Source organism: Lathyrus oleraceus, chromosome 6 (assembly GCF_024323335.1).
Source record: "Lathyrus oleraceus cultivar Zhongwan6 chromosome 6, CAAS_Psat_ZW6_1.0, whole genome shotgun sequence".
In the NCBI taxonomy this organism is placed as follows: domain Eukaryota; kingdom Viridiplantae; phylum Streptophyta; class Magnoliopsida; order Fabales; family Fabaceae; genus Lathyrus; species Lathyrus oleraceus.
In genome coordinates this window covers 86,861,866-86,933,954 of record NC_066584.1, presented here as the reverse complement: position 1 = coordinate 86,933,954, position 72,089 = coordinate 86,861,866, and the positions used below count along the sequence as shown (strand labels likewise).

Genomic DNA, 72,089 nt, shown 5'->3' with positions numbered 1-72,089 from the left:
ATCCCCTACTACCATATTTTCTCTAATTCAACCCCACTCACCTTCAAGTTTCTGTGTTTTAACCATGTCTGCATACATTCAGAAGCGAAATGATGATGTAATATTTTCCGTCGTTGTGGCTCCGGTACAAATTCGGCTCTGAAACACAGATACGTTTGAACGTCTTAATCGGACGTTGTACAATTGGTTATGGGGAGAAATTGGAGAGGGTGAAAGGATTAGAAGAATACAATGGCTTGTGTCAACTTTCAATCAAAATGGAGAAGTGCGCGAATGGATGGATATTAAGACCGACCAAGGCGCTTGTAGGATGATGCATTACATGTTCAAAATTGTTTTGATGGTTGTAATCGCATAGTTCTTGTATTCTAGTTTTTTTAATTTCTTGTGTTATTGTTTATGTAATGGTACTTTCGTCACAGACGTCTAATATGAAATAAATTTAGTTTTTCATATATTGTAATAGAGGTACATGTGAATTTATCTGGTTGTGCTTGTTCCAACACTAGGACAGTTATTACGATTGTGACCTGGCTGACGGCATGAACTACATAATCTAACCATTTTGTACGTCGTATCCATTTCGGTTCAAATCCGGGTACTCTTTGGGAGACCCTTTTTCTTCTTTCGTATAACTTCGTTGTGTCAGACGATGTCCCCTTGATATTTTGGCCAATAATCCTCTTTTTCCACTACGGAAAAACTAATTTTATAAACATTTGATAGGCTGGTGACTTTGTAAACTTCAGATAGCAAGTATGATGGATCCCTTCGAACCTTTGAGCATGCTGCAATGACATGGGAGCAGGGCGTACGAAAGACTTGTAACTTTCCGCAGTCACACCAACCTCTATCTAGTTCGACTTTGTACTGTCCTATCGGCATGCCCTCATTGTGATCCATGGACTCGGCGACATTATACTAACCTTTAGTGCGATTAAACACCGTGACTACATGTGTGTTTGCTTTGGCAGCTTCATGTCTAATGAATTTCATTGAAGCATCACTGAACAACAGCCCATATTGCAACACTGAACTCCATTTGGAACGTCGACTCTCAAATAGCGCCCCTAGCCTGAAATATGTTGCATACACCAAAGCGGTTATAGGTAGGTTACGAATGCCTTTGAAGACAAAGTTCATTGATTCCACAAGATTTATTGTCATGTGGCTCCAACGTTGAGCGTTGTCGTATGCCCTAGTCCACTTCTCCAATGGAATACCATTGATCCACCGTACATCTTCTTTTGACAATCTTATTTCTTTGTGGTAGTGTTTGAAAGAAGGTTTTGATAATGCATAACCTGCTTTTACAACCTTCTTCTACAACGTTTTATCTTTGATTTCCCGCATGAAATTCTAAGCAATATGTTTAATACATAACACATGCGTCGAAAGAGGATTTTGCCAGTCATTATCAATGTAATTATATGCACTGATGATTGAAGGGTGTCTGTAGGAGATCAAACATAAGTTAGGCTGAGGTGCAACATGCAATCGGAGATTTCTGAGGAAAAAACCCCATCCCTCAGCAGTCCCCCCTTCAACTAGGGCAAAGGCGAATGGAAAAATGTTGTTGTTCCCATCTTGTGCCACTATCATCAGTAACGTTCCTTTGTATTTCCCGTACAACCATGTACCATCAATTTATAAAATTGGTTTACAGAAAGAAAAACCTATGATGCATGGTTGATATGCTCAGAAGAGACGGTGGAATATTCCATTTCCAACAGCACACGTCCCTTCTGGTGTATACACGGGCAATGTTTCCAACTTGACAATAGTTCCGGGAGCATGTTTTTTTAGAGCCAACATGTATTTTGGAATTTGTTTGTAAGACTCCTCCCAATTTCCAAACACTTTTTCAACAGTCTTTGTCCTAGCTATCCATGCCTTCCTATATGATGGAGTGTACTCATACTCTACCATAATATGCGAGATTATTGTACTTACCTTTAACGACAGATTGTCACCAATGACAGACAATATTTCATCGCATATTAGTTGAGAGTTTAATTTCTGATGATCCTGCATTGTGTTTGTCAGCATGCATGTGTGATCTGGACCCAATGATCCAATCTCCCAAGACTCACTCTTCTTCTGATACGAAGTTGACAACCTAAAAAGGCAGTGCTCATTCGGACAATAAATTTTATACCTCAATGCGTTAGTTTTGTCAACTCTGAAATCAGCTGATATTTGCATGTGTAATTTCTTAATGGCTTTTACACATTCCTCTTTTGTGCGAAATGTGTCTCCTTGTTTCAAACATCCTTGCATTTGAACATAATGATTGTACCATATGTCTGATGAAGGTTCATCGGAACCCAAATTCAACCTCGTCATGTGTTGGGGTGGACAATATACATGATTAGCTGGTATTGACTCCTCTTCCTCATCAGCGTTCACCATTGAATCAACCATGATCTCGTCTTCTTCTTCTTCTTCATCTAGAACATTCACCTCAGCTTGTTCGTCATCAGTTTCACAAAACACTTGTGACTGATCAATGAACTGAGACACTTGTTGTTGATGTGGTAATATATATAACTCTATATCATTGTAACCAGATTGTTCGTGACTGACAAACATATGCTGAACATCGTCATCATCTCGAATCTTCTTCTGATAAAACTTCACCTAGTTTTCAGCAAACCAAACCGGATTTTTATAGATGATTTAGCCCACATTACTGCACTGCAATTTCTTTTCTATTCTTTGTTTCAGATGTGAAAATTTTGATTGTCGATTTATTGTAAATCGAGTTACCTCTGTGTTTCGAAAACAAAAACCGAATAACTGATGATCAAATATTTCACCTTCGATATGGGCGTTGATCATTTAATATTGTGTGGAAGACATTTTTTAAAAATTTAACTTTCTTTTCTTTACTGAAATTGAATGCATTTCTAAGTTGTTCATCTGCACAACCTAAATAGCGTAAACATTGAACGCATTGACCACTTGGTTCGTTTGTACAGACTTGACCATGCATGCAGTGAAAAGAATCCACATGCAGTGACAAGAATGACAAGAACACACATGTGCCCAGGGAATTTCTGAAGCAAGGAATCTTTGTGCCCTAATATTCCAAACAGGCGCTCATTCCCTAGGCGCCATAAAGCAACATGGGCGCCAAGAGGAAGGGCGCCCCTTTCGTTCATTTACACCTAGGCGCCAAGAGGAAGGGTGCCTTTTCCTGGCATGTGACTAATCACATGCAGGCGCCAAAAGGAAGGGCGCCTCTTCCTTGCATGTGATTATTCACATGCATGCGCCTAAGACAAAGGCTAGTCTAATTTTATCATTACATGCAACCAATCCCATGCTTCGTAGGTTACAAACCTACTAACTCATTCATCTATAAATAGCCTTCAAACCACAATATCAAATCATCTTCAACACTACTCATCTATACTCTTTCTTTGCCACACTATTTCTCTGTCACACTCAAGCTCTACAACATCAAATTATGTCTCTGTTAACTATGGGTGATGAACACAGAGGAACACTCGAGAATATCTCGATACTTGTATGTTATCACTCTCTTTTTACTTATTCCATTTTTAAATCGTATACCTTTGTTATCTATGTTTGTATTATGTATTTCTTCTTCTTATTGCATTTCTTACTTATTTGTTATTAGGATCTGAAGCGTTTTAGATGTCGTGTACATGAATATGTACCCCAAGATCCTTTGATAGAACCATATATTAGAGGATGTGGATTTGGAAATCTCCTCAACATTGTTTCGTACTCGGTGGACTATAAGTTCATTCTTGCTTTGTTAGAGCGGTGGAGACCCGAGACCCACACATTTCACCTTCCGATCGGTGAGTGTACCGTCACACTTGAGGACGTATACATGTTATTGGGTCTCCATATAGATGGAAAGGCCATGAATGGTAGAGTTAACCAAGACAACTCTATCTACAATGAATTATTGGGTGCCCCTTTGTTCGACGACCAAACTGAGGGAGAGTCATCCGGTCAAGCAAGGATGCAAGGTATAAATTAAAAATACCTTAAACAATATTATGTTAGTATAGTATTGTCCGAAGATTCAACTGAGTACGAGAAAATAATAAAAGCTCGGTGTTATATTATGATTTTATTTGGTAATTTTTTATTTCCAAAAAGTACAGAAAATTCAGTAAATATTATGTATTTACCTTTGTTATGCAACATTAATAAGGTAAGCACATATAGTTGAGGTTCAGCTGTGTTGGACCATCTATATAGTGCAATGTGTAAAACTGCAAAAAAGAATACCTGTACTTTTTTTTCATGTGCGTATTTGCTACAAGTTTGGGGTTGGTCAAGAATGTCGTCGCTCGCCCCGATAAACGAGAACCCATTCATGTTCCCGTTTGCAATTAAGTAAGTTTAACACTTTACCATTTAGTTAATTATATTTTATATTATAATTAACAGTAAATAATATTTTTTACTTTTTTTTATCTAAGGTGGTCAGTAAGGGGGATGAACTACAATAGGTGTCTGAAACGCGCTATTGTAGTCTATCACAATCTATTGGACCACATTGGACATGATGATGTAATACTCCTACACAACTATATTTTAATTTAAAAATATTATTAAATTATTTTTCATCTAATCGTTTCGTATTGTTTTATAGTTTATCTGGAGGCCATATCTGGGTCTTGATCATGATGTGAACCATGACGATGTTGCAGTTTGGACAATGAAGACACCGATTATCCGATTCACTACGGTGGAAATGCACCAGATTGACTGGGTCAAATTGAAGTTCGGCATGCTATAACAGATTCCAAAACCTCCCACGTGTTTGGGGAATTGGCATAAAAAAATGATTGATGCACAATGGGATTATTTTGAATGGAGAGACTTTGCAAAAGAGATGTGTCGTCAATGGAGGAATCGACGACAACACATCTTAAACGAACCAGTCACCCATGGTGCAAGACCAACTCAACAATATATGACATGGTTTAGGTCGGTAACAACTCAACAATTTGTATCTGAGTCGCGGTATTTGATGGATCCACGCCAACTAGCTTCGTCATCGTATGCCCCACAATAATTCCCCACCAACACCAATGTCAAACCACCCAAAACCAACAACCAACCTCACAACATCAACCTACCACACACACACAACAACCAAACGCTCAACCTCGCAACCCGTTCATGTCATCCACCCAACAACCAACCATCCAATTTCGCAATCCATTCATACCACCCACCCAACCACAAAACCAAGAATCAAACCCTGCAACCACAACCGTCTATAGCCCAGATGATTCATATGGGTCACTTCATCGTAGCCTCCCACCAATGACCACTCAAACATCCCATCACCAAAACACACAACCATTGTTTAACTATAGTACCCACTAGGAACCATTGCTTCATTTCCAAAACGAGTCAATGGCCCAATTTGGGAAACTATATCATCCTCAATCCACCCAACCCCAACGACCTAACTACGATGACATGGGCACCGAACTCCATTACGGAAGCGCCGTTGGCCAGAGCCCCTCCGGATATTGGGAATAAATGATGACATATCTGTCAAATACCGCTGGAACTTCCGCCGGACCTTCCCACCAGCCATCGTTCGATCAGGTCAGCACACAAAGACCTCAAACACCTCAAGAAAATCGTGGGAGACCTCAGAGACAAACTAACGCACATGAATGTGGAACACGGGGACGTTTTGATCGGGTCGGTCATTAATTTATTGTCAGTCCAATGTAACCAATTATTATCACATGAATAAAAAAAATTACATCACTCTTTTTTATTTGATAAATAAACAAAATTTAAAATTTAAAAATTTTTAAAAATAATAATACAAGGGGTGTATGCGCCAAATGAGTTGGCGCATACACCACATGCACTACTCAGGCGCCAGGGGCATTGACGCCTCCTCATGAGGGCCAATGCATGCGCCAATGCTATTGGCGTCTCCTCATGAGGAATTCAATGCATCCAATGCCCTGGGCGCATCATCTTCTAAAAGTGGTTATTTTGGTATTTTTTTGAAATATTTGTTATTTTCGTTTTTTTTAAATAGTTATTTCAAAAAAAAAATCTTATTATTACGATGTGTAATTTTATTATTATTTTTGATTATTTTAAATTTAAATAATTATTAAAATTTTAGAAACACTAAAAAAATTTGCTCAAACAAAATTTCTTAACCACTAAACTAATGTTCCTTTTATTCACATGTTAAATATATATTACATATCAACTTGTTTTTTGATATATTAATAATACATTAATAATTAAATGTGTTTAGATTTAATTTTTGCATATTAATAATATATTTTAGTTTATTATTAAATTTGTTTGAATAATATTTAAATTTGATTTTAGTATGTATATATTTTGTTTGAACATTCATTCAAAAAATAAATAATTATAATAATATATCAAATATATATTTATTATTACTATATGTTAAAATAAATATATTCAAACACACTTTAATAGAATTTGGACGTATTTGGATGTGTTTTGTAAGTTATTTGAACGTATGGATTTTATTTGAACGTGTGAAATTTACTTAAATGTATGAATTTTATTTTAACATTTTATTTTTGTTTTGAATAAAGTAATGTATTAAATTATTTATTTACAAAAATTGTATTGAACTTCATAGTAGCTCAATTGATTCATGTTGCTTGTTTTCGTAGCTCAATTGATTCATGTTGCTTGTTTTTCTTTTATGATATATTAAGGATTTTAACATTTATTCTTTTGTTATATTAAACAAAAGTCTATTCTCAAGTATAAATAAATCTCATGCAATTATTTATCATGAAAATATGATTGGCCAAGTGGTAGAAGGGACTTTTAATATCCAAAACAGAAAAAATATATTTTACCATGAATTTTAATTATCTCTTGTAATTAAAATAATTAATTATTTAAAAATAATATATTTTAAAAAATACAATGTAGATTTACAAAATAAATAAAAAATAAATTACATGGACAAACATGTAAAATTAAAAAAAAAAATCTGGACTGAGATAGTAAAACTAAAAAAAAAATCTGGATTAAAATAGTAAAACTAAGAGACTAGACACATGAAATCTAGATATTAATCTAAAATTCGCTTATATTGTATAGATGAAGTGTATACAACCTTTTTTTATAGTTTTAATATTATTTACGGTTTAAATGAAATATTTATTTTTAAACTCTTTCCGTTCTATTTATTAGGACTAATTTTTAAATCACTCACTCATACACTCACAAATACATGTGAGATATGTCAAGTGAGTAAAGTTACTTAATATTTTTAGCAAGGAAATGAAATAGGCACCTTGTCATTATTCTTGACCATGTTTCTACCTATATAATATATTGTATATTAATTTAGAATTAGATTTACAACTGTAATTTTATTTATATGAAATAGTAACAATAATATTTGATATTGGAATACCTAACTTACATGCATTCTAGTTATTTTTCTTCCAAGAAATTAGGAAAAGTCAACACTGAAAATCTATTTTGTCCATTAATATGAACTTATTCATCCTAGAAATGATCTGTTATAGATTACCCAAATTTAACAACCTTATAAAAAGTTACATATTTACATTTCTTTCATATTGTCACACCTAAAATTCCGATCAACTAATGGTTTTAATTAATCATGAAAAATCAACAAACAGATTTAACAATTTCCATCAAGTCAATAGATTTTGTTTGTTAGATTCATCAACTTTCTCACCATTGCCACCTTCATGACACATTTGTCAAAACTGTTTTCAATTTTATTACCATTATTATTATTCTCTCTTCCAAATAACAAAAGAAACACAAAACTTCCTAACAAGTAACAAAAAAAAAAGTGGTCTATTATGGACTCTCTCTTGATCGTTTGGTCAATTCAGAGATTCAAGTTTGTAATTGATTGTTGACCTGAGTCTCAAAATCAATGTTGGGTTTTCATCTTGAATATTTTTTGTAAACCTTAAATATTTTTCTCAAAAGAGAAAAAACTCAAACTCTGAGCATGTCTAACAAGAAGGTGAAGGGCCTTCTTAAAGGCCTTAGATACATATCTCAAATATTTGGTATGTAAATCATCTCTTTCATGCAATTAATTTATTCTTGCATTTCTAAAATCTTATTTCTCAAATTTTGATGTTATGTTAATTGAACAAGATGTCATTTATATGCAGAAAATGAAAAAGAACAAGAAATACAAATTGGATGTCCAACAGATGTAAAGCATGTGGCCCATATAGGATGGGATGGGCCCTCTGTAAATTCTCCCAGCTGGGTAAAATTAATAACTAATCAATTTATGTTTTTTTTTAATTAATAAGTTGTTTTTTCTTTAAAAAAAGTATTTGGTGATTTTTTCTTCTTCTTCTTTCAGATGAATGAATTTAAAACCACTCAAGGATTTGCATCAGCACCAATGGCTCTCACGGGAGATGCACAAAACAAAGCACAAGATGATCCACTCAAATGGATCTCGGAAGGTACTTATTCATGATTGTATTTTTTTTTCATTTAACGACGTAGTTTATTGTTCGTAAGAGTCTATCATAACAGTTAAAAAAAATCCAAATTTCTTTTTTAAGTAACAATGTGATTGATTGATTTATATATAGATTCAAAGAAAAAAGGTTCAAGAAGTGTGAATTCTCAAACTCAAGGAAGAGATTTGCCTGAATTGCCAAAAGCATCAAGAAAACAAACAAATGGTAGCACAATAGATTCTCCAACAAGAGAAAAACCAAGACATAGAAAAACATCATCCAACAAACCCTCAAATCTCAGAGAATCTTCGGATGGACTCAAACATGCCCAACAACAACAACTCATGTCTGATGATTCACAGATCCAACAATTAGATGGATCTCCGGCCTATAATCTTCAAGAAAATCCAAAAAAGACTCGTCGAAAGAAGTCCAAAGATAAAGAAAATTTGAGTGATAGATCATCCAAAATAAGAGTGAAAGCCCAACAATCATCAGATTCAAGTTTGGATTATGGATCTCCATCTTCAAAGCCTAGGAACATACCAAGTTGCTTTGAAGAAAATGAGAATTATGAAAGAGGAATGACTAGGGTATCTTGAGGAATTATTGTTGTATTTTCATGCTATTAGTTAGAGTGTTTCATAGATATAGTTCTTTAAGTTTCAATGCGATATTTTTAATTTGATTACTATTCTTTCTTTTTTAAGTAGAGTCTTATATTAACTACACATTGTTTATATTTGATATGTAATTACTAATTACTACAACTTGCTCACTTTAGTTTTCATTTATTTGTATAAGATAAATTTAAAGTTTTTTCCTTTAAAATTTTATGAATGTATTAATTAAATGAAATGAACAAACTCGTTTCATAGAAGAACTAAAACACTGTTGACCATTAAGGTACACATTATATTAAAATATAGGTTTGAATAGATTTTAAATCTTTTTTTTTTATAATTTTTTAAAATTTTATTGTCCCCTTTAAAAAAACCTTAATTTTTTAGTTCTTTTAGTTTATATTTTCTGGATTTTTTTTGTCCCTCTTCAAATTTGTAGGTTGTCTCTCTTAAAAAAATAGTCCTTTAAAAAACTGTTTAACTTCAAATTTGTAAGCAATCCGACTACCTTTTTCTTCATGTTTGGTTCGACTTTAGCACTGATGTAGATTGGTCTTTTCACTGCTCCATCGCCCATATCTATTTTCTTAAACGGAAACTGGGCATGCATCTTTTTGGTAGGATCAAACGAGTCTTTTTCAAACCCTAAAGACTCATTGTCATAAATACAATTAAGCCTCCGGCTTTCTGAGATTGTTGTTTGGCCATAAAGGTCATCTCCAAATTTATCAGAGTTTTTAAAAATGGCTTCAAGATCCATATTCTGCAATGCTTCAGCCTCAAGGGTCAAGTTTAATCTATTTTTGGCCATGTAGGTCAAAATTTGAGCCAATGAGTTTGACTCACTAGTTATTTCCATCGACTATGGTCCACCCAGTGGCTGCGACAATTCCTTCTTTGACAACATCCTATCTTACATCTTCCTTGTCTTAGATGAAACCATGATTGGGATGAAGCCTCAGGAAGTATGTAGCATCCTTCTGAGGAGTGTAAACCTCCTATATTGCATAACATGGAGGGATTTTTTCCAAGTTTTTGTCAAAGTGTTTCTTGCCAACCTTATTGACTTCAGCCATGTAATAGGTTTAGTCAGCCTCAATGTTTTCTACTATGCCATCTTCATGCCATATAGAAACCCTCTACTACAAAATCGAAGGTACTGCACATATGTCATGGATCCATTCACGTCCAAGCAAATGGTTGTAATTTACATTCCATGTAATTAGCATAAATAATGTTGGCCTAGTTGTATAGACAATTGAGAGTTCGACATGGATCACCCCTAAGATATGACTAGTTTTTCCTTCATAATTTGACAGGACCATGTTGTGAGGTCGAAGGTCAACATATGTCTTCCCCATTTTCTTGAACAATGAATGCAACATAAAATTGACCATTGCTCCCCCGTCAATGAAAAACTTATTGACAACCGTATTATCTACCTTCGCCTTTAGAAGCAAACGTTTGAGATAATACATCATCCCAACATTTGGTTTCTACAAAATATGTTGTTGTTCCTCGGCGACGTCATTGCTCATAATGTAAACTATGCCACCGTATATTAGAAGGTCATCTTCAGACTCCGTGACAAAGTTGTCCTCTACCATTTCATCATTTGGATGAGGAATATTTTCAGGAATCTTCTCCTCTGGTTGAGGAATGTATTCAGGGATTTCCTCCTCTAGTTAAGGGATATATTCAAGGGTATTATCCCTTGCCCTAGGACCAGCCTTACCCAGATGTGCATCTCTCAAGGATAGTTTATGGGTGGCTATTTTCTTATCCACATCACTCAGTTTCCTTGTATAAGATTTCTTCAGAGTGTTCACACATCCATATCATGTTTCACCATGGGGCTTCACGCTTTTTTAGGCTTCTTACACACTTTTCTTATTTCTTTGGTGATGCCTCCAATATGTCCTTGTCATAGGGTTATTTCCCTTATATTTCTGAGGGATATGTGACTGACCCTTTGACACCTTATAATTTTTCTGGTCTGGCAACCCTATCTTTGGGTCGACCATTTTCCACTTCGGTTGATTCATCCCTCTCTAATTTATAGGTTTGACCTACTTTCCCTGGGGTACATTTGATGGAGAAGATAATTCATTTGATGAGGTTTTTAGAACTGCCTCATGTATTCTTCATTTATGGAAGGAACGCCTCTTTTGTCAAAAGTGAACCTAGCGTTTGAATTTCCTCATTTACTCCTCATAGGATCCTGCATCCTGGTGTCTTTAAGCTTCCTTAATGCCTCCTTAGCGAAAACAACGATACACCTGGGGCATAAAATTGTTTTGGAGTCACTTAACTTCTATCACTACAAGAAGTCAATCAATCCCTCTTCAGCTTGAGGGTAGACCAGTTGCATTTATGCATCAACAACTGCATAAATTTGCTCAGCTTTCTTGACATCCATGTTGAAGCTATCAGTAGCTTTCACCTTGAGGATCTCGATGGGTTCATCATAGTGAGCATCTTCAGTTTGAAGTGGGTTAGCATCCACTTGCATTATCGATTTTGGTTTCTCGCCAAATTCTAATCTTCCTTCCTTCAATGCCTTCTGTACCAAATCCCTGAAAAGAACACATTGAGAAGTTTGATGACCCAAAAAGTTATGGTACTTACAAAAACCTCTCTTTTTCCTTTGTTATAATGGAGGAGTTTTCAGGCCTGAAGGAACTATAATTTTCCCATTAGTGACTAGTAAATCAAATATTTCGTCACACTTTTTTATATCAAAAGTAAATGTTTTTGTGATGAATTTATCATTCTTGATGGGTTCGACAATATTATTCCCATTCGACGGCTTCAGCAATTTACATATGTAAAGAGGTCCTGGCATAAGTTCAGCAACATTGACCTCACTCTCTTTGACATACTCGTCGCCTAGGTCTGAGAGATATTCATTTTTCTCTAGAGATGCGACCTTTTATTTTTTATGGTACTTATTCGTTCTGGCGTTTTCAACTTTTAAGCATTCGACTTGACAAACCCTATCTGCCGATTGCGCCATGTCCCTAAGGTATTAAGTATCAAATGTCTTCCTAATGAAACAATTTAGGTCGCCTGCAGCCATTTCAGCTAACTCGTATTCAGGGACTTGTGTAAAACACCTTGCTTTAAGAAGTATGAAACTATTCTAATAATCATTGATTGACTCCGAGACATTTTGCCTAACACTATCCAACTCCTTAAGATTTATCTTCGATTGGCCCATGTAAAATTGTTATGGAACAATCTCTCAAACTGACTCCAAGTTTGTATAGAGTGTGGTGAACCAAGTGAAGGCATTTTTCGTAAGAGAATTTGGAAAATACTTCATTTTCAAATTCTCATTGTTTTTTATGTCGCCAACCTCAGTTTGATACCTAGAGATATGTTCGATCATAGATTCACTATTATCCCCAACGAATTTGGTGAACTTGGAGACTTTCCAGCCCCTAAGGAACTCAATTTGTCAAACGTACTATGGCAAAGGAGATATAAAATTGGGACTATGGAGTCCCACATTAAGGCCATTCTAGGCCAAAGTTTGTTCGACCACACTAGCTATATTGTTATGTCCCCCAAAGTTGTTTTGTTGGACATGTCGAAGAACTTGGTCAGTATCTTGATTTCTCTGGACCATTACAGGCCTAGGATTATTCAAACATATGTATTCTTCGTCCTCCCTATTTAGGATGGGCTTTGGTGGTCTAAGACCCTGATTTTGGCCTAAGTTTGCTTGGGCCATCCCATTTTCAGGCATTTCGACCTGCCTGACGTTTGATATCTGAGGGGTAGGTACCCTGAACTTGAGGCATGCTGAAAAAATTGACTATTCGGCCCATTTGATTGGATAAAAACTCACAAGTTTGGTATGAATTTGTAATCAAAGGATTAAATATGGTTCCCATTTATTGGGTCAAAGTGTTAACCAAATCTAAGTTACTTTCATTCGTATGTTGCCTCATGGCCATCATAGAAGTCATCTTTAAAGATGGTGTTATTTAAGGGATTTAACTTATCCCTCCTGGTCGAACCATATTGTTTATGGTTAAAGCAGAGGCATTATGGGGATTATTGTTGGTGTAAGCCCTAGAGGCCAATACTTTTTGGTACTTGTATCGAATTATTTATTAATAATAAAAGGCATTTTCTTTATTATGGTTGATTAATAAAGTCCCTGGAATAGATAGTCTGTTTAATGTATTAAGTGTGACTTAATCATGAGAACACATTAAACATAAGGACATTATTATTAAAGTATCCGTAGTCGAGCTTTAGTGTGGAGTGGGATAACATTAAAGCATTAAGACTATTATGTTTGTAGACTGATGATCACATCTCATGGATCATGGATAAAGAGTTATCAAGTCTTAAACATATGTATGAATATTAGGAGTAATATTTATACCGGATTGACCCGCTATGAGAATACTATATAGAAAGTTATGCAAAGTGTCATAAGTTATTCTCATGGTGATAATGGTGTATACCACTCTTCGACCTGAAACCACTATGGCCCCTAGATGTAGAGTCGAGTGCTTTATTGCTGATCCAACGTTGTCCGTAACTGGATAAATATAAAGACAGTTGATGGGTACTCCACGAAGCATGCTGAGGGACATGAGTGACCTAGATGGAATTTGCCCATCCTGCATAACAGGATAAATGTCTATGGGCCCAATATTGAACTGGACAAGGATGACACGGTCTATGCCTTGTGTTCAATATAGAGACATAAGGGCAAAAGGATAATTATACACATAAGTATTATCACAGAAGGTTTTGTCAGATCACATGACATTTTCGTGTCTTGGGTAGCAGTGATGTGTTGCTAGATACTGCTCACTGTTTATTATGTTAAATGCGTGATTTAATATAATTGCCAATGACACGAAAACCTACAGGGTCACACACAAAGGACGGATTGATGAGAGATAGAGTAACTAAGGAATATCGTAAGGTACGGTGCCCTTAAGTGAATTATAGAACATCGTAAGGTACGGTGTACTTGAGTAGAATACGAAATATGGTAAGGTACCATGGGCTTAAGTGATTTTGGGCATATTATAAGATATGGGCCAAAATACACTTAAGTGGGCCTTTTAGCTTGAAGCCCACACAAGTGGTTCTATAAATAGAACCCTTGTGCAGAAGCATTCATTGCGGTTGCATTATTTTTGTTCTCTCTCTCTCTCTCTCTCTCTCTCTCTCTCTCACACACACACACACACACACACACACACACACTCAAAACCTTCATTCGTACCAGCTAGCATTGTGATTGAAGGAATCCGTTCGTATGGACTGAGTAGAGACGTTGTCATCGTTCAACGTTCGTGATCGCTCCGTGGATCTGCATCAAAGGTTTTGATCGTCACAAGAGATCTGCACCAAAGGTTTCAATCGCCACAAGAGGTAAATATTCTATCACTGATCATGACCATTCGTAAGGATCTCTAAAGGAGAAAAATTTATTTTCCGCTGCGTTTTGGATCGCAATTCTCCTTCAGTGGTATCAGAGCCACTTACGAAACCATGACTCGGATAGCTGTTTATTTTCTGTATTAATATGATTAAAAGACAGAATGAATAAATTAATTAAACGAGTAATTAAATTTGGCATCATGAGTGTACGAGTTGGATGATTGATGTTGACTATGCTTCGGAACCGACATTAGTATGGTGAAGCAGCGATACATCGATCGTCCATAGCTTACGCAATTGAGACCGATCAACTTATATATGATATAAGTAATCCTAATGCAAAGTACGGTATATGTGATATACTGTTTCTATTTCGTTCATTCAAACACTAAATGGTTGTTTTCCTTTGAGCGATCAATGCTCATTTGCTTCGGAATCCGACATTAGTATGGTGAAGCAATGACCTGTTGATCAATCATACTGAATCAACAATCGAGGTGTGTTTGACGGTATGAAATTGGTGCATTAGGGTTAGTGACGGCGCAAGGGTTGTGCCGTCAAGGAGTTGTGAATTTAGGGCTTTTTGGAACACGTCTGTTGACTATTTCAAAGTTATGTTATTTTGGCCGCGTGACGTTCGTCACGAGCTTGTGACGATCGTAACAAGCTGGACGTGACGGTCGTCACGTGCTTTGTGACGGTCGTCACATTCACAAATCTAGAATTCTAGGCGTTTTTGTTTTTGGCTGCGTGACGTTCGTCATGGGCCTGTGACGGTCGTAACAAGCCTGTGACGGTCGTAACATGCTTGTGACGGTCATCACACTCATAGAGTCAGAATTCTCGGGGTTTCTGTTTTGTGACTGCGCAAGAGTTGTGTTGATGCAAAACGATGTCCATTTCAATTTGGTTTTAATTAATTAAAGGAATTAAAAATTAATAATAATAATGTGTTTGTTATTATTGCCTTGTTGTGATCAGTTATGGCCTTAGTCTTCCTTTATTTTGTTTTGGGTTTTTTAAAATACGACCTGCGTGTCGTGCCTCTCCTTTTAATCTCTTAGTGTAACCTCTTTTCTCATCTCAATCCCTCGTATGTAAAACGAGTTTCTTCTGTAATGTAATGATATGAAGGAAGAGAAGAATTCAATATCAAAGGAGGATAATGATATGAAGAAAGAGAAGAATTCAATATCAAAGGAGGACAATGTTATGAAGAAAGAGAAGAATTCAATATCAAAGGAGGATAATGATATGAAGAAAGAGAAGAATTCAATATCAAAGGAGGACAATGTTATGAAGAAAGAGAAGAATTCAATATCAATGGAGGACAACCTTGAAGATCTTCCTTGGAGAAGCTTAGATCGTTATTAGGTTAGCTTAGGTTCTCTCATTGGCTTGGGAGAACAATTGCGCTAGGGGCCATAACTGTTTCATTATGTATGTTGATGCATGTGTATGTATGTTGATGCATGTGAATATATGTTGATGCATGTGAGAGACGATTTATTTGATAAATAAGTTGGTGAGATCAGAACAATTGCAATTCCCTCAAATTAAATATTAAGTTTATGCTTTCCAAGTTTTAACACTTATCAAGACTAGTAATGGATAATGTAGGTTTCGCCTACGCGAGGTGCATGATCTATATATTAGTAAGGTGCGATGGGATAATTGTAATATCCAACTGTTAAAACAATGGGTCAAACTTAACTAAACAAATTATAATAAGATTATATATATGTTTAGAAGCAAGAGTTGGGAATGATCCATATGATGGATTGGAATAAGGAGTTATTCACCCAACTGAAATTTTCGAGAGTTGTATGAGATACAATTGGAAGGAGTTCCTACCTAAATAACCTAGTTTTGTGTAATCCGCCTACGCGGACATAGAACGAAGTGAAATAAGAATCTCGACCCACTAGAAAATCTTCCAACGGGATTTTCCGAATCAAATGATGAGGGTCATTTGTTTTGAATAAAATAGTGGGAGCATATTTAATTAAAGGCCTAATTAAATATGTCAATGATACTTATATTTTCATTAATCCTTGTGTAGATTACCATGACAACAAACACCTCTAACAACATATTGCGATCAAACCTTGACAAGAAAAAATTGTCTGGGACAAATTTTCTGGATTGGTACCGAAACCTGAGGATTGTCCTCAAACATGATAAAGGGAAAGGCAAGGAAGTTGTCAAACCCAAACCCACTAGTACTGTTTTAAAGCCTAGTGGAGACATAGAAAAGAAAGGCATCTGCTTCCATTGCGGTACGACCGGACACTGGAAGAGGAACTGCCCAAAGTACCTGGAAGATAGGAAGTATGGAGTAGAGACTCCAACTTTAGGTATTTTTGTTATTGAAATTAATTTATCTACTTCTGCATCATGGGTATTAGATACTGGATGCGGTTCTCACATTTGTACAAATGTGCAAGAACTAAAAGGGAGTAGAAAATTGGCAAAAGGTGAAGTCGACCTACGAGTTGGTAATGAAGCAAAGGTTGCTGCCTTAGCCGTAGGAACTTATGAATTGACTTTACCTAGTGGTTTAATAATTCAGTTAAAGAACTGTTATTATGTACCAGCAATTAGCAGGAATATTATTTCCGTTTCTTGTTTGGACAAGTTCGGTTTTTCATTCGTAATAAAGAACAATTGTTGTTCAATTTATTTGAATGATATATTCTATGCTACTGCACAAATGAACAATGGACTATATGTGCTTGATCTTGAAATGCCTAATTATAACATTAATACTAAAAGGATGAAACCTAACAAGTTAAATCCAACTTACCTTTGGCATTGTCGATTAGGCCACATAAATGAGAAACGCATTTCCAAACTCCATAAAGATGGACTGTTGGACTCTTTTGATTATGAATCATATGAGACATGCAGATCTTGTTTAATTGGAAAGATGACAAAGTCTCCATTCATAGGAAAAGGTGAAAGAGCTAATGATCTTTTGGCCCTCATACATACTGATGTATGTGGTCCACTGAACATACCAGCCAGAGGAGGTTTTTAGTACTTCATCACATTCACTGATGATTTCAGTAGATATGGTTATGTCTATTTAATGAAACACAAACCAGAGTCCTTTGAAAAGTTCGAAGAATTCAAGAATGAAGTAAAAAACCAACTAGGTAAGAATATTAAAGCTCTTCGATCAGATCGAGGTGGTGAATATTTAAGCCTAGAGTTTGATGACCATCTGAAAGAGTATGAGATCCTATCCCAACTCACTCCTCCTGGAACACCCCAATGGAATGGTGTGTCTGAGAGAAGAAATCGAACCCTGTTGGACATGGTCCGATCCATGATGAGTCACGCCGATCTTCCAAACTCCTTTTGGGGACATGCGCTATTGACAGCAGCTTACACACTTAACTGTGTTCCATCCAAAAAGGTTGAGAAGACACCATATGAGATATGGAGTGGTAAGAAACCACATATGTCTTACATAAAGATTTGGGGTTGCGAGGTTTATGTGAAACGACAAATTTCAACTAAGCTTGAGCCCAAATCTGACAAATGCTTATTTGTGGGGTATCCTAAAGAAACAAGAGGGTATTACTTCTACAATCCTTCTGAGGGCAAAGTGTTTGTCGCTCGAACTGGAGTTTTCCTAGAAAAGGATTTATTTCCAAAGGAACCAGTGGGAGGAAAGTAAAGCTTGAAGAAATTCAAGAATCACAAAGCATAAATACACCTATGGAGGAATTAGAGCAGGAAACACAAGAAGTTGTGGAAGAGCAACCTGCTCAAGTAGAACAAGACCAGCGTAGGTCAAGCAGGATACGTCAACTACCTGAGAGATATGGATATCTCATAACTGATCAAGGTGATGTATTACTCATGGATCAAGATGAGCCTGTGACCTACCAAGAGGCCATAACTGGTCCCGAGTCTGAGAAGTGGCTAGAAGCCATGAAATCTGAAATGGATTCCATGTACACAAACCAAGTTTGGACCTTGATAGAGCCTCCTGTAGGAGTTAACCCTATAGGATGCAAGTGGGTCTTCAAAAAGAAGACTGACATGGATGGTAAGGTACATACCTATAAGGCAAGACTGATTGCAAAAGGATATAAACAAATTCATGGGATCGACTATGATGAAACCTTTTCACCAGTTGCAATGCTTAAATCTGTTCGGATTTTACTTGCTATCGCTGCATATCATGATTATGAAATATGGCAGATGGATGTCAAAACTTCTTTCCTTAATGGAAATCTTCTTGAGGATGTGTACATGACACAGCCTGAAGGATTTGACATACCAGAGGAAGCCCAAAAGATATGTAAGTTACAAAGATCAATCTATGGATTGAAGCAAGCTTCCAGAAGCTGGAATCTTTGTTTTGATGAAACAGTAAAACAATATGGATTCATCAAGAACGAAGATGAGCCTTGTGTCTACAAGAAGGTTAGTGGGAGCATGATCGTTTTCCTGGTATTATATGTAGATGACATATTACTCATTGGAAACGATATCCCTACCCTACAACAAGTAAAGTCTTGGTTGGGGAAATGCTTTTCTATGAAGGACCTAGGTGAAGCAGCCTATATATTAGGAATCAGAATCTATAGAGATAGATCACAAAAACTGCTTGGCCTGAGTCAGAGTACATACATAGACAAAGTGTTAAGACGCTTTAATATGCATGATTCCAAGAAAGGATTCATACCTATGCAACATGGCCTGTGTCTATCAAAAACACAATCCCCTTTAACTAAGGAAGAAAGGGATCGCATGAATAAGATTCCATATGCATCTGAAATAGGATCTATCATGTATGCCTTGTTATGTACTCGACCAGATGTCTCGTATGCTTTAAGTGCAACAAGTAGGTACCAATCTGATCCTGGTGATGCTCATTGGGTAGCTGTCAAGAATATCCTTAAGTATTTAAGAAGGACTCATTCTTGATATATGGAGGTCAGGAAGAGTTGGCTGTAATTGGATACACCGATGCTAGCTTCCAGACAGATAAGGATGACTTTAGATCGCAATCTGGTTATGTATTTTGCTTAAACGGTGGCGCTGTGAGTTGGAAAAGTTCAAAGCAAGATACAGTTGCTGATTCTACAATCGAGGCCGAGTATATTGCTGCCTCAAGTGCAGCAAAGGAAGCTGTTTGGATGAAAAAGTTCATTAGTGAACTTGGCATAGTTCCTAGCATTGTGGATCCCATTGGTCTCTACTGTGATAACAATGGTGCTATCGCACAAGCCAAGGAGCCTAGATCTCACCAACAATCCAAACACATACTTAGGCGTTATCATCTCATTCGAGAGATAATAGATAGAGGAGATGTGAAAATATGCAGAGTACCTACACTTGACAATATTGCTGACCCACTGACAAAGCCTCTTGCGCAGCAGAAGCATGATGGCCATACTAGATCTATGGGTATTAAGGGTATGCCTGATTGGCTCTAGTGCTAGTGGGAGATTGTTGGTGTAAGCCCTAGAGGCCAATACTTTTTGGTACTTGTATCGAATTATTTATTAATAATAAAAGACATTTTCTTTATTATGGTTGATTAATAAAGTCCTTGGAATGGATAGTCCGTTTAATGTATTAAGTGTGACTTAATCATGAAAACACATTAAACATAAGGACACTATTCTTAAAGTATCCGTAGTCGAGCTTTAGTGTGGAGTGGGATAACATTAAAGCATTAAGACTATTATGTTTGTAGACTGATGATCACATCTCATGGATCATGGATAAAGAGTTATCAAGTCTTAAACATAGGTATGAATATTAGGAGTAATATTTATACCGAATTGACCCGCTATGAGAATACTATATAGAAAGTTATGCAAAATGTCATAAGTTATTCTCATGGTGATAATGGTGTATACCACTCTTCGACCTGAAACCACTATGGACCCTAGATGTAGAGTCGAGTGCTTTATTGCTGATCCAACGTTGTCCGTAATTGGATAACCATAAAGACAGTTGATGGGTACTCCACGAAACATGCTGAGGGACATGAGTGACCTAGATAGAATTTTCCCATCCTACATAACAGGATAAATGTCTATGGGCCCAATATTGAACTGGACAAGGATGACACGGTCTATGCCTTGTGTTCAATATAGACATAAGGGCAAAAGGGTAATTATACACATAAGTATTATCACAGAAGGTTTTGTCAGATCACATGACATTTTCGTGTCTTGGGTAGCAGTGATGTGTTGCTAGATACCGCTCACCGTTTATTATGTTAAATGCGTGATTTAATATAATTGTCAACGACACGAAAACCTACAGGGTCACACACAAAGGACGGATTGATGAGAGATAAAGTAACTAAGGAATACCGTAAGGTACGGTGCCCTTAAGTGAATTATAGAACATCGTAAGGTACGGTGTACTTGAGTAGAATACGAAATATGGTAAGGTACCATGGGCTTAAGTGATTTTGGGCATATTATAAGATATGGGCCAAAATACACTTAAGTGGACCTTTTAGCTTGAAGCCCACACAAGTGGTTCTATAAATAGAACCCTTGTGCAGAAGCATTCATTGCGGTTGCATTATTTTCGTTCTCTCTCTCTCTCTCTCTCTCTCTCTCTCTCTCTCTCACACACACACACACACACACACACACACACACACACACACACACACACACACACGCACACACACACACACTCAAAGCCTTCATTCGTACCAGCTAGCACTGTGATTGAAGGAATCCGTTCGTGTGGACTGAGTAGAGACGTTGTCATCGTTCAACGTTCGTGATTGCTCCGTGGATCTGCATCAAAGGTTTTGATCGTCACAAGAGATCTGCACCAAAGGTTTCAATCGCCACAAGAGGTAAATATTCTATCACTGATCATGACCATTCGTAAGGATCTCTAAAGGAGAAAATTTTAATTTCCGCTGCGTTTTGGATCGCAATTCTCCTTCAATTATATGATGGCCTTGTGTCGGTTGCATTGTCACTATATGTCGATATATTAGTGCGAAGGCCAACCATCATCGACGTTGGCATGCCATAAGGGTATTCCATATTATTCTTTGGCATTGAAAAGCCAAACAATAGTCTTGCAATTGTAGGGTTAAACAGGGTATTCCATGGCTGCAATGAGGGTGTCATCCCTTGCGATGGTATTAGTGAAATTGGCCTTGACGATACCATCAAAGTAGTTGTTCTAATGGGCATTAAAATAATTGCCTCTTCAACCGTCGATCTGACTGGTTTTTCTACTATGTTTTGAGGATTGTTATGTGAACTGGGGTTATCCATAGGAGGACGCGTCATTTTTTGTAAATATTTTCCACTTCTTAAACGTATACAAAATATTCAGAATAATTCATGTATTCAGAACACTTTTATAATAGAAAACTATGATATGTATAAAAGATCAAAAGAATTTTAGCACAGGTCCCACTGGGTGTGCCAATTCGTTTCCTGTGAAACTTGGTAAACAAACGTTAGTCTCTTATTGAAGATTACTTACAGGATCGACCAGATAATCCTAGGACATGGTGTTAAAAGCTTCCTTATAGTTTTGTGTAGAAAAGTGAAGGATTTCAACTTGGTCGAAATCTTTGAGAAAAAGTAATGTAAAAAGTATATTGCTTGGAAACGTAAGTGTTTGCGACAATGTTAAAAGGCATAACTTTGTAAAAGAAAATGTAAAGTGACAATGAAATTAAAAGAGGAATGAAAGCAGATTTGCAAAGAAAAAAATGAAGTAAAAAGCTTTGCATTTGAATAGAAATGGTGTTTCAAGATTCATACATTTTTCTCAATGCAACTCATTTCTCTCTGCACTTGGTACTTTGAGTCTTTTTGAGTTTTTTATAGTGAAATCAAAAGAATACCCTGAATCCTAACACTAGAACTCCTATTTATACAAGTGTAAAGTAATTGTTTTGTAACGTTCTTCTCCTCAGCATTCCCCATGTAGATTTCTGCATGCTTCTCGTTTCTGGATGTCTTCCACGTTCTCCCTGGGATATGACTGAGAAATAGTTACTCATTTTGAACAAAACTTTTATTCACTCCAAAATAATGGTTGGTCGATGCGTCTTGCTGACGTCGAAAACCTGAGCAACAATGTCGTCGAAGTGTTAGAGGAAATACTTCTTTTTTTTATGAAAAAATACTAAGTCCCACTTTTTATTTCTCATCTTGAGACTTCGACTTCTTTAACATAACATGTCAACAAATATTCATTTAAACTCTCAACTTTTCAAGTCTTTTCATTATGCTGAGATTTTTGACCTTGTCGAAAATCCCAGCTAACACTATGTAAATAGAATAAGGTTGTCATCAAGGGCGCAACATACACAGTATGAGGCGCGAAAAATGTCTAACATTATTGATGGTTCCCTTTATGAGTCAAGATCGTCATCCAAAAGTCAGAGTTCTCAGTCTTAAGGCATGCCACATGTTCGTGGTAGGTCCATGTTCATGCTCATGCTCAATTCCCGCACCTTTATCTCATAAAAATTTCCATACTTCAATAGATATATTGTCTGGCCTAACATCCTTACTATAACTAATAATTTTAACACGTATTCTACCTCGTGTTTTTTAGTCTGTTAAAAGGTATTATAGTTTCCATTATTTTCTCGAATATTGAGCAAGTTAGAGTTTAGTGAGATATCATATCCTTTATTAAATAAATTATACAAATACTTCTTCCATATATCCTTCATATACTTTTTCCTAACAAACTTTGTCTTCTTCAACTTTAATTCACTTTACTTGATCTAAATTTATTGTCTTTCTTTCATTTTCCTATGTATAAATTTTTCTCCCTAAGTGGCTCTAAAGATTGGTGTAATCCATTAAAATCGTGAGTTCTTACTTTACTTGAACACTTTCGCTCCATCATCATGAATTTTTAACCCCTAGGTCAAAACATATTCATTCTCCAAATGTATCATTATCTACTTTTTAAATATCTTAGGCCATCTTATTCCACATATCATCTACACTTCTTTGTGTCCATCTGAAATGCCCCTCTAAGTTCTTGTATTAAAAACTCCTTTGTTTTTCATCCATGAAATTCCACCACTTGATCTACAGGGGTCTCATGTGGCTTCTTGACTCTTACATTCATTACTAATACTTTATTTCGGGTAGTTAAGCTCTCTTCAGGTATAACTTTACAATCCAATCAAATATTCCTTTTTGTTTTTCTAATAAGAAATCCTTTTTAGAACATGTCAGCCCACTCTTATATATGATAAGATGCTAATCTCTTTTCCTAAAGTATTTATTAACTTTAGTAAGATCAAAGCAAACAGAAAAAGCTAGGATGAATTTTCCATATACACTTACCTCCTAAAGACCATGCCCCTCTTGTTTTCCCTTAAAACCTCTTATTGTCTTGCATTTCAATTTAGATTCTCTTTTAGAAAAACCTTATCTCGTTGGATATATTTTAAAATTATTCTTTTAAATCGTCCCCAAATTTTAATTAAAGGGGTTGTGTTAACGTAACGTGAATAGCATAAGCAATAATAACATTAAAGGGGTTATGATATGACCTTTTACTCTTTTTACAGCAACAATATCCTTCTTACACTCATTTTGTATAATAATCCCCGCTTCATTTCTTGTTCTAACTGTGTGAGTGTAGCAAAGTTTAACTTTTGAGTCGTATAATTCTTTCACCATTTTGCTCGTCCACTTAGTTTCTAGTAGGCACGTGAAATTGATCTTCGTCCCAACCATATTGTCCATTATTTTAGTAGCTTTTCTAGAAAATATGCATATATTACATGTTTCAAAACTAAACATACTCTGATAAAGTAATTTCTTTACCCATACCCATTCAATTTCTCTATATGAATTGTACCTTTCAACAATATATTTTTTAGTAATTTATATATAAAAAGAAAACAATGTGCAAATAATAAAAATGATATATAAAAAAAGAGAAATTATGCATCAGTTTTAAAATTAATAAAAAAACGCTTAGGAACTCTTTTTAAGATAAAAAAAATTGAATGCCTTATCAATAATTTATTTACATATATGATATAATATGAAATTGGTGTATGTAAATTGAAGCGGCAGTGATTTACTATTTTGGAAAATAATACGAAAACAATAAAAAATTATAGTTGAATTATTATTGTGATTTGGTTAGTTATTAAATTTATTTAAGGTATATTCTATTAGTTATTATACAAAATAAAAAGAAAATATATATTTCATGTCAAACAATATTGAAAATAATATATTTACATATATAATATAAAATTGGTGATGTAAATTGACTAGTGCCGTAAGTAGACAGTTGGGGCGCAGATGAATAGCTTCATACTAAGTTCAAACTTCATCGCGTATAAGTAATATCAAGCTGCAGTGTCTTATTTTGGAAAATAATAGGAAAAAATGGAGATGCAGGGTATCGAACCCTGTACCTCTCGCATGCAAAGCGAGCGCTCTACCATTTGAGCTACATCCCCGTTTTGTTTGATTTTATATCTACAGACTATATTAACAATTATGATGCTTTGATAAATCAAATAGTAACTGAAACGTTTGTTGTTTCCAAATATTTGTTGGTTAAATATTTGTTGGATGCACAAACATGGGAATGGGATATTTCAGTTATTAAATGAATTATTCACTATTGTGTGCTATACTATAACTATGGGCAGCCTATAGCCAATATACTGTTCCTAGCTAGCTTAGCCATCTATCTAACCCAGCCAAATCTGCATGGTACCATTGCAATATTCCTCGTGTCACTCTCACAACCAAATCATATTCAAAACTATTTTCCAATAATTCTTAAAATTCATTTTCTAATAAAACTGTATGTTTATTATATATAAAGACATGAGAACCTTATCCTCTCTTTTTTTAATTAAATATTCTATTGTTTAAAATATTTTTTAATAAAATAAATTAATTCATTAATTTATAAAATTAATTACCAAACAATTTTCTTAATTTAGCAATAAATTAATATATTAATAAAATATTAATAAGTTAAAAGTTATTATATTTATTTTACTTAATAAATGTTTTTTCTATTACATTCTTTTATAAGTATAAAACTGCAATTATATTTGATGATAGTCTTGATTTTCTTATTATAAATCTATTATTTTATTTGAGATATTTAATAAATCCTATATAAATAAGGGTGTTTTTTTTAGAGAAATAAGTCTCCACTGAGAATTCACTTGGAGATGAATTAAATTTTTCAATAATTAGAGGCATGCCTGTTGTTTTAGATAACAACTTAATGGTGGGATCAAAAAAATATAAGTATAATAGACCATCGTACCACATACATATCAATTACAAATGATAATCTAGATTTATTTATTTTATATTTTAATAGTAAGTGTCAATTATATTGATAGATGTATGTGACAAATCTTATATAAATAAAGATATATTATAAATCATTTGTGCATTCGTCTCCCATTTTTCTTCTTAAAATTTCTTGTTTTTAAATTTCTAATATGTCTATTAATGATAATATCTTTTTTTATACACCTAACAAGTCTCATCTCATAAAATTTTGAGCAGTTTGGGGACATATGACAAAACTATTGTTTAAGAGAACACTTGAATGGAATGACATGTACACTTGGCAAGTCCATACACATATTTCTTCAATTTTGTCCTGTATTGGCAAGAGAAAAGCGCCTCAAATGACCTACTTGCATGGGGTTAACTCAATGTGTTAACCCTCTTGAGGTAGATTCTTGTTGAGGTAGAGTATAGTGATGTTGAATCGAATAAACCAGATGAAGTCGAAGAAGAAGCACAAGTTAATGATGAATATGAAGAGACCGATAATGACTACCTATTGGCAAGACACGGGCAGAGACTTGATTATGCAAATCTCATAGATTTTGCCTTAATTTCTGCAAATGAGGTTCTTGATGAAGAACCTAGAGACTACAAGGAAGTTGTGATGAGTCAAAATAAAACATAATGGTTGAAAGTCATGTATGGTGAAATGAAATATCTTCCTGATAAAAACACTTTGAAGCTGATCAAGAAACCTGCAGGGGTCAGGTTAGTCAGTTGTAAATGGATTTTCAAGGTTAAGGAAGGAACCTGCAGGGGTCAGATTAGTCAGTTAGTCAGATGTCAAAGTGATTTAAAAAGTAAGGTTGGTTGCTAGGGGGTTCACTCAGATAGAATGAGTCGACTTTAATGATGTGTTCTCACCTGTTGTAAAGTATAGATCCATTAGAATGTTGTTATCCTTTGTGGCAAAGTTGGGCCTTGAACTTGAACAAATGGATGCGAAAACCGCCTTCTTGTATGGTTATCAAGATGAAAAAATCCCGATGACATCCTCATAGCAAGCAACAGTGTCGAGGATATAGTAAAGGTGAAGGTTGAAGTTGATAAGGAGTTCGACATGAAGGATTTAGAAACTGCTTCCAGGATTCTTGGGATTGACATCCGGAGAGATAGAAAACATTTGAGATTATGCTTATCTCAAGAGACATACCTGAAGAAGATTCTCAATACATTTGATATGTCGAATTCAAAGCTTGTTGTAACACTGACTAATCCTTAATTCAAGCTGAGTACGACTCAAAGTCCTAGTAATGAACTTTAAAGAGTTTATATGAATAACATACCATATGCTAGTATAGTAGATTCTTTGATGTATGTTATGGTCTATACGCGACCATACATTTAGAGTGATCCTTGTAAGCAGTTATATGGAAAATCCCGGGAAGGCACACTAGCAAGATTTGAAGTGGATTCTGAGATACATAAAAGGATCCCTGAGTAGGGTCATGGCTTATGGTGAGCCACGAGCGATGGTAAAATAAAATCAAAGGATTTTTTGACCCTGACTATGCATGATGTATGGATACCAAAAAATATCTTTCTGGATATGTTTTCACAATGTTTGGCACGACTATAAGTTGGAAAGCTTCTTTTCAGAAGGTTGTGCCTTATCAACCACTGAAGCTGAATAAATTTCCCTTACTGAAGCTGTGAAGAAGCATTGTGGCTTGAAGGGTTTTCTAAGGAAATGGGACTCCAATCTTAAGTTATCATTGTAAAATGTGACAGTCAAAGTTCCATACATCTGTCGAAGAATTCAACCTATCATGAGAGAACTAAGCACATCGACGTTTGGCTGAATTTCATCAGGGAGAAAGTCGAGAAAGGAGAAGTGAAAGTGCTAAAGGTTTCGACTGAAGATAATATTGTTGATATGATCATTAATTCATTGACTTGCAGCAATTTTTTTCCTTCCATGCAGCCGATAAAGGTGCATAATGATAACTAGTTTTTTCCTTGGTGTTGTACATATGTAATATTTTGGATCAAACTCTTGACATGGGAAGCTTCATGGTTCGAATGGGATATGCATGTTGTAGTCGAAGTCAGTTCGAGCATGGAGAAGTCGAAGATGTGCATGTTGTAGTCGAAGTCAGTTCTAGCATGCAAATGACTTAAGTTATTTATGTACTTTATTATGTAGTAGTTATGTATGTCATGTATGAGTGTTATAATAATAAATGACATGCATATACTAGGTATCTATATATAGGTTGTACTCTAGTATGTTAGAGTAATGGTTAATTTGTTATTCACTTGTAATCTGTAAACCCTATTTTTTTGGAGAAAGTGAATAGTTAAACTATTATAACAAACTATGTCCCCCTCTCTCTCTCTCTCTCTCTCTCTCTCTCTGAAACTGAATCATTTTCTTGTATTTTTTCAATAAAACATCTCTTTCTCATATTGTAGTACCCCAAAATTTGCCCCCCATTTTTGCTTTTCATCTAACCCATCACCTGAGACCCATCTAACCTCATTTATTTCTCATACATATTCATCATCATTCATTCATGATTAACACTTACTAACGAGTATCATAGATTCAAAGTTCATGGTTGGTAAAATCAGGATTTTGTCCTGAAGATTATGGTTTTCCTCATCATGTGGGGGTGAAACCCTAATTGCTTGGTTCATGACATTTGAGGATCCTTTTGGTTTGCTTTGACTTGGAAACCCTAACTGTGGGCCCATGATTTGAGATGTTGCTTGTGGAGCTTTGTGTTTGGGCTGAAACCCTAATCATTAACCTTAAGGTTGGTAAACTGTATGGCTTGCTTTGAGAAGGGTTGGAAACCCTAGTTGTGGTTCATGACATTGATACATTGCTCATGTTGATTACTTCTCGGTTTGAGGCCTTTGATTGTATACTTGGATTTGAATTTTGGCTACTGAACCCTGGTACATGGCTTGTTTTGACTGGTTCCAAGCATGCTTGTCTTCATATTTCATTGCATATTGATTGGATCTCATGGTTCCTCATGATCATTAGTGTGAAACCTTAGAAGGGGTTTGATTGGTCATCATGTCATTGCCATTGAAATCATTCATTAAGTTTATCTTATGACCATGGCTTCATAACTTTGATTGTTCAATTTCTCACATTGGTTCATTCAATATTCATGCATTGGTGTAAAGGTCATGGTGAATTCAAGTTCCATTGATTTAAGTTCCATAAGTCCATTTAACCTTGAGATCATTGATCATATATTTTCCATTCATGCGCTTTCCATAAAAATTGCAAAATCCATTCAATACTATTTCAAACTTTCCATACATTCTATTCAAAAGTCCCAAACCATTCCAAACATTCAATACAACCTTCCATTTTCAAATTGAACCATTCAAAATAATAGTTATTACAATTCAATACACATTCAAGTCCTTTTCCATATACCAATATAAGTATTCAATGAAACTTTCCATTTTCAAACGAATAATTGAATTCCATTTCAATTCAAGGTTACAATTCAAAACCAATTTGGAAGCCATTCAAATTCATCCTCATTAAACCATAAATCATTCAATTTCCACACATCTAATTCCCATTTTCATTCAAAATTCCAATCAATTACAATTCATCATTCATCTTACTAGTTATTACAACCAATTTCATTTACCATTCGCTTACGATCAAGTTCGAATTCTAATCCATATTTCGAACTTGTCAGTCACAATACCTTACCATTCACAAACTACAAGAGAAAACCTATAGTACGATACAATTCCATCCAAGTACATTTCAACAACCAAATGCCTCGCTCCATCAATGAGCATTCCATAGCAGTTCCAAACATGACGCTTCAACACATCCAATGGAAGCCATAAGCGACCTGTTCAAGGCATGAGTCAACTTAGTAATAACGATCCAAATAGAAATTAACCCGACTTTCACTAACTGTAGCCCTTCAACAGTTTTTTAAGATTAACTCTACAAACCCTTATAACATTTCTAACAAGTTTATTACATTAAACAATCCCTTATAACAATTCCCAAAGCAGGCCATATATGCACTTACCTGTCATGTTCACAGCAAAATGACGGTGTATAAACAAGGCCTCTAACTAACCTTCCACAACAGGTTCAATAACCCCTTCAACCTGCATAATCTAATCCACCGCATATCCTGCAAAACAAATTGACAGCAACCATTACAACCAACCATTTTCATAACATGAAAGTTCATTTTTCAACTTAGAGTTCTAACTGAATTATGTGTATAAGTGAGCTTCATTGAAAGGTTAAAACCGAAATTTCATAAAAGAATTCACCAACTTAACTAACTGTCATGATAACAACAGCAACCCGACAAACTCAAGTTTAATTGAAAATTGAATTAGCTTCACAAATCCTCTAACCAATCCCTAACAAACTAATCAAATTAGTGATCTAACTAACTAACTATTTTTTAACAGAATTGGATTTAATTAGGCAAAAACTATAATTTTAAAAAATAAGTCCATATAAATACTAAAAGTTGTGACAAAATTAGGTTAGAATCCAATTTTGTCAAAAAATGAAAAAGACAGAGAGTTTTCTAGGAAAACATGAAAATTTGAGAGCAAGGATTCAAGAAATTTTCAAGAAAATCAACCTTATGGCAAATTTGAGGTAAGAGGGGAAATTGTCCACACTTGGATGATTTCAGACTTGTAGGATAATGAGAGTTCATTACCCTCCTATCAACGCCTTAGAGATTATTGTGAGTTTCCCCTTTATGTGATGAATGAGTTACGGTGTTTTCTTATTATTGGGAATTCGGTTGATTTGTGTGCTTTTGTTGTTTGCTCTGAGACCCTAATAGGGGATTTGGAATAAATCCCCTCAGGTCTCTATAAGTTATTGTTTGATGTAATAACTTTGTATTGTGATGATCCGCTTATTCGTTTTATTGGTTTCTGATGAATTAATGCTTTTCCCTTAAAGATTTGAACAACTTAATTTGCGTCATTTGATTTCCCAAATGTGTGATATTTAGGACTCTGACCAGTTTTCCCTAATTTTGTTTTGAGTCGATTAGTTTTCTAGAATTTTTTCAAAATCAATATAAACTTAATTTTTAAACTATTTTATGAAAAATCACTTTTTGGAAGAAACTTTAACATTGGAAAAAGTTGTTTTAAAAAGAAAATATATATTTACATATATAATATAAAATTGGTGATGTAAATTGACTAGTGCCGTAAGTAGACAGTTGGGGCGCAGATGAATAGCATGATACTAAGTTCAAACTTCATCGCGTATAAGTAATATCAAGCTGCAGTGTCTTATTTTGGAAAATAATAGGAAAAAATGGAGATGCAGGGTATCGAACCCTGTACCTCTCGCATGCAAAGCGAGCGCTCTACCATTTGAGCTACATCCCCATTTCGTTTCACTTCTATGCTTAGATAAACTTACTTTTACCATAGTTTTGATAGCTTCAATTTATATAGATTATGTTAGCATTGAAATGAAAGAAACCGTGGCAGATCAGAGTTTATAGGCTCGTACTGAGAATTAGACATGCATGGGACATGTTAACTTTACAATATTGCTCTCTTAGTATCAATACATTATACATACCACTCTACCATAGTAGTATAAAAAAATGATGTTGCTGCTACATTGTTCATAATTACTCCCTATATATAATTCTATATTGTTCATAATTATTATATTTGATTACTATTATAAATAGAAAAAGACTTTATATTTACATCATTATTATAAACAAAAATAATTACTCATAAGAGTTTTAAAGTTTATATTTAATATTTTATTTATCTAATTCAAAATCATTTAATTCAAATTATTTAGTGAACTTTTTGATTACTATCAACAATAATATTTTAGTAAATTTAACATTTAATTTATTACATAAAAGTTAATTATATTTAACTAGTTTTTTAAAGTTCATGAAGTTTGTTACTATTTATTTATTTATAATACAATTTTTTTTATCTTTATCATTTTAAAAACTTATTTTTTAATTCAATAAATAACTAATATATTTGGTTTAAATATTCAAAGTTTCTCCATTGACTTTAAGTGGTATCAAATTGATTTTGAAATTATTTTAAGGTGTTTAATTTTTCTAAAAGAAAAGTTGATTATATCTCTAAAATTGATTCTATTTGAATCTAAAGTTAATAATTTTTTATTTTACACGTGTATTCTATACTGAAATATTTTTATTCAATTCATTTTTGTAAGAATTCAACGAATAATAAATTCTTTATATTCAATTCACATTTAATCAGATACAATTTTACATGATTAAGTCACTCATAATTAGTTTTTTTAGTGTAAAATCAAGTGTGTGCTATGTAAATGAAAAATACATGGTAAGTTTAAACACATTTAATATACCTAATTTGGATGAAAATGAGAGCTTAAATATTTTAAAAGAATGTCCAAAACAATATTGAATCCGGATGAATCCGTCTACTAAATGGCAAAATCTGCACTTTAGAAGGTCCATGTAATAGAGATGGTTGATTGAGAATTTATTATTTAATACTATAAACAAAACAGTAAATAAAACTTGCAAAATAGATCAAAATTCAACATTAGCATAAAATATGCAGAGATATTAGTCAGTTCGTTAGTAAGCAGTAAGAGTGTAATTAATTTGGTAACTCTCTATTAGCTTTATATAGAGAGTCTAATGTAATCATTTAAGTTTTTAAAAAACAAATTTGATCTAATAAATATTTATTATCTATATTAAACTCTCAAAAGTTAATAAATATCGTGATTTAGTAAATTGCAACAATCCAAAATCCATACAGTTTTCAAATTGACCTCAATTTGAGCATGAATTCATTTGCAAAAAGGAATAATATGCATATAGTAGTACTCTAATAGAACATAGAAACGTCCTATTGCTCTGTTTTCCCCATACTATTCTAAGCATTTGTTCACTACTACTACTATCATTATTACTATCAACTCCATTTACACTTAGTATCTTAAGCTTATAATCAAATTTATAACAGTGATCGAGTGTACCTTTTTAAAAACAAAAACAAATAAGAAAACACAAACACTATGATCAAGAGCAAAACCGACGTAAGAGGATCAAAAAGCTGCAAAGAAACTCCATTATCACAAGAACAACTATCCTTGATTTCCAAATATAGCCCCATATTTCCTGCCAACTTCAACTTCTTCTGTCCAACTCCTCTTCCACAGGTGAAACTGATTCTACCACTCAAATTGTTGTTCTCCAAGTTGATTTCATTAGCAAGCTTCAAAAGAAACCCAAATTCCTCAGGAACAGGACCTTTAAGATTGTTGTTATCAAGCCCAAGATAAGTCAGATTTTTCAAATAAACCCCCATTGAAGCTGGGATTTCACCAACCAAACCCATTTTAGAAAATCCTATTTTTTCAACACCACCAAGTTTTTCCCATATTTCCGGAATCTTGCCAGAGAGTGAATTCCCGGTTAAATGAACTTCCTTCATTTTGGGAAATTCTCCTAAGAACAAAGGGACACCAAAGTTACCAAAATGGTTGAAGCTTAAATCCAAAAACTCCAAGTTTTTCAACTGAATAAAACTCTCTGGTATTTTACAACAGAACCCATTGTTGCTCAAGTTAAGTTTCACAAGAGAAATGAGTTTTCCAACCTGTTCAGGGACACGCCCTTTGAAGTTGTTATGACTGAGATCAAGAATCTCCAGTTTCTTCAGCATACCAATACTCGCCGGGACCTCACCGAAGAGATTGTTTCTTGAAAGAGTAAGTTGTTCCAGATTATGAAAAGCACCAATCTTGGCGGGAAGCTCGCCGTAGAATCCGTTTCCGATGAAGACGAGTGTTTTCAAAGAGGTGAGGTTGTGGATAAATGATTCAAGAGGTGAAAAGATAGATGGGTTGTCGATAAAGAGGAGCTCTTGGAGAGATGGAGGAAAAGAGGGAAGTGAAAGAACGTGAACGGGTTTGTCTGTGTGGTTGAAGCAGTTGGAGAAGGATAGTTTGCGAAGGTATGGGAAGGGGGTGAAGAGAGAAGGGCTGAGAGTGGCATTTGGCGAACAATGTAGAATAGGGGTTTGATCGGAGAAGTAACCGAAGTTGAGTTCGGCAATGTGTGATTTTCTTGTTTGGTTTTGTTGACGATGAGATTCGCAAACGACGGCGTGTGGGGCGGAGCGACAGAAATCGTCGGGGTAGTGGGTGGTCCATGGAATGGTTGGGTTGAGGGAGTTGAGAACAGCATATAGAGCTTTCTGTTCAAGTGGTTCAATGGGAGGTTTGTTTTGGGAGCTCAACGTAAAGACTAAGATGAGTAACAATACGAATGAGTCATCCATTAGAGAAAGAGAAATGCTAAAACCGAAAAGGTAGGTTTACACTTGATTTAACACTTAGACAGTATAAATATATAATTTCACACAGCGATATTGGTAAGACACCTTATGTAGGGTGTCTGCTAAAGCTATGCTTTCTGAGTTCAAAAAGAGATAAATAGATACTAAGATATCTTATTGTAATTTTATACGATATGCTGAAAATAATGCTTCCTATACATTTCTGGCTCGAAATAATCATGTGTTCGATTGTGATACAATAATGAAATTATGAAGAAAAAAAAATGCTGAATATTTTTAGAACATATTTCTTTGAACTTTGAATTTTGAGGTAGCTCCTATAAAAATATAATTTCCTTTAAAACTATATTTCATATTTTTTTTTTCAAAATAATGATAAGAGTAGTAGTTAAAGATGAGCAAGCCTCGTGTTTGTTACATTTAATAAGTAATTAAATAGTTTTTTTTTAATTTAGACTTAAAATACATATTAATTAATCTCTAATTTAATTAAAATATATTGACAGTGTTTTATACACTTAATTAATCTGCGATGTTTGATGATATAAAGAATTTGACTTTTATTCTCATCATTTATAAAATAATACAGATAGATGATAGTGATGAATTGATAATGTAAAATATTTTACATTGATAGTGCATATTAATTGATCTCACCTGATCAGGAGGGCCTTCCAAGGTCTCGGTGAATGGGCCGGAGAATGAAATGAGAGGGGGGGTGTACCTGCAAGGTGCTCCAATGCTTAAGTCAGAAAAGGTACAGAATGAGGTTATCAGAGTGTGAGTTAGAATACCTGCCCCTTTGCCATGAAAGGGATATTTATAGTGAGCCCCCAGCGCTGGGCCAAGGCTCCTAATGGGCTGGATTAGCTAGGCCCAAGGAGGAGCTGCCAGGGGACGCGTAAGAAGCGTTAAGACCTAGACCAAAGTCTGCCCCCTGGTCCAACTGCCCCTATCCCTAAGGCGACAATATAGGGGAGTTGGGTGACGTGGTGCGTGGGATGCCGTTAGGGCTCTGCCCGACACAACTGAGGTGCCCGCGACGTGGGTTGACGGTGAGTGGATGGAGATCGTATGAGGAGGACCCGCTCGCTGTCCGACACGTGTTTAGGGGGCTGAGGAGACGTTCGTCGGGCGGACTGTCGTCCACCTGACGTGTCCTCGTGGTCGTGTGGACATGGCCGTTTGGACGTGGGCTTGGCGAGCATTGGGCCGTGCCGTGCCTAGGGTCATGGCCCAGTCCGGAACAGGAGCCCCCCAAGTCGAGTCTCTGAGCCAGAGGGATGACTTATGTTTCAACTAAGGGTTCCCCGAGACGATGGGGAAGCTTGATCGTTAGACAGGCGAGGTCGTACCAGACCTATTCATGACCGACCCTTTCTTCGGGAATGTCGGGGATGGAGGTGATCGGTTGATCTGCGCCTTCCTTGTAGTAAACGTGGGTATGACGCGGGGAGGTGGCGTCTTGGTGAGTCGAGGAGACGGATAGGTGCTCGGGTCGTTTCAGCTTCTCATCTTTGACAGACGTGTCTCAGAATTAGTGGGGTCGCTTCGTTTCGCGTGCAAAGACGGCGTAGGCAGGCTAGGCAATGATGACCTAGCGTGTTGGTCCACGTGCCAAGCCCTATAAAAGGGGGTTGAGTAACTTCATTTCCACTTTTTCTTTTTGCTCACGCGTTCATCGGAGTTCTCCACATTCTCTCTCGTTTGCTCTCTCAACCGTCTGGACCGCCGTCTCCGCCCGTCCTCCTATCTGAACCACCGTCTTCTGCTCGGACACCACCGTACCTTTTCAACTTAACTATGTCAGGTATGATTTTCCACTGTGACCCATTCTTTTTCCTTGTTGTTTTCTGTCAAACGCATGCTATTTTCGTAGAAATGTGGTTAGGTTTAACTTAGGGACAGTGTAGTGGACTGTAGGTGTATATTAGATGGTAGAAAATAGGGTTGGGATCCTACTGTACCGGGCATAAACTTCATATGCCGGGCAACACTTGCATAGGTTGTATGAAGTTTATGCCCGGTCTCCATAGAATGCGCGGGCCACCGAGTTGAGCACGGTTAGTGTCCGTCGCCGCTACGCCCTTTCACTTGACCTGCGGTGGAAGGGTGGATTTGATACGACGTCGAATTCACTCTTTCTGTCTGCGTTTCAGGTGCTACCGGGCGCTTACGACCGAGGAAGGAAGATTCTGGGTCCTCCACCGACGACGCGACAATCGCTCGTCTCCCTGTCGGGGATGGGAGTGTCCGAGATGGTACCGAACACGCCTCCTCTTCCGGGCAGGTCGACTTCTCCTGGGTTGCGGACGAGCCCTTGGAGGAGGAATCAGACTTCTGTGACGAAGCCATCACTGCTCACGCTATGGTCGAGGCCATAAACCGGGAGGATCCACCAAACTGGTATTGCTGCGCCCCCAAGGAAGAAGACCGCATTTGTCATCATTTCCCGGGGAAGCAGTTCACCATGTATGAATTTGCTTTTCGTGAGGCGGGGATTAGACTGCCCTTCAGCTCCTTCCAGATGTCGGTCTTCAAGTGGCTCCGGCTGGCGCCGTCCCAACTACATCCTAATGCTCTCGCATTTATGCGGGCATTCGAGTTAGTTTGCCAGTTCCTCGGCATTGGTTGCACCCGGGCTCTCTTCTTCCACGTTTTCCATCTCCAGAGGTCCGGTTCCCGTGGTCGCCACAGTTGGGTTTCTTTCAAGCAGCCCGTGCGTCTGTTCAAGACGTACGAGGATTCTGTTCGCCATTTCAAAAGCCGGTGGTACGTGGTGATGCCGATTACCCGGGCTGCCCTTCACTCTCTCTACTACTATCAACGGGAACCCAACGGGGAGGAGACGCTGATGTCGAAGATACCGCTGAGGTGGCAGCGTGATCATTTCGATCTCTCCACAGCGCATTACCGGGTCAAGTACGCGATGCTCGGCGAGGAGGATAGGCTCGCGTACAAGAAGCTGGTCGATTACGTGCAGAGCTTCAGCTTGGCGTTTTGGGCGAATCGACAGGGCGTGCCCTACCTGGATGAGGCCGGGGAGCTAATCACCGAGACGCGTTATATCAATACGAAGGCTCTGCTCGAGTGTGATACCGAGGAGGAAGCTCTGGCGTTATTGAGTAGGCAGACTTTGTTTAGCCTTTTATTTCTGTTTATGACTTCGGTCGCTAATGTTTGTGTGTAATTTATTTGCAGGTGCCATGCCCAATGCTCGTGATCGGGTGCTGAAGCTAGCGAATCAGGTCGGCGCTCCTGACCGGGTGCCCAAGAAGAAGAAGAAAACTGCGGCCCGTGTCTCGGAGACTGTTGGCGATGCCGGGGTCGGTCCCTCGCAGGCGGCGAGCGTGATTCCTTCCTCTCCTCCTCGGCTTAACCCGATCAACATTCCTGATAGCAGCCCGTCGCCAGCGGCTTCTCCCCTCCATAAACGGAAGCGTCCGGCTGGGGCCCTTACCAGGTCGTCTCCAGGAAGTCCGAACGGACCGGGGAGCTATCTTCTACCTCCCTGCTATGTGGAACGGTCGTTCTTCAAGGCCGAGGAGTCGATTGTTGTGCCCGCGCCTGAGGCCAAGGCTATTCTGGACCAGGATGCTGCTGCTCGGAGAAAAGATCTGGCCAGGGATATTGCTGCTGTCATCCGGGTGATGGAGACGGCCATGGTTTTGACCGACACTTCGGTCTCCACTGCCTCGCTGGAGGGTGCTCTTTTGCAGGTCCGGGCGGAGAAGGAAAAATTATCTAAAGATCTGTCGGACTACAAAGAAGAGCATCAGCTACAGGAAGGGCTGAGCCGGAAGCTGGAGGAGGTGGAGAAGGAGAGGGACCAGTTGAAGGCTGCGACGGCGAGCTTGGAAGAGCAGGTGGCCGACCATCAGAAGCTGACCGAGGACAACGCTGGCTTACGGGCTCAGGTTGCGTTTCTCGAGGGAAAGGTCCGTCCCCTGGCAGATGAGACCGAGGAGGAACGCGCCCTTGGTTCGCGCGGTGAGTTGCTAGGGCATATTCGGACTCTCAACCAAGATCTCGTGGCCTGCTTCAAAGAGGGTTTCGACAATGCTGTGGAGCAGCTCGGGCTTCTGAACCCTGAGTTGGTGACGGCAGGGTCGGCCTATAACTACTGCGTCCGGGATGGTGAGATTGTCTGCCCGTTTGAAGTGGAGGAGGAGCTGGGGGGAGAAGAAGAAGAAGAAGAAGAGGATGAAGAGGTGCTCCGAGCGGAGTCTTAGTTTATCTGTTTTTCTTTGATTCTAGTTATCATGGCCTGCGTGCCTTATGTATTTTGGCCTTCGGGCGTTGTAATATGGCCTTCGGGCGTACTTGGCTTCGGCCACTCTTATCGTTTTTAATGTATGAATATTTTCGTTATCATTCATTGTGCTCGTTTGTGTCTGATACTTGTTTGTATGAACTTGTACTCTACTCGACTTTGTTGATCTCCTCGGTTTAGGGAACCGACGAAGTGTCGGGCTTTTGTGCCCGTGGGGATCGAAGCCCGGGTCCGTTGTTCGAACCCTGGTCTCGAGGCTTGGGCCCTCCCATCGCGAGCTGGGTGCCCTGCCAGTTCTGGTACTTCGACGTTGAGTCTTGGTCAAGATCCCAACCGTCGGGGAGGGTTGTGTTTGTCATGTGACCCCGGATCGTTCCCGGGTCTCGTGGTTCCTCCCTGGGGTTTTGGGGACGAAGAGCGTGGTCGTACCTGCCACGTCTCCCCGTGGTGTATTTAGCTGTAATATTGTCTAAGTTTTTCTGCGTTCCATGGTCGAGCGAGTTGTTCTCCTTGTAGGTTTTCTAGGTAATAGACCCCGTTGCTCGTCTTGTCGCGGACGCGGTAAGGGCCTTCCCAGTTGGCTGCCAGTTTGCCCTCTCTCGGGTTTTTCTGGTTTCTTCTGAGGACCAGGGTGCCGACCTGGAACTCTCTTTTTATGACTTTCGCGTCATGGCGTAGTGCTATTTTTTGTTTGAGGGTTGTTTCCCTGAGGGCTGCCTCGGAACGTATCTCCTCGACTAGGTCGAGCTCGGCTCTAAGGGTTTCATCGTTCATTTCCTCGTCTAGGGGCTCCTCTGTCCTCCTCGTTGGCGTCCGTATCTCCACCGGGATGACTGCCTCGGTGCCGTACGTTAGTCGGAACGGGGTTTCCCCGGTGGTAGAATGTGGTGTCGTGCGGTAGGCCCATAGCACGCTATGTAGCTCCTCGACCCATGCCCTCTTTGCCTCACCGAGTCTGCGTTTGAGGCCACGTAGGATTACCCTGTTGGCCGCCTCTGCTTGCCCGTTCGTCTGCGGATGCTCGACAGACGTGAAATGCTGTGTGGTGCCCAGGCTGGCGACGAAGTCCTGGAATCCTCCGTCCGTGAATTGTGTCCCGTTGTCTGTGACAAGTGCCTGGGGTATACCGAACCGAGCGAGGATGTTGCGCTTGAAGAACCGGAGAATGTTCTGCGCGGTTATTTTAGCCAGTGCCTCCGCCTCGATCCATTTGGTGAAGTAATCCACCCCGACGATGAGGTATTTATTCTGATATGATCCGGTGACGAAGGGTCCGAGGATGTCCATGCCCCACCACGCGAAGGGCCACGGGGAGGACAGTGATTTGAGGTCGTTCGGGGGTGCGAGGTGCATGTCGGCATGTCGTTGGCATTTGTCACATCTTTTGACGTGCTCTTTCGAATCGTTTTGCATGGTCGGCCAGTAGTAGCCTGCTCGAAGGGCTTTTCGTGCGAGCGATCGTCCGCCGAGGTGTTGGGCGTTAATTCCCCGGTGTAGCTCTCCAAGTATGTCGGGGACTTTCTCTTCCTCGACGCATTTGAGTAGTGGGATGGAGAATCCTCTCCGGTAGAGTTTGCCTTCGAGGAGTACGTACGAGCATGCGCGTCGTTTGACAGTGGTCGCCTCTTTCGGGTCAGCCGGGAGTTCGTCTCGCGTGAGGTAATTGTAGATGGGTGTCATCCAACAGTGGGCATCTCCAATAGCGTTGACCTCGAGTGGAGGCGGTAGCTTGTCGATGCTGGGCCGAGGGAGAATTTCTTGGATTACTGATTTATTCCCACCCTTTTTCCTCGTGCTGGCTAGTTTCGAGAGAACGTCTGCCCGAGTGTTGTGCTCGCGGGGTATGTGTCGAACATCCCATTTTTCGAATCTGTCAAGTTTTTCTTTGACGAGGGACAAGTACTCGAGGAGGTTGTCGTTCTTGGTTTGGTAGTCTCCCCGCACCTGTGAGGCCACGAGCTGGGAGTCGGTGGATATTTTTACCTCTTTTGCCCCCAGGTCCTCGGCTAACCTCAGGCCTGCTAGGAAGGCTTCCTATTCGGCTTGGTTGTTCGATGTTGGGAACGCTAGCGCTAATGATACCTCTATCAGGATCCCTTCTTCATTTTCGAGGATGATCCCGGCCCCGCTGCCTGACGTGCTGGAGGCGCCATCGACGAAGATCGTCCATTTGTGGGCGCTTTCTGCTGGGGTCGGGCAGTGGGTCATCTCCGCGACGAAGTCGGCCAGTGCCTGAGCTTTCAAGGCTTTCCTACTTTCGTATTGTATGTCGAATTCGGAGAGTTCTAGTGACCATTTGAGCATCCTCCCGGCCATATCCGGACGTCCGAGCAGCTGTTTGATTGGCTGGTCGGTCCTTACCTTTATCGTGTGTGCGAGGAAGTAATATCGTAGTCTCCTCGCTGTGTTGATGAGGGCCAGGGCGACCTTTTCGATTTGCTGATATCGGAGCTCGGGGCCTTGGAGTGCTTTACTCGTAAAATAGATGGGCTTTTGTCCTTCGTCGGTTTCTCTTATTAGAACGGCGCTGACGGCCTCGGTTGCCACGGATAGGTATAAGTATAGGGTTTCCTTTTCTGATGGCCGTGATAAGACCGGGGGTTGGGACAGAACCTTCTTTAGATGGAGTAGCGCTTGCTCGCATTCATCGGTCCAGTCGAAGGTAGCCTCTTTGCGAAGGAGTCTGAAGAACGGCAACGCGTGCTGGGCGGACTTGGCGATGAAACGGGAGAGTGAGGCGAGCACTCCATTGAGTGACTGGATCGATTTTTTGGTTTTCGGGGTCGGAAACTCCGAGAATGCCCGGCATTTGTCGGGGTTGGCCTCGATCCCTCTTTCGGTGAGATAGAAACCGAGGAACTTGCCTGCTCGGACTCCAAACGTGCATTTTTCGGGGTTGAACCTCATTTTACACTGTCTCGCCTGCTCGAATACCTTCGTAAGGTGTCGAGCATGGGTTATCTCCTCGTGTGATTTGACGATCATGTCGTCCATGTATACTTCGAGCATGTCCCCTATTTCGTCCTTGAAGACTTTGTTCATCATGCGTTGGTATGTAGCGCCAGCGTTCTTGAGCCCGAACGGCATCACGTTGTAATAGTAATTGCCCGTTGGGGTCATGAACGCTGTGTGTTTCTTGTCTGCGGGCGACATAGGGATCTGGTTGTATCCACTATATGCGTCCATGAAGGACAAGAGTTTAAAACCTGCAGAGTTGTCAACGAGCGAGTCTATATTAGGGAGGGGGAAAGCATCTTTCGGGCAAGCCCTATTAAGATCAGTATAATCAACACACATACGCCATTTTCCATTATTTTTCTTAACGAGGACTACATTAGAGAGCCAGGTTGTGTACTGGGCTTCAGAAATAAAATTTGCCTCTAAGAGGTCTTTTACAGCTCGCTCGGCAGCCTCTGCCTTTTCGGGCGATTGCTTGCGTCTACGCTGTGCTATGGGCTTGGCTGCCCGGTCTACAGCTAGCTTATGACACGCGATCTCGGGGTCCAGCCCGGGCATTTCTGCGGCATTCCACGCGAAGAGGTCGGAGTTCTCTTTGAGGCATGCTACTAGCTCTTCTCTTGTTTCCTCGGGTAGTCCCTGACCTATCTTCACCGTCCTTTCCGGATCGTCCCCAAGAGGAATGAGTTCGAACTCCCCGTCGGGGATTGGTCGGACCGGGTGTTCGAGAGAGCGTTCCTTGGGGAACCTCCCCTCTTCGGTCTCGTCCAGCCCGATGCGACAGTCGAGGTCGATGGCGTTGACTCCTCGGGCAAGATCCTCGGTCTTGAGTTTTTTGTTGTTGCAGTTGCTCTTCGTGCTGACTACGGCCTGTCCTTTTACTGCGGCGTCGTAGCATCGCCGGGCTGCTTCGATGTCACCATGGATGGTGATCACACGTCCCAATTTGGTGTAGTATTTCATCTTCAGGTGGACGGTGGATGGGACCGCAGTGAGTTCGGCCAGTGTCGGGCGTCCAAAGATGCAATTGTAGAGAGACGGACAGTCTACGACCAGGAATTGTATTTTGACTTCCCTGGCCGTTTCTTGTTCGCCGAAGGTGACGAGGAGCTCAACATATCCCCACGGTCTGGTTGTTGCTCCGTTGAATCCTTGGAGATCTGATCCGACGTAGGGGGCTAAGTTGGTCTTGTCTAGCTTCAGAGTCTTGAAGAGGTGGACGTACATGATATCCACTGAGCTGCCTTCGTCGACCAGGATGCGCCGTACGTCGAATCGGGCCATCTTTGCTCTTATCAATAGTGGGATGGCCGAGTTCGGGGATCCGCCCGGGAGTTCCTCCAGGAAGAAGGATATTGGGTTGGATTTTCCCCGGTATTTTGTCAATGTCGCTTTCTGCTCGGGGGCAGTCAGTAGGAGTTCGTCGAACTTACGTTTGACGGAGAGGGCCGCGGATTCCCCGTTAGTTCCTCCTCCTGATATCACCAGTGTGGTAGGGAAGTCTTCCCAGGGGCTGAGTGCAGTGATCTTGCCCTCGGGCAATGGTTCGGGGAGGAAGAAATCTTCCGGTCGTGACACGCAGAGGGCCACTTGATAGGGAGAGTTGTCGGGGGGTGTGTTTTCCCGGGGTCTCTTCTTCTCTGGCTCGTCGTGTCTGGGAGCTTCGTTCTTCCTCGTGTACTGCTTCAGGTGCCCTTCTTGGATTAAAATTTCAATCGCATCTTTCAGGTGGACGCAGTCTTCGGTCACGTGCCCGTGACTTCTGTGGAACCGGCAGTACTTTGATTTGTCGGTGTGGGGCTTTGGCGCAGACGGTTTTGGGAACCTGACCCTGCCCTGCTTAAATTCAGAGTTGATACATTCTGCGAGGATACGCTCTCGAGGAGCTGTCAGTAAGGTGTACTCGCTATATCTGCCCGCGGGGCCTCTTCCTTCCCGGACCTCGCGAGGTCTTTCTTCTCTTCGTTTGTCTCCGTTGCGACGGGAAATGCTCGTGTCCTCGCGTTTTGAGTGCTCGGTCTCCCCAGCGTTACGTCCGCTGCGGGCATTGTGTGCCACCTGCTTTTCCTCGTATCTGATGTAGGCCTGGGCTTTATGCAGGAGCTCGTTTAAGGTGCGGGGAGGCTCGATCCCTACGGCTCTGCTAAGTTCACTGCCGGGTAAGAGACCTCTCTCGAGGAGATACTTCTTCATGTGCTCGGTGGTATCTACCTCGACAGCTTCCTGGTTGAATCGCTCGATGTATGAGCGCAGTGTTTCATTCTTCTTCTGCACTATGGCTTCAAGGGTCGCCTCAGTCTTGGGGTGACGACGGGAAGCTGTAAAGTGCCGGGTGAACATGGACCTCATGACTCTCCATGACGTAATGGACTCAGGGGCCAAGCTTTTGTACCAGGCCATGGCCCCTTTCCTGAGGGTCGTTGAGAACAGTCGGCATTTGAGGTGCCCGGTTATATCATTGCGGTAGTCGAGCATCGCGTTGACGTTGTCGACGTGATCGTCGGGATCTGTAGTCCCGTCGTACACAGCTAGGTTTGGCGGTTTCTCCATGCCTTTGGGGAGCGGGGCTTCCATTATTGCCCGAGATAGGGGGCAATGCAAATCTTCCTCGTCGCTCCTTAAGGGAGGCAGTTCGTTGTTGTCGGGGCTGTGCCCGCGCCTTGGTGATGTTCTCGCTCGACCACCGTCACGATGGGCGCGTGCCCTGCTGGCGTGGGGTTCGGGAGAGCGACGTCCTCGCTTCTTCGTTGGCTCCGAACGTTGTTGTATCCTACTCACCGGCTGGGGCCGGGCCTCTTGTCGTTCGGCTTCGAGGGCCATGATTCGTTCGTGCTGCTGGTGGAGCATAGAACCGGCCTGATTGAGGGCATTCACCATGGCAATCATTACGGCGTCTCCTTCAACGGGGACGGGAATGGGATGAAATGTCTTTGCCCCTAAATTGTGGGCGTGAGAGGCATCTCCGTTGTTTTGGGGCTCTGGAGACGGGGTGGATGGATGACCGTCCCGAACGTCCGTTTCATGGGATGGTGGGCCGTCGTCCCTGTTGTAGTTGACGAGGGGACGGCTGTGATCGCTATGTTGTTCTCCGGCCATGTTGGAAGGACAGAAATAAATGAGCTTTTGATCCTCGTTTGATGAAGATGGGGATAGCTGTTTCCCACAGACGGCGCCACTGATCTCACCTGATCAGGAGGGCCTTCCAAGGTCTCGGTGAATGGGCCGGAGAATGAAATGAGAGGGGGGGTGTACCTGCAAGGTGCTCCAATGCTTAAGTCAGAAAAGGTACAGAATGAGGTTATCAGAGTGTGAGTTAGAATACCTGCCCCTTTGCCATGAAAGGGATATTTATAGTGAGCCCCCAGCGCTGGGCCAAGGCTCCTAATGGGCTGGATTAGCTAGGCCCAAGGAGGAGCTGCCAGGGGACGCGTAAGAAGCGTTAAGACCTAGACCAAAGTCTGCCCCCTGGTCCAACTGCCCCTATCCCTAAGGCGACAATATAGGGGAGTTGGGTGACGTGGTGCGTGGGATGCCGTTAGGGCTCTGCCCGACACAACTGAGGTGCCCGCGACGTGGGTTGACGGTGAGTGGATGGAGATCGTATGAGGAGGACCCGCTCGCTGTCCGACACGTGTTTAGGGGGCTGAGGAGACGTTCGTCGGGCGGACTGTCGTCCACCTGACGTGTCCTCGTGGTCGTGTGGACATGGCCGTTTGGACGTGGGCTTGGCGAGCATTGGGCCGTGCCGTGCCTAGGGTCATGGCCCAGTCCGGAACATAATATCGTAGTCTCCTCGCTGCGTTGATGAGGGCCAGGGCGACCTTTTCGATTCGCTGATATCGGAGCTCGGGACCTTGGAGTGCTTTACTCGTAAAATAGATGGGCTTTTGTCCTTCGTCGGTTTCTCTTATTAGAACGGCGCTGACGGCCTCGGTCGCCACGGATAGGTATAAGTATAGGGTTTCCTTTTCTGATGGCCGTGACAAGACCGGGGGTTGGGACAGAACCTTCTTTAGATGGAGTAGCGCTTGCTCGCATTCGTCGGTCCAGTCGAAGGTAGCCTCTTTGCGAAGGAGTCTGAAGAATGGCAATGCGTGCTGGGCGGACTTGGCGATGAAACGGGAGAGTGAGGCGAGCACTCCATTGAGTGACTGGATCGATTTTTTGGTTTTCGGGGTCGGAAACTCCGAGAATGCCCGGCATTTGTCGGGGTTGGCCTCGATCCCTCTTTCGGTGAGATAGAAACCGAGGAACTTGCCTGCCCGGACTCCGAACGTGCATTTCTCGGGGTTGAACCTCATTTTACACTGTCTCGCCTGTTCGAATACCTTCGTAAGGTGTCGAGCATGGGTTATTTCCTCGTGTGATTTGACGATCATGTCGTCCATGTATACTTCGAGCATGTCCCCTATTTCGTCCTTGAAGACTTTGTTCATCATGCGTTGGTATGTAGCGCCAGCGTTCTTGAGCCCGAACGGCATCACGTTGTAATAGTAGTTGCCCGTTGGGGTCATGAACGCTGTGTGTTTCTTGTCTGCGGGCGACATAGGGATCTGGTTGTATCCACTATATGCGTCCATGAAGGACAAGAGTTTAAAACCTGCAGAGTTGTCAACGAGCGAGTCTATATTAGGGAGGGGGAAAGCATCTTTCGGGCAAGCCCTATTAAGATCAGTATAATCAACACACATACGCCATTTTCCATTATTTTTCTTAACGAGGACTACATTAGAGAGCCAGGTTGTGTACTGGGCTTCAGAAATAAAATTTGCCTCTAAGAGGTCTTTTACAGCTCGCTCGGCAGCCTCTGCCTTTTCGGGCGATTGCTTGCGTCTACGCTGTGCTATGGGCTTGGCTGCCCGGTCTACAGCTAGCTTATGACACGCGGTCTCGGGGTCCAGCCCGGGCATTTCTGCGGCATTCCACGCGAAGAGGTCGGAGTTCTCTTTGAGGCATGCTACTAGCTCTTCTCTTGTTTCCTCGGGTAGTCCCTTACCTATCTTCACCGTCCTTTCCGGATCGTCCCCAAGAGGAATGAGTTCGAACTCCCCGTCGGGGATTGGTCGGACCGGGTGTTCGAGAGAGCGTTCCTTGGGGAACCTCCCCTCTTCGGTCTCGTCCAGCCCGACGCGACAGTCGAGGTCGATGGCGTTGACTCCTCGGGCGGGATCCTCGGTCTTGAGTTTTTTGTTGTTGCAGTTGCTCTTCGTGCTGACTACGGCCTGTCCTTTTACTGCGGCGTCGTAGCATCGCCGGGCTGCTTCGATGTCACCATGGATGGTGACCACACGTCCCAATTTGGTGTAGTATTTCATCTTCAGGTGGACGGTGGATGGGACCGCAGTGAGTTCGGCCAGTGTCGGGCGTCCAAAGATGCAATTGTAGAGAGACGGACAGTCTACGACCAGGAATTGGATTTTGACTTCCCTGGCCGTTTCTTGTTCGCCGAAAGTGACGAGGAGCTCAACATATCCCCACGGTCTGGTTGTTGCTCCGTTGAATCCTTGGAGATCTGATCCGACGTAGGGGGCTAAGTTGGTCTTGTCTAGCTTCAGAGTCTTGAAGAGGTGGACGTACATGATATCCACTGAGCTGCCTTCGTCGACCAGGATGCGTCGTACGTCGAATCGGGCCATCTTTGCTCTAATCAATAGTGGGATGGCCGAGTTCGGGGATCCGCCCGGGAGTTCCTCCAGGAAGAAGGATATTGGGTTGGATTTTCCCCGGTATTTTGTCAATGTCGCTTTCTGCTCGGGGGCAGTCAGTAGGAGTTCGTCGAACTTGCGTTTGACGGAGAGGGCCGCGGATTCCCCGTTAGTTCCTCCTCCTGATATCACCAGTGTGGTAGGGAAGTCTTCCCAGGGGCTGAGTGCAGTGATCTTGCCCTCGGGCAATGGTTCGGGGGGGAAGAAATCTTCCGGTCGTGACACGCAGAGGGCCACTTGATAGGGAGAGTTGTCGGGGGGTGTGTTTTCCCGGGGTCTCTTCTTCTCTGGCTCGTCGTGTCTGGGAGCTTCGTTCTTCCTCGTGTACTGCTTCAGGTGCCCTTCTTGGATTAAAATTTCAATCGCATCTTTCAGGTGGACGCAGTCTTCGGTCACGTGCCCGTGACTTCTGTGGAACCGGCAGTACTTTGATTTGTCGGTGTGGGGCTTTGGTGCAGACGGTTTTGGGAACCTGACCCTGCCCTGCTTAAATTCAGAGTTGATACATTCTGCGAGGATACGCTCTCGAGGAGCTGTCAGTAAGGTGTACTCGCTATATCTGCCCGCGGGGCCTCTTCCTTCCCGGAGCTCGCGAGGTCTTTCTTCTCTTCGTCTGTCTCCGTTGCGACGGGAAATGCTCGTGTCCTCGCGTTTTGAGTGCTCGGTCTCCCCAGCGTTACGTCCGCTGCGGGCATTGTGTGCCACCTGCTTTTCCTCGTATCTGATGTAGGCCTGGGCTTTATGCAGGAGCTCGTTTAAGGTGCGGGGAGGCTCGATCCCTACGGCTCTGCTAAGTTCACTGCCGGGTAAGAGACCTCTCTCGAGGAGATACTTCTTCATGTGCTCGGTGGTATCTACCTCGACAGCTTCCTGGTTGAATCGCTCGATGTATGAGCGCAGTGTTTCATTCTTCTTCTGCACTATGGCTTCAAGGGTCGCCTCAGTCTTGGGGTGACGACGGGAAGCTGTAAAGTGCCGGGTGAACATGGACCTCATGACTCTCCATGACGTGATGGACTCAGGGGCCAAGCTTTTGTACCAGGCCATGGCCCCTTTCCTGAGGGTCGTTGAGAACAGTCGGCATTTGAGGTGCCCGGTTATATCATTGCGGTAGTCGAGCATCGCGTTGACGTTGTCGACGTGATCGTCGGGATCTGTAGTCCCGTCGTACACAGCTAGGTTTGGCGGTTTCTCCATGCCTTTGGGGAGCGGGGCTTCCATTATTGCCCGAGATAGGGGGCAATGCAAATCTTCCTCGTCGCTCCTTAAGGGAGACAGTTCGTTGTTGTCGGGGTTGTGCCCGCGCCTTGGTGATGTTCTCGCTCGACCACCGTCACGATGGGCGCGTGCCCTGTTGGCGTGGGGTTCGGGAGAGCGACGTCCTCGCTTCTTCGTTGGCTCCGAACGTTGTTGTATCCTACTCACCGGCTGGGGCCGGGCCTCTTGTCGTTCGGCTTCGAGGGCCATGATTCGTTCGTGCTGCTGGTGGAGCATAGAACCGGCTTGATTGAGGGCATTCACCATGGCAATCATTACGGCGTCTCCTTCAACGGGAACGGGAATGGGATGAAATGTCTCTGCCCCTAAATTGTGGGCGTGAGAGGCATCTCCGTTGTTTTGGGGCTCTGGAGACGGGGTGGATGGATGACCGTCCCGAACGTCTGCTTCATGGGATGGCGGGCCGTCGTCCATGTTGTAGTTGACGAGGGGACGGCTGTGATCGCTATGTTGTTCTCCGGCCATGTTGGAAGGACAGAAATAAATGAGCTTTTGATCCTCGTTTGATGAAGATGGGGATAGCTAGTTCCCACAGACGGCGCCACTGATCTCACCTGATCAGGAGGGCCTTCCACGGTCTTGGTTAATGGGCCGGAGAATGAAATGAGAGGGGGGTGTACCTGCAAGGTGCTCCAATGCTTAAGTCAGAAAAGGTACAGAATGAGGTTATCAGAGTGTGAGTTAGAATACCTGCCCCTTTGCCATGAAAGGGGTATTTATAGTGAGCCCCCAGCGCTGGGCCAAGGCTCCTAATGGGCTGGATTAGCTAGGCCCAAGGAGGAGCTGCCAGGGGACGCGTAAGAAGCGTTAAGACCTAGACCAAAGTCTGCCCCCTGGTCCAACTGCCCCTATCCCTAAGGCGACAATATAGGGGAGTTGGGTGACGTGGTGAGTGGGATGCCGTTAGGGCTCTGCCCGACACACCTGAGGTGCCCGCGACGTGGGTTGACGGTGAGTGGATGGAGATCGTATGGGGAGGACCCGCTCGCTGTCCGACACGTGTTTAAGGGGCCGGGGAGACGTTCGTCGGGCGGACTGTCGTCCACCTGACGTGTCCTCGTGGTCGTGTGGACATGGCCGTTTGGACGTGGGCTTGGCGAGCATTGGGCCGTGCCGTGCCTAGGGTCATGGCCCAGTCCGGAACAGGAGCCCCCCAAGTCGAGTCTCTGAGCCAGAGGGATGACTTATGTTTCAACTAAGGGTTCCCCGAGACGATGGGGAAGCCTGATCGTTAGACAGGCGAGGTCGTACCAGACCTATTCATGACCGACCCTTTCTTCGGGAATGTCGGGGATGGAGGTGATCGGTTGATCTGCGCCTTCCTTGTAGTAAACGTGGGTATGACGCGGGGAGGTGGCGTCTTGGCGAGTCGAGGAGACGGATAGGTGCTCGGGTCGTTTCAGCTTCTCATCTTTGACAGACGTGTCTCAGAATTAGTGGGGTCGCTTCGTTTCGCGTGCAAAGACGGCGTAGGCAGGCTAGGCAATGATGACCTAGCGCGTTGGTCCACGTGCCAAGCCCTATAAAAAGGGGTTGAGTAACTTCATTTCCACTTTTTCTTTTTGCTCACGCGTTCATCGGAGTTCCCCAGCCGTTCTAATAAGAGAAACCGACGAAGGACAAAAGCCCATCTATTTTACGAGTAAAGCACTCCAAGGTCCCGAGCTCCGATATCAGCGAATCGAAAAGGTCGCCCTGGCCCTCATCAACGCAGCGAGGAGACTACGATATTATTTCCTCGCACACACGATAAAGGTGAGGACCGATCAGCCAATCAAACAGCTGCTCGGGCGCCCGGATATGGCCGGGAGGATGCTCAAGTGGTCACTAGAACTCTCCGAATTCGACATACAATACGAAAGTAGGAAAGCCTTGAAAGCTCAGGCGCTGGCCGACTTCGTCGCGGAGATGACCCACTGCCCGACTCCAGCAGAAAGCGCCCACAAATGGACGATCTTCGTCGATGGCGCCTCTAGCACATCAGGCAGCGGGGCCGGGATCATCCTCGAAAATGAAGAAGGGATCCTGATAGAGGTATCGTTAGCGCTAGCGTTCCCAACATCAAACAACCAAGCCGAATACGAAGCCTTCCTCGCAGGCCTGAGGTTAGCCGAGGACCTGGGAGCAAAAGAGGTAAAAATATCCACCGACTCCCAGCTCGTGGCCTCACAAGTGCGAGGAGAATACCAAACCAAGAACGACAACCTCCTCGGGTACTTGTCCCTCGTCAAAGAAAAACTTGATAGATTTGAAAAATGGGAAGTTCAACACATACCCCGCGAGCACAACACTCGAGCAGACGTTCTCTCGAAACTAGCCAGCACGAGGAAAAAGGGTGGGAATAAATCAGTAATCCAAGAAATTCTCCCGCGGCCCAGCATCGACAAACTACCGCCTCCACTCGAGGTCAACGCTATTGGAGATGCCCACTGTTGGATGACACCCATCTACAATTACCTCACACGAGACGAACTCCCGGCTGACCCGAAAGAGGCGACCACTGTCAAACGACGCGCATGCTCGTACGTACTCCTCGAAGGCAAACTCTACCGGAGAGGATTCTCCATCCCACTACTCAAATGCGTCGAGGAAGAGAAAGTCCCCGACATACTTGGAGAGATACACCGGGGAATTAACGCTCAACACCTCGGCGGACGATCGCTCGCACGAAAAGCCCTTCGAGCAGGCTACTACTGGCCGACCATGCAAAACGATTCGAAAGAGCACGTCAAAAGATGTGACAAATGCCAACGACATGCCGACATGCACCTCGCACCCCCGAACGACCTCAAATCACTGTCTTCCCCATGGCCCTTCGCGTGGTGGGGCATGGACATCCTCGGACCCTTCGTCACCGGATCATATCAGAATAAATACCTCATCGTCGGGGTGGATTACTTCACCAAATGGATCGAGGCGGAGGCACTGGCTAAAATAACCGCGCAGAACATTCTCCGGTTCTTCAAACGCAACATCCTCGCTCGGTTCGGTATACCCCAGGCACTTGACACAGACAACGGGACACAGTTCACGGACGGAGGATTCCAGGACTTCATCGCCAGCCTGGGCACCACACAGCATTTCACGTCTGTCGAGCATCCGCAGACGAACGGGCAGGCAGAGGCGGCCAACAGGGTAATCTTACGTGGCCTCAAACGCAGACTCGGCGAGGCAAAGAGGGCATGGGTCGAGGAGCTACATAGCGTCCTATGGGCCTACCGCACGACACCACATTCTACCACCGGGGAAACCCCGTTCCGACTAACTTACGGCACCGAGGCAGTCATCCCGGTGGAGATACGGACGCCAACGAGGAGGACAGAGGAGCCCCTAGACGAGGAAATGAACGATGAAACCCTTAGAGCCGAGCTCGACCTAGTCGAGGAGATACATTCCGAAGCAGCTCTCCGGGAAACAACCCTCAAACAAAAGATATCACTACGCCATGACGCGAAAGTCATAAAAAGAGAGTTCCAGGTCGGCACCCTGGTCCTCAGAAGAAACCAGAAAAACCCGAGAGAGGGCAAACTGGCGGCCAACTGGGAAGGCCCTTACCGCGTCCGCGACAAAACGAGCAACGGGGCCTATTACCTAGAAAACCTACAAGGAGAACAACTCGCTCGACCATGGAACGCAGAAAAACTTAGACAATATTACAGCTAAATACACCACGGGGAGACGTGGCAGGTACGACCACGCTCTTCGTCCCCAAAACCCCAGGGAGGAACCACGAGACCCGGGAACGATCCGGGGTCACATAACAAACACAACCCTCCCCGACGGTTGGGATCTTGACCAAGGCTCAACGTCGAAGTACCAAGACTGGCAGGGCACCCAGCTCGCGATGGGAGGACCCAAGCCTCGGGACCAGGGTTCGAACAACGGACCCGGGCTTCGATACCCACGGGCACAAAGCCCGACACTTCGTCGGTTCCCTAAACCGAGGAGATTAACAAAGTCGAGCAGAGTACGAATTCATACAAACAAGTATCAGACACAAACGAGCACAATGAATGATAACGAAAATATTCATACATTAAAAACGATAAGAGTGGCCGAAGCCAAGTACGCCCGAAGGCCATATTACAACGCCCGAAGGCCAAAATACATAAGGCACACAGGCCATGATAACTAGAATCAAAGAAAAACAGATAAACTAAGACTCCGCTCGGAGCACCTCTTCATCCTCTTCTTCTTCTTCTTCTTCTCCCCCCAGCTCCTCCTCCACTTCAAACGGGCAGACAATCTCACCATCCCGGACGCAGTAGTTATAGGCCGACCCTGCCGTCACCAACTCAGGGTTCAGAAGCCCGAGCTGCTCCACAGCATTGTCGAAACCCTCTTTGAAGCAGGCCACGAGATCTTGGTTGAGAGTCCGAATATGCCCTAGCAACTCACCGCGCGAACCAAGGGCGCGTTCCTCCTCGGTCTCATCTGCCAGGGGACGGACCTTTCCCTCGAGAAACGCAACCTGAGCCCGTAAGCCAGCGTTGTCCTCGGTCAGCTTCTGATGGTCGGCCACCTGCTCTTCCAAGCTCGCCGTCGCAGCCTTCAACTGGTCCCTCTCCTTCTCCACCTCCTCCAGCTTCCGGCTCAGCCCTTCCTGTAGCTGATGCTCTTCTTTGTAGTCCGACAGATCTTTAGATAATTTTTCCTTCTCCGCCCGGACCTGCAAAAGAGCACCCTCCAGCGAGGCAGTGGAGACCGAAGTGTCGGTCAAAACCATGGCCGTCTCCATCACCCGGATGACAGCAGCAATATCCCTGGCCAGATCTTTTTTCCGAGCAGCAGCATCCTGGTCCAGAATAGCCTTGGCCTCAGGCGCGGGCACAACAATCGACTCCTCGGCCTTGAAGAACGACCGTTCCACATAGCAGGGAGGTAGAAGATAGCTCCCCGGTCCGTTCGGACTTCCTGGAGACGACCTGGTAAGGGCCCCAGCCGGACGCTTCCGTTTATGGAGGGGAGAAGCCGCTGGCGACGGGCTGCTATCAGGAATGTTGATCGGGTTAAGCCGAGGAGGAGAGGAAGGAATCACGCTCGCCGCCTGCGAGGGACCGACCCCGGCATCGCCAACAGTCTCCGAGACACGGGCCGCAGTTTTCTTCTTCTTCTTGGGCACCCGGTCAGGAGCGCCGACCTGATTCGCTAGCTTCAGCACCCGATCACGAGCATTGGGCATGGCACCTGCAAATAAATTACACACAAACATTAGCGACCGAAGTCATAAACAGAAATAAAAGGCTAAACAAAGTCTGCCTACTCAATAACGCCAGAGCTTCCTCCTCGGTATCACACTCGAGCAGAGCCTTCGTATTGATATAACGCGTCTCGGTGATTAGCTCCCCGGCCTCATCCAGGTAGGGCACGCCCTGTCGATTCGCCCAGAACGCCAAGCTGAAGCTCTGCACGTAATCGACCAGCTTCTTGTACGCGAGCCTATCCTCCTCGCCGAGCATCGCGTACTTGACCCGGTAATGCGCTGTGGAGAGATCGAAATGATCACGCTGCCACCTCAGCGGTATCTTCGACATCAGCGTCTCCTCCCCGTTGGGTTCCCGTTGATAGTAGTAGAGAGAGTGAAGGGCAGCCCGGGTAATCGGCATCACCACGTACCACCGGCTTTTGAAATGGCGAACAGAATCCTCGTACGTCTTGAACAGACGCACGGGCTGCTTGAAAGAAACCCAACTGTGGTGACCACGGGAACCGGACCTCTGGAGATGGAAAACGTGGAAGAAGAGAGCCCGGGTGCAACCAATGCCGAGGAACTGGCAAACTAACTCGAATGCCCGCATAAATGCGAGAGCATTAGGATGTAGTTGGGACGGCGCCAGCCGGAGCCACTTGAAGACCGACATCTGGAAGGAGCTGAAGGGCAGTCTAATCCCCGCCTCACGAAAAGCAAATTCATACATGGTGAACTGCTTCCCCGGGAAATGATGACAAATGCGGTCTTCTTCCTTGGGGGCGCAGCAATACCAGTTTGGTGGATCCTCCCGGTTTATGGCCTCGACCATAGCGTGAGCAGTGATGGCTTCGTCACAGAAGTCTGATTCCTCCTCCAAGGGCTCGTCCGCAACCCAGGAGAAGTCGACCTGCCCGGAAGAGGAGGCGTGTTCGGTACCATCTCGGACACTCCCATCCCCGACAGGGAGACGAGCGATTGTCGCGTCGTCGGTGGAGGACCCAGAATCTTCCTTCCTCGGTCGTAAGCGCCCGGTAGCACCTGAAACGCAGACAGAAAGAGTGAATTCGACGTCGTATCAAATCCACCCTTCCACCGCAGGTCAAGTGAAAGGGCGTAGCGGCGACGGACACTAACCGTGCTCAACTCGGTGGCCCGCGCATTCTATGGAGACCGGGCATAAACTTCATACAACCTATGCAAGTGTTGCCCGGCATATGAAGTTTATGCCCGGTACAGTAGGATCCCAACCCTATTTTCTACCATCTAATATACACCTACAGTCCACTACACTGTCCCTAAGTTAAACCTAACCACATTTCTACGAAAATAGCATGCGTTTGACAGAAAACAACAAGGAAAAAGAATGGGTCACAGTGGAAAATCATACCTGACATAGTTAAGTTGAAAAGGTACGGTGGTGTCCGAGCAGAAGACGGTGGTTCAGATAGGAGGACGGGCGGAGACGGCGGTCCAGACGGTTGAGAGAGCAAACGAGAGAGAATGTGGGGAACTCCGATGAACGCGTGAGCAAAAAGAAAAAGTGGAAATGAAGTTACTCAACCCCTTTTTATAGGGCTTGGCACGTGGACCAACGCGCTAGGTCATCATTGCCTAGCCTGCCTACGCCGTCTTTGCACGCGAAACGAAGCGACCCCACTAATTCTGAGACACGTCTGTCAAAGATGAGAAGTTGAAACGACCCGAGCACCTATCCGTCTCCTCGACTCGCCAAGACGCCACCTCCCCGCGTCATACCCACGTTTACTACAAGGAAGGCGCAGATCAACCGATCACCTCCATCCCCGACATTCCCGAAGAAAGGGTCGGTCATGAATAGGTCTGGTACGACCTCGCCTGTCTAACGATCAGGCTTCCCCATCGTCTCGGGGAACCCTTAGTTGAAACATAAGTCATCCCTCTGGCTCAGAGACTCGACTTGGGGGGCTCCTGTTCCGGACTGGGCCATGACCCTAGGCACGGCACGGCCCAATGCTCGCCAAGCCCACGTCCAAACGGCCATGTCCACACGACCACGAGGACACGTCAGGTGGACGACAGTCCGCCCGACGAACGTCTCCCCGGCCCCTTAAACACGTGTCGGACAGCGAGCGGGTCCTCCCCATACGATCTCCATCCACTCACCGTCAACCCACGTCGCGGGCACCTCAGGTGTGTCGGGCAGAGCCCTAACGGCATCCCACTCACCACGTCACCCAACTCCCCTATATTGTCGCCTTAGGGATAGGGGCAGTTGGACCAGGGGGCAGACTTTAATTAATCTCTAAAAAAAGAATTTAATTGAAATACATATGTAAAATAAATTTATACCATCAATTAATTTGAGAAGTTTGATATTACAAAGAATTTAACTTTTATTTTAACCACTTATAAAATAATACAAACGAATAATGCTGATGAATTGACATTATAAAACTTTTTACACTGATATAAATATTAATTAGTCTCTAAATAAAATCTCTATTTTTATCCTGATTAAATTTAACACGACTTTAATAATGATGCTTTAGATTGTAGTAATACAATAATCAAAAATAGAAACCGTTGAATTTTTGAAATAAATATTATAAAAAATTTAATATTAAGGTAGCTCTAAGTAACCTCTAGAATTTAGCTTTGAAAATCCTAAGGAGGTCTAAGGAGAAATAAAAAATGATTAAACACCAAAAAAAAAAAAGTCCATTATAAATGGTTTTTATACTTATGTGTTTGATAATTAGCCTAACACTTTTTATGAAATTATTTCTTCTTAGGCGTTAGCTCAAACCAAGATCAAACCAACTCAAATTTATTCCATAGGATTGATATAAAAGTCAGGTCATATAAAATATATGGTTAATTTTTTTTCCACTACATTCGTCTTGAATTTTGAATTGATTTAAGCGTTAGAGTACTAAGCTTGCAAGTTCACCTTGCACCGCCATAAAAGAGATCAAAACCACCTACTAAGGATTTTGCATCAATAGATTACATCCAATTCTGGTTCAAGAGCGGAATAGTGACACCGTATGTGAGAAACGACTTCTCATTCCCGTAAAATTCTATTGCCATATCACTCTCGAACTGAAATTAGATCTCTACTAGAAGCAGAAGAAGTGGAAAAGTAACTCTGTTAGTCATGTCCAAGAGATCTATTCCATCCTTCAAATTGATCGCTCACCAGTTGTCATCGATGGACGAATTCCACGATGTCGCGACATCCAACACCTATATGTCGTCAGATTGCCTTATACTATTGATGTGCACCTGCGTCCAGTGGAGCGGAGATCGGTCAGAGTTGGGATTTCTAGATCACGAAAATATCGATGAAATTTGAAACTTCGATATATCTTTGCTCCCAGTGGTCACCATCACTGATCGAAACTTCTTATTGATGACGAAAGCTCTTGCAACATCCTCTATGTTGATATGTTGAGGTTGTTAGGCCTCCAGCAGACATATCTGAATCCATATAGTTAGGGAGATTTGTTGTCATTCAACAATATGATAACTTGCCCTTAGGAAATAACATATCTGACATTGACGGTTGAAGAGGGAATGCGCGAACAAAAAATAATCATTAACTTACTTATGATCTCATGTAGAAGTGCCTTCAGAGGTATCCTAGGGAGATCCTTTTTAGCGAAGCTAGACGCAGTAGTATCCCTGGTCCACCTGAAAGTAACCTATAACAATGAAGAAGGAAGGTCGGCCACTGTTAGCGCTAACCTGGAAGAGGAAAAGCGAATCAAAGAGCTTGTCCGAAGGGACATTATTGCATCGTCTTCGGGGGCAAAAACGAGCATGGGGGATACCTCTATGTTCACCATAGACGTGCGCGCATGGATGAATTTAGACCCATTCCAGAGGGTGAGTTTGAGTCTATCCTGCTCGAAGATAACCCTACTCAGTCAATAAAGATAGGACTTTGGCTTCCCTTGGAAGTAAGATCCACACAAATTAAATATCTCTAAGCAAACACATATCCCTTTGATATATCTTCACATTAGATGCCAAACATTGGCCCTAGCGTGGCATGCCATCGGTTGAATGTAGACGTCAGCATTCAATGTGCCTCTTAGCATCAGAGGAGGCATTTCCCAAAAAAAGATGACGCTGTCGGGATCACGATGAAAGGCCTATTGGATGTTGGATACATTTACGAGGCAAAACATACGAAATGGTTATCCAACATCATTTTAGTGAAGATTGCCTCTGGAAAATGGAGAATGTGTGTTGATTACACAGATCTCAATAGAGCCTGCTCGAAGGATTATTATCCGCTCTTGACTACTGAAAAACTCATAGATAATCCAACCGAGTACCGATTGTTATCCTTCATGGATGTCTAATCTAGGTACAATCAGATACTTATGTTTGGGCCTGACTGGATAAAAATAAAATGCATGACCGAGCATGCTAACTACCAATACAATGTCATGCTCTTCGGGTTGAAGAATTTCGGCGTGGCGTATTAGAGGATGATGGATAAGATCTTCCATGATTGATTTTACCTAAGACCTCGAGTTGGAAGATTTGATTTTCAACATGGCTAGAGGTTGAAAACTATGCTCACGCGTTGCTTCCCCCTAAATTTCTGAATTTATTTTAATCATCCAATCACGTTTTACTATTTGCTTTATTTTTATTGGCTGTTTGAAATGATGTGGATGACTGAACATTAAGCAGCGCGTTTGACATGGACTACATGTTTTCCACTGATCAGGACCATTGATTATGCATACTTGTTTTAATAATCAAATCTAGGGGTTATAGTGAGTCAAGTAGGCAACGCGTTTGGACCTTAAGATTGAATCCAATGGACCTGATCCATTAATGGACCACCTCTATTTTGACCAGGTCATCAACCATGCTCTGGGCCTCCAATGCGTGCTAGGGCTCTCCAAATGCTATTTGGACTCCCTGTTTTCAGTCCACACCCCTCCTCTCAATTTATTTTATTTTCTATTTTTTTATTTGATTTTAATTATTTTCTTTTCTTTTCTTTTTAATTCAAATTCCTTTTAATTTCCCATTTTTGATTTTATTTTCTACTACTTGATTTTATTTCTATTATTTTCATTAATTGTTTTTATTTCCTTATTTTTTATTTTCCTTTATTTTGCACTTAATTTCGTTTTATTAGTAGTATAATTTGATTAATTGCATTTTAATTCTATTTTTGCAATATTATTTTCATTTTATTAGTAGTATAATTTGATTAATTTCATTTTAATTCTATTTTCATTTTGCAATTTAGTTTTCACTTTATTTTTAGTATAATAATTGGATTAACTACTAACTTGTATTTCTTTTTTATTCTAACTCTTGTTCATCTTTTGTGATTGTTTGATTGATTAATTTTCATCATCTCAAATCATCTGTAGATGAATATCCTTCGGTTGATTGAATCTTCTTCAATTCAAACTTGTTGATGAATGATAAATTGATCATTCTTGGCACTTTGAATTAATGATAGGTTATCCCGTGATGAAGCATATGTTTGGATCCTTTGATTTGTTGATAGATGATCCTCAAGTGATTGTTCTTTTAACTTAACCTCTAAGCATTACATTATGCAATGCTAACTTCTAACTTCTACTTTCTTTCAAGTTAATTTCCTGTCATTTAAATTCTTACAATCTATCATTCATCATCATCATCACCAATCTTCATCACTATCATTTTACCTCATCTTTCTACATCATTGTTGTGACTTCATCTTGTTATCTAATATCATAAAGAACAAAAATATGATAAAAATGGAAAAGACCAAAAAAACTTAATCTTCTTTATGAGACTTAATGAAGAGACTTAGAGGGTTTGTTAGGACCCTTGCTTGGACCTTGACTACTATGATTGACCTATGCACCACTTGGAGTTTCTTTGAACTTGTAATCTTTTATTACAAGAATGGTCTTCACTCATGGCACTACCATAGGGAGACATGTTGATTCCATCATCCATTTATTAGCCTAGGACAAAATGCAGACACAAGGCTTTCTCTTGAGTTACCTTACAACGAGACCTTTTATTTCTCGCATTATTCCCTTGTATTTTTCATTTATCCCCATCTCCACTTTGGTGTATTTTTTTCTCTCGCTTTCCTTTGTCTATTGTTACTTGTTAGCCAGCCTAAGGAGTTATGATCATTACCATTTCACAATGATAAACAAACCCTTTATCCAACGTCAAACGACATTTTTTCAATCAAAATTAAAAAACACAATAAAATACGATTAAGATTGTGCACTCTGTGTAGTAGTGTAATCCAAATCAACCATATTTTTAAAAAAACCGCAAAAACAACATCAACTCATCAAATGAGGATACATAGGCACGAGAGCCCAAATCCTTGGCGAGTACACTAATAAAAAAAACATTTTCACTCCGTGAGATGACGACACCCATTCAAGCGTAGACAGTTTAGATGGTTCCCATCGAGTACGATGGATGTGAGGGTTGTTAATTCCTCCCCCTTGCATAACTGACTTTCGAATCCGCTCAACGGTTACGATGACCATTTTCTTAGGATTTTCTCGATATTTTTCCTTTCCTTTGGAATAAATAAAATCCGATGTCGACTCTGAATTTTTTGTGTAGCGACAGGATCTGGGAAAGACGGTTATCAGGGAAGATATATGGTGTGGATTGTTCATCGACTTTGAAGATTGGAGGTGGACGCACGCATTTATGACGTGAGTATCAACTAACTATCGTAGTTGATGTAGACTAGTTTCACTTGGGTCGGGTTTAGAGACTCCCTTGAGGTAGATTAACGATCCATCAACGGTGAGACTCAACGTCAATCTCTCATAATCAGTGACAATTGAGCCCATAGTTTTAAGCCATTGCACCTCCAGAACCAATTCTGCACCAATAATGGGAAGAATAAATAGGTCGATGTGAAACTCCTAATGGCCCAAGAATAAAGACATGTTGTGACACATGGAGGTATATTATAACTCTTCACCATTCCCTACCAATACTTTGAAGGAATAGGTCGATTTAGTAGTTAGGCCCAATTGTTTTTCTATTCGTCATGTAGGAAGTTATGGTAGTTTCCGCTATCTATGAGAATAGCTACTGGGCTTGTGTGAATCTGGCCCACAACCCTCAGTATTTGTGGACTTGAGTGGCCCATAAGCGCATGAATATTGATTTGGGTTGGATCTGTATTTCGACTGTCTTCAGGGGGGATCCATAGAAAATCCTAAATCGTGCCAAGGAGAGGTGTCACTAGCATCTGAGATATGGTCGGGTTTCACGATGAGAATGTGAAATAGACGTTTACAACAGTGGCCCAGTTGAAATCACTCATCACAATTATAACACAAGCCTTTCACCTTTCGTGCTTGTAACTGTTCCAGCGAGAGATGTTTGATTGGTGTTGTTGATTTAGGTTGAGAGACAGTGATGGTAGGTTTGAATGAAGAGTCGCCAGTGTTGGTGGAAGGGGGTTGAAACGGTTTTGGCGGAAATGGTGTTTAATCGAGGTATTTCTCCTTCTGAAGCTTATCAATATGAATGGCTTGAGTGAGGGAAATAGGTTGAAATTCTTGTACCTCGTGACGAATGGAGGGTTTGAGACCTAAGATGAAGTAGTTGAGGTTAAACGAAGTTGGTAAACCCAAAATCCGGTTCGCTAAGGATTCAAATTGGGCTTGGTATTCCTTCATTGAAGCAGTTTGACATAGTTTGAATAGAGCACCCTTTGGATCTTCATAGAGCGATGGAGAAAAGTGTGATTCAAGAGATTGAAAGAAAGCTGAACAAGATAACAACATGTTGTTGGAATGCATCTACTGGAACCAACCCAAAGCTTCACCTTCCATGTAAAAGGAAGTAATACGAAGACATTGGTCCTCCGGAGTCATGTGATAATCAAAGAACTGGTTGATCTTAAGGATCTAACCCAAAGGATCGGTGCCATTGAAGCAAGGTATGTCGACCTTCATGGTGGTAGTGAGAAATGAATGAATTTCAGAACCGATGGATGGAAGCGGATACATAAACCCTAACGGTGGTATTCGAGCATGCAAATCCTGGAATTATGGTTCAACGAAGTTGATATTTGCATAGACACTAGCTTGGAATGACTACTGGTTGTGGAGGAGTTAATTAAGGGTTGTTGTGAGTTCAGCTATGGTGGATGGTGAAGGGGAGGGTGGTGGTGGTGGGAGAGAGTGAGTCATGGTCGTTGAAAGCACCGATTTTTTAATGAGTGTGCTTGTAGAGTGGAATGTAATAACATAAAATATATAAGAATCTACTATTTCATTTAATTCATGTTTGCCTTTGTTACATCACACATTAGTACATATAATACTTTCTTTAACTAAAGTCGAAGAGTCCTCTAAAAAACTCTTGTTGACTCACTCACTAATGGATACAAGTGAATTGTGGCAAAATACTAAGAAAAATATCATCTAAAACACTGAATAGATTCTATCTTTTTTTCTCCCGTTTGAAACCTCATAGTCATTGAGGTATTTGGGTCTTCCACAATTTCTTTTGGACCTAAGATGAAGGACTATTTGAGGAATTAACTTGCCATCCCCAACTCAAATTTGACATCCCCAAAGTTTCTTAATTTTAAAACTGCTCTTGAAAAAAATTTGAAAGAAGTGAAAAAAATTTCCATTATCGAAAATTCCATTTTTTTACCGAAAATTTGAAATTTCCAAAAAAATATATGCGAATACCGGAATTCTTAAAAGAAAATTCAAAATTTTTTATTTTTTTTACACTATCAGAAATTTTAAAACTTTTGATATATAGTATCGGAAATTTCAAAAATTCCGGTACACAATCAGAAATTTCAAAATTTTCGGAAATATAAAAAAAAATTAAAAACTTTAAAAAAATTTGTTTACAAAAAATTACTTTTTATGAAAAGGTTTAATGATAAAAGTGGTTTAAATGATAGTGTGAAATCTAAGTGGGAATGTAAAGTTAAATAGTCGGATTATTTCCTCTTAATATGAGTCCCCAGCCCTGCTCCATAGTATTCTAGAAGGTATCTTATGATACTATTCATGGTCACTAACCTAAGGTTTCAAACAACCTATAATACTATGTAAATTTGAACATATTAGATATTATTCTTTGAAAGTTAGAAAGAAGTTGTTGGTCTCTAACACTTCATTTGAATTAAAAACAAAAGATTGAAAACTTTGAGGATTTTCGAAAACTTAAAATTTGAAACCAATAAAATGGGAAAGGTAGTCTGTGTGTATATTCATGTGCTACACAAGGATCTTTCCGAAATAATACAGAATCCGCAAGAATACAAAATTGACATAGAAGGTCCTCGGAAAAAAGATGGAAGTGGGTAAAAAAATTATCTTTTTATTCTATAAACAAAAGAATAAATAAAAATTGCAAAGGAGATCAAATTTAACATTCGCATAATAGGCAGAGAAATTAGCTAGTTTGTTAGTAAGCAGTGTAATTAGTTTGTTAACTCTATTAGCTTATATCACAGTCTCATGTAATTATCTAACTTTTTAAAAACAAATTTGATCTAATAAAATTTTATTATCTATATTAAAGTCTCAAAAGCTAAATATGTGATTTGAAAAATTGCAACAATCCAAAATCCATACAATTTTCATAGTCGACCTTAATTTGAGCATGAATTCGTTAGCAAAGTGGAATATTATGCAAAGTGCTCTAATAAAACATAGAGAAAAAGTTAACCTTAATGCTCTGTTTTCCTCATACATATTTGAAACTCATTTCTCTAGGAAATATTCTAAGCATTTCTTCACTTCTACTACTACCATTACTATCAACTTCATTTACACTTGAGTCTGTCACACTCTTGCAAACAGATATCAGTAAAGCATTTTTCAGTGGAAACAAAACCAAAAACTCAAACTCAAACTCAAGTGAAGACAAACAATATTATCAAGACCAAAACCAACATAAGAGGATCAAAAAGCTGCACAGAAACCCCATTGAAAATGACATCACCAGGAATTGTTTTGCAGTGAGCCGAGTTTCCTCCATTTTCACAAGAACAGCTATCATTGTTGTTTTCCAAATACAGCCCTATATTTCCTGCCAACTTCAACTTCTTCTGTCCAACTCCTCCTCCACAAATGAAAGTGACTCTACCACTCAAATTGTTGTTCTCCAAGTTGATTTCATTAGCAAGCTTCAAAAGAAACCCAAACTCCCCAGGAACAGGACCTTCAAGGTTGTTGTTATCAAGCCCAAGGTAAGTCAGATTTTTCAAATAAACCCCCATTGAAGCTGGGATTTCACCAACCAAACCCAATTTAGAAAATCCTATTTTTTCAACACCGCCAAGTTTTCCCCATATTTCCGGAATCTTACCAGAGAGTGAATTCCCAGTTAAATGAACTTCCTTCATTTTGGGAAATTCTCCTAAGAACAAAGGGACACCAAAGTTACCAAAATGGTTGAAGCTTAAATCCAAAAACTCCAAGTTTTTCAACTGAATAAAACTCTCTGGTATTTTACAACCGAACTCATTGCGACTCAAGTTAAGTTTTACCAGAGAAATGAGATCACCAACCTGTTCAGGGACACACCCATTAAACTTGTTATGACTGAGATCAAGAATCTCCAGTTTCTTCAGCATACCAATACTCCCTGGGACCTCGCCGGAGAGATTGTTTCTAGAAAGACTAAGCTCTTCCACGTCATGAAAACCACTAATCAGCGGCGGAAGTTCGCCGTAGAAACCGTTTCCGGTCAAGACGAGTTTCTTGAGAGAGGTGAGGTTGCGGAGAAAAGGCTCAAGAGGTGAAACCACAGATGGGTTGTCGATGAAGACGAGTTCTTGGAGAGACGGAGGGAAAGAGGAAAATGTAAGGAGTTGAATGGGTTTTTGTGTGTCGTTGAAGCATTTGGAGAAGAGGAGTTTGCGAAGATAGGGGAAAGAGGCGAAGAGAAGAGGGCTGAGAGTGGCGTTAAGGGAACAAGGTGGGATAGGGGTTTGATCGGAGATGTAACCGAAGGTGAGTTCTACGATGTGTAAATTTAGTGTTTGGTTTTGGCCGTTTTGCTGTTGATGATGATGAGAAGTAGGGTTGTAGTCGCAAACGAGGAGGTGTGGAGCAGAGAGACAGAGATCGTCGGGGAAGAGAGTGCGCCAAGGAATGGTTGGGTTGAGGGAGTTGAGAACATGGTAGAGTGCATTTTGTTCATATGGGTGAAGGGGAGGTTTGTTTTCGGGGCTCAAAACAAAAAAGAATAAGATGATGAACCATATCACTAAGAATGTCACCATTGAGTCATCCATTAGAAGGGAAATGGTGGTTGTTGAGGAATGTGTTTGTTATATAAAAAGAGTGAGTGTGAGCACTAGTAGTAGTGAGTGTGTGTTGATTGGATTGGATATTATGGTACCGTTAGTTATGAATGAGGGTGGATTCAATGGAGGAGAAATGCGAAAAATGTGGAATGGAGGAGGAGGATGTGACAGGTGGAAGAAAAAGACGAGTGATATTGTTGTGACTTGTGAGTGTGTGTGAGGATGTAACAGAAATGAAATTTGTCGTCTTGTGTGCAATGCAAAGCAAAAGAGGTGACACCACATCACTACCCCATCGTAAATTTAAAATGCAGTGCAGGTGAGTGAGTGAATCTCAACTAATATGCAGAAAATAACTCTTCCTTCAAAATATGAGCAATGATACGTTAATTAGTTCTCGTCATGCCAAAAATAGTGCTACCTACGGATTTTTTTTATTATAAATAGTGATCCCTTATATTGTGATACAATATCAAACCTAAAAAATGTTAGAATTTTTTAAAATATATATTTTTTGAAATCTATAACTATATATAAAGGAGATACGAGAGGTTGTCCTGATATATTTTTCTTTCAAAATTATTTATTAAATAATTTTTTTTATCAAAATTACCTTATAAATGAATAACTTCTCAAAATTTCAAATAAAAATTGAAATAATATAATTTTTTTTAATCAAAATTACCTTATAAATGAATAATTTCTCAACATTTCAAATAAAAATTGAAATAATGATAACTTGTCAACATAATTTCTCACAATTTATACAATATTTTTTCTTTCTTAAATGAGTTTGACCCCAGTTCAAGAATAAAGAGGAAGACTATTTTCAAGAAAAATGATCAAGATATTTTGAATGTGAAGGCTTTGGTCACATGAAAGTTGAATGTCTTACATTTCTAAAGAGAGCGAAAAAAGGAATTGACCATCACTTGGTCTGAGTATGATAATGAGAGTGAAGGAGAAACTGACAATAATGTTATGGCTTTCACTAGAAAGTATGAGTCTAAAGAAGACTCTAGTGATGAAGACATGACAAAAAAAGAATTGATTACAAAACTTAGACTCTTGTACACTAAGTGGGATGAAGCTTGCTCAATAGTGAAAAAACATAAAGATATTATTAGTATGCTTCATAAAGAAAAATATAATATTGTTTTAACAATCACTAGATTGGAAGAGGAAATCTGTATGCTGAATGCTAAACTTGAAAGTATGTCAGAATTTGTTCTGATGATGAACAACAGTTCAGATATGTTAGATGACGTCTTTGAAAAAAATATGAAAGTTGAAGGGTTTGATTACAGTTCCATGAACAAAAAGATCAAAGTGCCTTAAAGGAAGAATATTGAGATTTAAAAGGTGGACCACATGCCTAAATATCGTGCTCGACATTAAAGAAGCTGCAAGAACAACGCAAAGAGATTTTATCATTGTGGGAGGTTATCGCAGCACGAAAAATACCTGACGGTAAGGAACACTCGAAATATAAACAAAAAAGAGTCGCCAACGAACCTTATTTATTCCCAAAGAGGAAAATGGAAAAATACCGATAAAACCCACACACAAAAATGGTCGTCGCAACCAAATCGGGTTAAGGAGTCAGTTATGCAATGGGAAGGTATTAGCACCTCTAACATCCGTTGTACTCAACATGACCCATTTAGTTAGATTCGTGTTAGAGTGTTAACGTGATATTGTTTGGAACCTTCTACTTATCGAGTGAGAAAAGAGAAAATGAGAACATTTTTTATTAAAAGGTTTTTTTTATTAAAGGGATACCCGACAAGATTTCTCAATCCTGCTCCTACGTATCTCCAGGTGCTATGCAGAACTCAATGTTACGTAGTTCTACTAAAGAGAACTACTAGGTTGATTGTTTTTAGAGAGTGATACTTAGATCGCATTTGAGCGATTAAACTTTTACTTGTTACTCGCTCTTGAAGACTAAAGTCTTTGTTTGTTTCGCGTCGAAATGAATGTAGCATACTCGTTTCTAAAAAAACAGTTTTTGAAGTCGCACAAGGGTGAAAAACAAGTTTGATTTGATTGATTTGCTTTTATAAAAAAAGGTTTGATCTTTGCGAAAGACGAGTAAACATTTGAGCAGAGGTGTGCACCAAGCGCGCGTTTATTCGGGGTATGTATGGATGCGGTCCCACTGTCCCCTTATTCCAATTTGTTTATCGTGTTTTTGATTTTGAAAAACTACTAAACATTTTAAATCTGGTGTGCTCCAAACACTCGACTATCAATGGGTCTGAAGAGATGTGCATCTCTTGGTCTTTTGTCTTTCAATTTTATTTACAAAAAAGGTTTTGCACCAACAACTTGACGTTGGATCAAGTGTTGAAAGTTTGATTATAAAAAGAGTTTGAATTAAATGAAAAAAGGTGCTCGACTTTGCATTCAATTTGGGAAAAAGACACGTTGGATCGAGTGTTTATTTTTTATTTTTTTAAAAAAGGATTGGTTTTTATATTTGAATTAACAATCAACTAAAGCAATGAAATAAATGAAAACGGTAAACTTATTTAGACATCACAGAAATGAAGATACAATTTATCAAATGGGGATACAATACAACAACTAATAATGCAAAGCTTAATAAACAAACGTAAAATAACAAAAATCTCGTTGTAAGAATGCTCAAGAGAAAGTCAAGAGACTCGAAATAAAATCAGAAATTTGAACTAAAGAATTTAGCGCTATGTTAAGCAACCGTAAAGCGATTCATGTAGGAATCACCCTATCTGAGATCAGTCAACAAAATTTTATGCGCTTAAACAATTTCTATAGTTAAATTGGATTTTTAACTCTGAAATTACAAGCCATCTGTGACAAACTGATTATTTAAGCGATATTTTGAAAGGTAAAAAAACCGACATTAAAATGGAAGAATTTACAACAACTAATAATGCAAAGCTTAATAAACAAATGTAAAATAACAAAAATCTCGTTGTAAGAATGCTCAAGAGAAAGTCAAGGGACTCGAAATAAAATCAGAAATTTGAACTAAAGAATTTAGCGATATCTTAAGCAATCGTAAAACGATTCATGTAGGAATCACTCTATCTGAAGTCGGTCAACAAAACTTTATGCGCTTAAGTCATTTCTGAAGTTAAATTAAATTTTTAACTACGAAATTACAAAGCATATGTGAAAAATCGATGGGACAAATAAAACGAATATTTTTCTTTAATAATTAAAAAATAATCAATTAATTCAAATAAATAATAAACAACAACAATAATAAACAAATTATTATAATTATAGTAAATAATTATTAGCAATAATAATAATGATAATTAATAATAATATTTACTAGTAATCAATAATAACAATAATAATCATAATAATAATAATAAATAATAATAATAATAATAAACAATAATAATTAATAATAATAATCAATAATAATAATAATAATAATGAGAATAATAATAATCACCAAAAATAATTATAATAATCAATAATAGTATAATAACAATAATAATAATATGTATAATAATAATAATAATAGTATATAATAAAAAAAATATAACATAAATAGTAATAAATAATATAATATGATAATAATAATAATAATAATAATAAGACATAAATAATAATAATAATGACACATAAATAATAATAAATATAATTAGAACAAATAAAAAGGAAAAAATATAAATAAATAAAAAAAATAAGAGAGAGAAAAAAAAGTGGGGCGGTGGGCTACGATAGGCTGAGAAAATAGAAAGAGATATGAAAGCATTCATTTTTCAAAAAAAAAACACTAGGATGTTGACAAGTGTCTAAGTAAAAAAAAGAGAAAAACTAATGGTTTTTTTTAAATACTTTTCAATTTTAGTTTTTAAAATTTGTTTTTCAAATCTATTTAAAAAAACTATTTTTAAGAAGAAAATTAACAAAAAATTTGTTTGATAAATTAATGTTTAAAAACTGTTTTGAAAATATGAAAATGAAAAAACTTGTTTGATAATCTAATCTTTTTATAGTATTTTAAGAAGAGAATAAAAATGCATATTTTGTCATTTACTTTTAAAATCTATTTTATTGCATAAAATATTACAGACTTAAGAAAATTAATTGATATTTGGTCGAATACAAATAATTGGATTAAATCAATTTTTAATTTTACAAATCAATTTTTAATTTTACAATTCACATAACATTTATTTGTAATAATAATAAGAAAAAAACAAGTAAAAAATGGGATTCCACGTTTAATAGAAAAAAAAATTATATAGTGAAAATAATTAAGAAACACAAAAAAAATTAAGTAAAATAAATAGACATATTTGAAAAGGTTATTTATAGATAAAAAGTACATAAATAAAAGAAATAACATATTCTTTCAAATACGTTTTTCTATTTTACTTTTAAAATATAAAAATTATTAAAATTACATTAATGCTATTAATGAAAATTATAAATTTTTATGTTTTTTCGTTAAGTTTTATAATACTAAAAATTAAAAAGTAAGAAGCAAAACACAACTAAGTTGTTTCACTTTTTTCTTTTAAAAACTAAAAAATAAAAAAAAGTTTTTAAAAACACTTTTACAAAACATTATATTCAAATAAGTTTTTAAATTTTAAACTTTTAAAAACTAAAAAAGAATTTTTAAAATGCATGTGAAACATATCCTAAATTTCCTCTTCTTTCTTTGCACAGTCCCAACGAAAAAGAAACAGAGGCTGACAAAACTCAAGTTCCCCACCTCCTTTACCTGTCCGCTCAAGCTAGGGGGGTTTGGCCGACCGGTGAGGGCAGTGTGCCCCCACCCTCATAGCTTCACTTGTAAAATATTTTGGCTTTGTCCCTGTTTAGAGAAGATAGGTAGTTTAAAGTTGAGAGGGAGAAGAGATATATCTTTTGCTTTGTATAAGTGTTGGTGTTTTATGTTGTTCTGGAAGTAGCAGTAAGTGAAAAAGTAAAAGGAGAAGAAAGAAGGAAAGAGAAAGAAGAAGAAAGAAAAGAATCGAAGAAATATTAAGAAATAGGGATGATGTGGAAAGGAAGAAAAGAGAAAAACGGAAAAAAAAGAAAAAAAAAAGTCAAGTGGCATTGGTAAAAAGTATATTTAATTAATTTTAAATAAAAAAACAAAAGGTTTAAAATTGATTGGTCGATAAAAACAAATAATTTATTTTTTAATTTTATTAATTAAATTAAAATATACAAACATGAATTAAAATCGAATAAAAAATATAGTGTTTACCAGTGATTTCTGATAAACAACCGCTAGTCTTCCAATATATATATTTTGGTAACTTACAGGATCGACTAGATTGATCCTAGGACATGTGTCTCAAGAACTGTTATTACGGTGATTTGACTCATGGTTAAGTTTGTTTCTGGTTTATGAACAGCGAAAAGTATTTTGACAACAATTCTAAACGAAATTTATGACTATATGAATAAAGAGTAAATGATGATAACTTTGTAGGAAAATGTGTTTAAAGATGACGAAAGTACTTGGAAACAATGAAGATAAGTGACTTGAAGAAAATGTTTTAAGTTTTGAGAAAGTACTGGAAATGAAAACTTGGCGAAATGTAAATGCAAAGGTAAAAATGATGATAGAAATACTGAAAATAAGGGCAATTCGAAAGAAGAAACAGACAGTAAATAATTTTAACTTAAATAACTTGCATGAAATAGATAACATGAACGAAATTTGTGGTGTTCTTCATACATACATTTTCAGCGTAAAACTCTTTTCTCTCGCTCCGGTACTTTGAGTATTTTTGTGAATTTCTGTATATCTATTTGAACACACCTCTGAAACCTCTGAAACCTCTGAAATCTAAAACTAAGACCCCTATTTATAACAATTCGACCCTAACGGCCTCTACACAGATGACTGCCACGTTCGACCTTCTCAAGTGTTGCATATCTCAGATGTTTCCACGTGTTGGCCTGACGAAACTGCTTCGCTTAAATTTTTAAATCTTTCCCGCTTTGAAGCTTCGACTCTGTCAAAACGCCTACGTCGAAGAGAGCTTTGTGGAGATCAAAAATCTTCTAAGTCTCAGGCTTCGACAAGAAAGATTTGTTTACCCAAGAAAGGTATTCAACAAACAGCTTTGACACAACCATTTTTTATTTATTCTCCAAAACGTAGCACTTCCAAAGAACTTCAACTGTCTGTCGAAATCTCCAGCTAACACATAGATAATTCTAAATAAATCTTTCGATTGTTTTGGCGAAAGACAAAAAATAATCAAATAAAAAACGAATAAAAATCTGGTGCAAAAATTTTATAAAAAGTAGAATGAACGCATTAAAATGATCATCACAAAATAAACTTCTCGGAAAAATACATATTTTGATCAAATTTTGAAATAAAAATCAATCGGTTAAAGCCTTAGGCTGATAAAAACGCGGCCGAAAAAGTAATCGAAAAAATAAAACGAGCACGTCAGGTTAAACTACGCGAGCCGTAGATTAAGAATACTAACGTCTCCAAGCTCGACTTTGATATTTTTCGGCCGCTAATTCGAAGTACAGTTGAAAAGCTATTAGATCGATCTGTTTGTAGATCCGAAAAATTATTCTAAACGAAATTTTAAATGCTACACGAAACAAAATGCACGCTACGATGGATACTGATGCATATGGCTTGTGAATGTTTTGATTACTGATTAAGAAAATTGTAAATGGACAATCAGATACAAATGAATCGCTCTTGGACCATTTACTTCTGATTCTCAATTAGAAATAAAACCCTACAAAGATTCAGATGATTACAATACTCTTGGTTGTCACCATCTGAACCTTGAAATAAGAAGCAACTGAATGGATGATGCACTGAGATTGAGAAATCGAGCCTTTGGGCTTCTTAATCAAACAGAATGACTGAATGAATGTCATATAGACCAGATAAAATGCTAAAACTCCTGACTTTTCATCTAAACCCTGAAAAATGCTTTTAACTGATGAATGTACGACAAAATGGACTAATTATTCTATGTTGATGCAGGTAGAAAACCCATGGTAAAATTTAGGGTATGACAGAGATATGGTCATATAAGACCTATTTACTATAGATTGTATGATTATCCTTTGTTTTATAGTCAGCCAAGGCCTAACAGGAGGAGAGGGAAGAAAACTCTTGCTAAGCAAGTGTGGATGCCCAAGGAATCTGTCAAGTGTATGTTAGCTTATGTATCTCATAGAGTCTCTTCAAATTATATTGAAGAT

General features: G+C 40.2%; 5 protein-coding genes and 2 non-coding genes across 7 annotated transcripts; 1 reads left to right on the top strand and 6 right to left on the bottom strand.

Annotated features, from left to right (window-relative positions):
• Positions 1-8,020: 8,020 nt before the first annotated feature.
• On the top strand, positions 8,021-9,204 carry LOC127092765 (CRIB domain-containing protein RIC6). The gene is made up of 4 exons (XM_051031655.1): positions 8,021-8,081; positions 8,190-8,290; positions 8,390-8,495; positions 8,628-9,204. The coding sequence occupies exons 1-4, from the start codon at positions 8,021-8,023 to the stop codon at positions 9,095-9,097; spliced, it is 738 nt and encodes a 245-aa protein (XP_050887612.1). The 3' UTR covers positions 9,098-9,204.
• A 15,724-nt stretch (positions 9,205-24,928) lies between these two features.
• On the bottom strand, positions 24,929-25,001 carry TRNAA-UGC (transfer RNA alanine (anticodon UGC)). Its single transcript has one exon. It is a non-coding gene; the product is annotated as a tRNA-Ala (tRNA).
• Positions 25,002-31,163: 6,162 nt separating this feature from the next.
• Positions 31,164-31,236, bottom strand: TRNAA-UGC (transfer RNA alanine (anticodon UGC)). Its single transcript has one exon. It is a non-coding gene; the product is annotated as a tRNA-Ala (tRNA).
• Positions 31,237-32,749: 1,513 nt separating this feature from the next.
• LOC127092951 (piriformospora indica-insensitive protein 2) lies at positions 32,750-34,208 on the bottom strand. The gene has a single exon (XM_051031845.1). The coding sequence runs from the start codon at positions 34,168-34,170 to the stop codon at positions 32,842-32,844; it is 1,329 nt and encodes a 442-aa protein (XP_050887802.1). The 5' UTR covers positions 34,171-34,208; the 3' UTR covers positions 32,750-32,841.
• A 6,287-nt stretch (positions 34,209-40,495) lies between these two features.
• LOC127094148 (uncharacterized) lies at positions 40,496-44,515 on the bottom strand. The gene has a single exon (XM_051033012.1). It carries the CDS (start codon positions 44,513-44,515, stop codon positions 40,496-40,498), a length of 4,020 nt encoding a protein of 1,339 aa, XP_050888969.1.
• A 539-nt stretch (positions 44,516-45,054) lies between these two features.
• Positions 45,055-48,867, bottom strand: LOC127094147 (uncharacterized). The gene has a single exon (XM_051033011.1). The coding sequence runs from the start codon at positions 48,865-48,867 to the stop codon at positions 45,055-45,057; it is 3,813 nt and encodes a 1,270-aa protein (XP_050888968.1).
• Positions 48,868-63,276: 14,409 nt separating this feature from the next.
• Positions 63,277-65,160, bottom strand: LOC127092728 (piriformospora indica-insensitive protein 2). Its single transcript, XM_051031613.1, has one exon. It carries the CDS (start codon positions 64,863-64,865, stop codon positions 63,480-63,482), a length of 1,386 nt encoding a protein of 461 aa, XP_050887570.1. The 5' UTR covers positions 64,866-65,160; the 3' UTR covers positions 63,277-63,479.
• Between the last annotated feature and the right edge of the window lie 6,929 nt (positions 65,161-72,089).

What these genes read in the sequence shown, in the direction of transcription:
- LOC127092765 (XM_051031655.1), top strand. Translation starts at nt 8,021, where the DNA reads ATGTCTAACAAGAAGGTGAAGGGCCTTCTTAAAGGCCTTAGATACATA. An exon ending in ATACATATCTCAAATATTTG is followed by an intron (nt 8,082 to 8,189) that starts GTATGTAAATCA and finishes ATTTATATGCAG; the next exon opens with AAAATGAAAAAGAACAAGAA. An exon ending in ACTCAAATGGATCTCGGAAG is followed by an intron (nt 8,496 to 8,627) that starts GTACTTATTCAT and finishes ATTTATATATAG; the next exon opens with ATTCAAAGAAAAAAGGTTCA.
- LOC127092951 (XM_051031845.1), bottom strand. Translation starts at nt 34,170, where the DNA reads ATGGATGACTCATTCGTATTGTTACTCATCTTAGTCTTTACGTTGAGC.
- LOC127094148 (XM_051033012.1), bottom strand. Translation starts at nt 44,515, where the DNA reads ATGGCCGGAGAACAACATAGCGATCACAGCCGTCCCCTCGTCAACTAC.
- LOC127094147 (XM_051033011.1), bottom strand. Translation starts at nt 48,867, where the DNA reads ATGGCCGGAGAACAACATAGCGATCACAGCCGTCCCCTCGTCAACTAC.
- LOC127092728 (XM_051031613.1), bottom strand. Translation starts at nt 64,865, where the DNA reads ATGGATGACTCAATGGTGACATTCTTAGTGATATGGTTCATCATCTTA.